This window comes from Homarus americanus, unplaced genomic scaffold (genome assembly GCF_018991925.1).
Source record: "Homarus americanus isolate GMGI-L3 unplaced genomic scaffold, GMGI_Hamer_2.0 scaffold59578, whole genome shotgun sequence".
Lineage (NCBI taxonomy): Eukaryota > Metazoa > Arthropoda > Malacostraca > Decapoda > Nephropidae > Homarus > Homarus americanus.
The window spans coordinates 4,737,651-4,809,739 of NW_024712913.1; the positions used below are offsets into that span (position 1 = coordinate 4,737,651).

General features: G+C 41.0%; 3 protein-coding genes and 1 long non-coding RNA gene across 7 annotated transcripts in view; 1 reads left to right on the forward strand and 3 right to left on the reverse strand.

Moving 5' to 3' along the window:
- LOC121864634 (ubiquitin-like-conjugating enzyme ATG3) overlaps nucleotides 1-7,073 on the reverse strand; it is a gene marked incomplete at its 3' end in the record, with an annotated part of 7,334 nt that extends 261 nt beyond the window's left edge. The window contains 2 exon segments of the mRNA XM_042363747.1: nucleotides 805-993; nucleotides 6,902-7,073. Of these exon segments, the coding sequence (XP_042219681.1) occupies nucleotides 805-993; nucleotides 6,902-6,973 (261 nt within the window).
- A 13,414-nt stretch (nucleotides 7,074-20,487) lies between these two features.
- Nucleotides 20,488-31,488, reverse strand: LOC121864643 (60S ribosomal protein L30-like). Its single transcript, XM_042363759.1, has 5 exons — nucleotides 31,429-31,488; nucleotides 31,273-31,321; nucleotides 24,277-24,422; nucleotides 20,914-21,087; nucleotides 20,488-20,539 (listed from the first exon to the last, which is right to left on the reverse strand). Exons 2-4 carry the CDS (start codon nucleotides 31,291-31,293, stop codon nucleotides 20,919-20,921), a joined length of 336 nt encoding a protein of 111 aa, XP_042219693.1. The 5' UTR covers nucleotides 31,294-31,321; nucleotides 31,429-31,488; the 3' UTR covers nucleotides 20,488-20,539; nucleotides 20,914-20,918.
- A 9,915-nt stretch (nucleotides 31,489-41,403) lies between these two features.
- On the reverse strand, nucleotides 41,404-55,574 carry LOC121864655. 4 transcript variants are annotated; one of them, XR_006088629.1, is made up of 5 exons: nucleotides 55,517-55,574; nucleotides 52,501-52,578; nucleotides 43,215-43,309; nucleotides 42,703-42,780; nucleotides 41,404-41,916 (listed from the first exon to the last, which is right to left on the reverse strand). It is a non-coding gene; the product is annotated as an uncharacterized LOC121864655 (long non-coding RNA). The 4 variants fall into 4 exon arrangements; XR_006088628.1 differs by lacking the exon at nucleotides 55,517-55,574 and adding an exon at nucleotides 55,140-55,289; XR_006088630.1 differs by lacking the exon at nucleotides 55,517-55,574 and adding an exon at nucleotides 54,882-54,978.
- Nucleotides 55,575-56,424: 850 nt separating this feature from the next.
- LOC121864647 (exonuclease GOR-like) lies at nucleotides 56,425-64,442 on the forward strand. Its single transcript, XM_042363771.1, has 2 exons — nucleotides 56,425-56,579; nucleotides 62,731-64,442. Exon 2 carries the CDS (start codon nucleotides 62,749-62,751, stop codon nucleotides 63,610-63,612), a length of 864 nt encoding a protein of 287 aa, XP_042219705.1. The 5' UTR covers nucleotides 56,425-56,579; nucleotides 62,731-62,748; the 3' UTR covers nucleotides 63,613-64,442.
- The last annotated feature ends 7,647 nt before the right edge of the window (nucleotides 64,443-72,089 follow it).

A 72,089-nucleotide genomic window follows, 5' to 3' on the forward strand; every position in this document is an offset into this window, starting at 1 on the left:
GGTAAAGCACCCAGTTTTAAGTGTCCACAGGTTTCCACAACCATCGCTGGAGATTTTTTTTTCTATCATATTCGCCACTTATCAGCTTACTTGCTGTTTGGGAGGTCAATCCAGTGTTAGTACAGGAGGAAACCGAGGACCGGGAAACCTGTGGTGTTTGGTAGTGTCACACTGGATAACACCCTTCTCATGTGTGTCCGGGACGAGGCTCGAACCCTTGACATATTGGTGAGAGTTATTCGCATTACCGCTGTACCGCCAACACCCCTATCAAGGTAGGCAAGTTTGCTGGATCAGGTTTACCGAGTGGTTTGTATGGTTTGCTTCATCCTGTAAATGTTCCTTAATTGACAATTTGTTATTACCTATCATACCCAGATCCTCTTCTGCCTCTAACTCTTTAAATCAATTGGCTTATTTTCATCCTTCATATACTATACTGGTGTGGCTTACTAAAGTAGTGCCCTAGAAACAGTCACCACCACACTCACTGTGTCACTATCATTCTTATGTGTTTATACCTATGCAGTCTGAACATGGAAGAGCATGTGAGATTGAGCAAACAATGAGCCGCAAAAAATTTGAAGTTTACTGTGTGCAAGAAACAAAGATACTGTTGATAATGAAAAAGATGTAGGTTTTGTGATAGATCTGACAATGAAGGCTGTGCTGCATACATAAGCATATAATTTCATCTGTAACTCATGGCAAAGAACTATGTACAGTCCATTAAAAAAAATAAAAAATCTGCAGCTTTAAACACATTTTTTTATTGAAGGAATATTACATCATCTTCAAACATACCTGCTTACATCGCTTGTAGCATGGTACATTCTTGGTAATAAGAAATTGCTTCTCTTGTGGAAGATACGGCTTGGTCTTGCTGCCATCACCAGCTGCCCAACGCCAAGTGGGACAGTGATGTACAAGATGATCACCAGCAGCAACAAATTCTTCAGGTGTTAGTACTCCAGTCTCCTTGAACCTGGATTCCTACAATTAAAGTAATATAGCATATAACAATGTATATTGTCTCTATACAGATACAGAATCACAAAAAAATATACATTTTACCACAAAAGTAAACCAAGAAGGAAAATACAGTACAGTTAACAGCACGAACAATGAAGGTATTTTTTCTTTCTGTTTTACTATACTGCACAGTATCAACTGAGCCAAAATTGCTGAATACTGTATGACTCTAACTTACACTAAATAAAATTCTATGTGTTACATACTGAATACAGGTACAGTACTTGTGTCTGAGTTAATGATGGTGTTTGGTAACTTGTTACACTCACCCACAACTCTTATTGGTAATGTATAAAAACACCAGTACCACCAGAAAAAGTTTATGGATTTGTTTCATTTATTTATAAATGTTCTTATCATTATAGTAAGTACATATTGCAATATAAAAGAGGTGACATTTACTTAAACGTAAAAGAACTTGACCTAACCAACCAAAGACCCCTACCAAACCTTATCTAACTGCCATATTAAACAGAAAGTACTTATTTTGATATCTGGTACTAATGAAAGCAACTTTGTTGAAGGGTCATGGTGTAATTTTAATTTTTTTGTGGATGGGAGGACGCTCGGACCAAGCAAGTCGGGTATATACAAACAAGCAGGCGACAATACATGCTGACTAGGCAGATTTTTTGGAGGAGTATTCATGGTAAATAATTCATTTCTTCACATACAAAGCAGACAAGTATTTTATTTTATTTTTTTTTATACAGGGAATAGCCTATCTGGGCACAGGTCATCAACCCACAATGAGGCCTAGGAGGGGGAAATAAGAGCAAAAAGAAATTAAAAATAGAAGAGAAAAAGATTATATTACCGTAATCTACACCACAAAGATGCCGGAAAACCATTTTTTTTTAAGTGAGACAGATTGTATAAGTATGGAAACACAGCAGAAGGCAAAGCATTCAAGAGTTTGGCTGTATGAGGAAAGAAGGATGTACTATAATGGGTTTTTTAGTGTGACTGACATCCACACAGAAACGGTGGGTATCGCGGGCAAGACGGGTGTTACGAGCCCACAGCCTTGCCGGCGGTAAACAGGATGCCAAATCCACCGAACATTGCCCGTTGAAGTACTTGTAAAAGAGAGAGAGTGAAGCACATTGTGGCAAAGAGAAAGGGAAGAAAGATTGTAAACTAAAGGAGGAGAGTTAATAAGACAAAATCTCTTTGATTCCACCCTATCTAACAGTTAGACAGAAGAAGAGCCACCCCAGATATGAGAGCAGTACTCCAAGTTAGGACGAATGAATCCCTTATAAACTTGAAGTAACTGCTCAGGAGTGAAGTAGCTACGGCATCTGTACAGCATTCCCAGTTTTCGGGAGGCAGCTTTAGCAATGTTGTGGATGAGTGGCTTCCATTATATATTAGAGGAAATGGTGAGGCCTTGCATATCTATTTTAGAATTTGGCAGAATGATTGTGTCCTGAAATGTGATTGGTGGGAGATCATCTAATTTGGAAAGTGTAATACTGTATGATCAGTTAATTTGGAAAGTGTAATACTGTATGATCAGTTAATTTGGAAAGTGTAATACTGTATGATCAGTTAATTTGGAAAGTGTAATACTGTATGATCAGTTAATTTGGAAAGTGTAATACTGTATGATCAGTTAATTTGGAAAGTGTAATACTGTATGATCAGTTAATTTGGAAAGTGTAATACTGTATGATCAGTTAATTTGGAAAGTGGAATACTGTATGATCAGTTAATTTGGAAAGTGTAATACTGTATGATCAGTTTTCAACATACTTCACCCAGCAATTTCCCTCATCCTTTATGCCCTGCCCACTACATGTGATTTATGATTGTAGATTAAGAACAAAATAAAAAATACTTATAATTAAATTAAAATGTTGCATATCTCTTAAAATGCTTACTATAATGATAAAAAATCTGTGAAAAAAAATTAACTGAATCAAACTACTCCTTCTGGTGGTAGCAGTTTCCTCGTAAATTACCTTTTGTTTGGTAATTATTGACAACTGACCCGCACCCGATTTTTCATAGGCACCTAATTATCTACCAAATGAAGCATTTACATAAGAAATTATTATCATATCAGAACTCACTGATGAAAATAGAGTAAGAAAATAAACAGCAAAACAAATAACTCATCAGAAAGTCAGTCATCAATACCAACCTTTTTTTTAAATCAATGTTTACCAAATTCGTGATTCAATCTAAATACAGTAAATCCTCGCTTAACGCCAGGGTTACATTCATTAAAATGCAACGTTATACGAAACAACGTTAAGCAGGGGAGACCGGTGGTAGAAGCGGTACCGTTCTTGCCTCGCAAGCGAGATGTCACGGGTTCGATTCCCGGGCCGGTGGAAGTTGTTTGGACTTACTTCCTAGCCCCCATTAGTCCCTGTTCACCTAGCAGTAAAGTAAGTACCTGTTGTAAGTCGAAAGTTGCGAATTCGTATTCAGGGACAAGTTGTTGGAGCTTCCAATAACTTGATGACATAAACCATTGACTCTTCAGGCTTCTACGCCCTTAACTCATGAGACATAAAGGCAAGCATGATCTTAGCATGCTTCCCTGTTGGGTGCTGTAAACGCTTCTGAGCTTCACCTTACACAAGGATGTAGGGGGGGTGCCAAAAAAAAAAAAAAAACGTAAGCGGATCAATTTTCCCCATAAGAAATTGATAAAATACGGGAGTTACGTTCCTGAGCCTTCCCTTGCCCAATGAAATACATTACATATACAGAAAATCATTGCCATTTCTATAGAAAATAGTGCATACATATACAGGAAGTCCCCGACTTACGACTGCTTGGACTTACGTCCATCGGTACTTGCGACCTGCTCTGACCTTACGACCGTCGGGACATACGACCGCGGCAGTCGTGACCAAAAATATTTTCAAATGACGCGGGCATTTTCTATACCGAAACGTTTCCGTCCCGGGCGAGAGCGTGGCGGGCTCGGGTCTACTCAGTGGAGCACTTAGTTGGTGTTTGGCTATCGTATCCTATACTGTACTGATCACGCTGTGAACTTTCGTTATTATCGTATTTAATTGACTTTATAATGACTGGAAAGCGTAAAAGTGAGAGTGCTGGTGGTGCTCCAAAGAAAAGGAGGCAGGGAATTACTTTTGAGATGAAAATGAAGATAATAACTCAGCACGAGACTGGAAAAACTGTAGCAACAATCTCACGTGACCTAGGTTTCTCACACTCGACCATATCCACTATTCTGAAGGACAAGGAACGTATTCGTGATGTAGTGAAAGGAACAACACCTATAAAGGGAACTATAATTTCAAAGAAAAGACAAGGTCCTATTCACGATATGGAAAAATTATTGGTGATATGGATAGAAGACCAGATACAGAAGCGTGTACCCTTAAGCCTTCTAACCATACAGGCTAAAGCAAGAAGCCTGTTCCAAAGCCTGAAGGAGCAGGCAGGAGATGAATATGATCAAACCTTTACAGGAAGTCATGGGTGGTTTGATAGATTTAAAAAACGCGACAGTCTACACAATGTTAAGGTGAGTGGAGAGGCAGCTAGTGCCGATGTTGGTGCTGCTGAAGCTTTTAAGGAGGAGTTAGATGAAGTGATTGTGGAGGGGAATTATTTGCCTGAGCACTCCCAGTAAGTCCCGCCTTCGAACACAGTTGTCACTACGTTTATTGCACTCTCTACTGGCAAACGCAACCTTGAATTAGTCTGTTTAAATCAACTTCAGTAATTCGCCAGACCTTCGTCAACTGAGGGTCATCTTTGAATGAGTAACAGTTAGTTTGTTTGTGATTATTGTCATTGCGTGAGTAGCGATCACTGGCAACTCAGGGGTATATAAACTCAAGATGGCCAGGGAGCGCGTCCCCTGACGCTGCTCCGTTTGTCTCCAGGTATGTTCCGTGTTCCCTAGCCATTCAGTTAATTCAGTCAATTGTAGTGAATATCAGTGTTCACCAGTGTTCATGATTTAACAGTTGAATTGTCATTCACCCAGTGTAGAAGTAATATAACGTAAATACGTCTGTCGTCTAGACAAGAGAGTTTGTTGGTGTTGTCATGTTTCTCAGTCCCCTGACGCTGCCCCGTTTGTCTCCAGATCGAGGGTGGGCTTAATTGAAACCCACCGGTCGCTCGGAGCCGGTGGATACCCAGCAGTGGTCAATATAGGAGTGATGGCGCTGATTCGGCATGATTAATCGGCTCTACTCTACCTCGTGGGCCGAGGACCCCAAACCCACCTCGGGTTGGAGTGTAACCGACCACAACAGCAGTTGTTAGAGGCGCCAGTGCTATACCCTGGGACAGTCCTTGGAGTTATGGTCCACAGTGTGGTTGTATATATTTTTTTTACCAGTATGTTTTATAAGGAATAAATCAATTAAGACATGTTATGGTTTCACCCTTCTTTACCCTTATCGATCTGGTCAATGGAAAACCTAACCCAATGTCTAGTCCACTCTGCCCGCTACCTAACGAGCTACATGCTGTCCAGAGGGGGTCATAATCGAGGTGCGGCCTGACTAGCGCAAGATATAGTTGCAATAAGACCTCTGCACTCTTGTTACTTACACTTCTAGATATAAAACCCAATACTCTGTTTGCCTTATTTCGAACATTAACGCACTGTTTTCTAGGCCGTAGGTCTGGGCTTACAAGTACCCCTAGGTCTCTTTCACAAGTTGACTTCTCTAGGTTGATGTTGTTAAGGCTGTATACATTATCAGTATTTGTTCTTCCAATATTAAGTACGCTGCACTTGCTGGTGTTGAATTTCATTTGCCATTTTTCAGACCACCCCTGCAGTTTATCTTGCGTGTCTTGCCGGCGGTAATAAGGCAGCACTCAAGAGAGGAGTCTTGTCTTCGTCTCTTCCCTGCGGCAGTTTCATTATCAGCATGACATGTGAACGTTGTCGCCGGTCTTATATGGATGTAATTTGCAAATTTAGGGAAAAAGACAATGAGACCCTAAAGTTTTTCAAAGACCAAGGCATCGTTCCTTTAAGTAGAAAGTATTGTTCACAGCAATACTGTGAAATAGAACTGGGTTTGTCTGCTAAGTCAGTTGTTGTTTGGAAACAATCATCCATCACTTCATCGACGCTGTGGCTCGCATTTTTCGCCATCTCAATAACAAATCAATCTGCTGCCCAGGCTCATTAAGCACCGATACATCTCACATCCAGAAAATGCCTCAAATTTCAACATATCATAGTAAGTTCCTTCTGTTTAATATACCAGGGGTCCGGGGGAATGGTGAGAATGTTAGGTAAGGTTAGGTACTGTAGGTTTGTTTGGTTAGGTGGGTTAGGTCTGTTCTTCATACCCATAAATGTTAAGTAACGTTTACTTTAAAACTATCCATTTTTAGCACATTTGCACAAGCTAAAACAGTGTCCACTATAAAATAACAGTGAAAATCCGGCGTTTTTATAATCGTTTTCAATAAATTTCGACCGCTGTTTAATCCTATATAATTACCAACTCATGTACTTAGAATCTCGGTGTAATTTATATCCTAACTGCTGTACCAATGCTTGAGTGACTTAGATTCATTTTCGTATCCCCTGGTGGGGAGAAATTCATCATAAGAATATTTAAGAATACGAGTCAAGAATTGCTTACTTAAAGAACCTAAGAGGTACCAATATAATATATATATATATATATATATATATATATATATATATATATATATATATATATATATATATATATATATATATATATATATATATATATTTTATATATATATATATATATATATATATATATATATATATATATATATATATATATATATATATATATATATATATATATATATATATATATATATATATATATATTCTTCAGAGCACAATTTGTTTTCCAAATATTACCTTAAGTATCGGTGTAAGATATTCTGCGACCCCCAGCGCCTTGCCCTTCACTGTGTTAATCACGTTCTGCATGATTTTGTGAAGTAGTTATGTTTAATTGGCTACTGGGAGTAATTTTACCGAAGTGGAACTCCTCCCTGCAGACGCCTCACTCCACAACAACATTGACAGCTGGAAGAGGCAGGGATATCCTATATAAAATTTATTTTGAGCATTTATCACTTATTGTCTGGCTGTATAAAAAATATTATTTTCTTTAAGTAGCTTTAGTTAATTAGGTAATTAGGATTATATATTTTGATATGCATGCTCCTTCAATTGTTCGAATGGATATCTTACAGCGGTGATTGTGTTGCTAAGAAAAATTTAATCGATTTATTTATACATTAATATTCTTATTTGATGGATTTATTTGTAATTTTTAGTAATATTGGTAATATATGAGAAAATAAGTTTCATGTTAAAATACAGCCAAACGGATTTTTTTTCCAAACGAATTCGGACACAAACCTTAACTATGCTTAAGTCTTCGTCAGTAGCCACTAGCCATTACCTGGTACTTGATTAGGTGGATAGCTGCCTCTGGTGGGCCAATACGTTCATACTACTATGTGGCGCAGCAATAGATCTTGGTGACAGTCTACACAACACATCTCATATCCGAGCAGGTACAAATCAAACCCCAGTTGCAACTGATTAAAGAAAGAAAATAATTTGTCTTTTCATTTTTCTTTTACAGATTGGTGTTGGTGGTACAGCAGTAACTCAGCATGTAAACTTTGTGATAAACATTTAAAGCATACACTTGAACACTATACAGTATTATTGAATGTGACACTGTCAAAGACTTCAGGCCACCTGGCTTATTGTATCATGAACTTTGTAATTACTGTACTACTGTACATTGAATCAGGGGTGCTTGGGGACATTCTTGCTGTTTATCCCAAATTTGCTAGCCCACACTGATTAGTCTTCAATTAGAATATAACGTCCAATGTATATGAACCACTGTCTTGCATGGCAGCGAACAGTGACATCACCCACATGACTCTGACCTATACTTGTATATACTGCTAATGAATATGATGTATTTCTTTGTGTACGAACCTCTGTCCTGCGTGGCAGTAAACACTGACATCACCCACATGAATCTGATTATATATATATATATATATATATATATATATATATATATATATATATATATATATATATATATATATATATATATATATATATATATATATATATATATATATATATATATATATATAGTTAATGAATATGATGTATTTCTTTGTATATGAACCTCTGTCCTGCGTGGCAGTGTAAAGTGATACCACCCTCAGTGTCAAGACCTGACTGAATTACTCAGAAAAGGCAAACTGTACTCCAAGCTTTGTCAATAAATTTGTTAAACATAAAAAAAAAGTAACGCGCATAACTCTAACCTTAATGTCAAGGGTTCAAGCCTCGGCCCGGACACACATGAGAAGGGTGTTATCCAGTGTTACACTACCAAACACCACAGATTTCCCGGTTTCCTCCTGTACTAACACTGGATAGACCTCCCAAACAGCAAGTAAGCTGATAAGTGGGTAATATGATAGAAAAAATTGAAAATAACCACACCAACCTTGCGGATGATGATGATGATGATGATGATGATGATGATGATGATGGAATTTAGAATGGGGGTGGAGGAGAAGGAAGAAGAGAAGGCATTGGGGTGGAAGAGAAGTCACCCCATGGCGCCATTTCACCAATAAAATTTTAGCTCTCTCGGTGTAATTCAAGATTATTTTCTTTAAATCAACACTGCACTGCATTATATATTGTCAATATGTAAAATATATTTCAAAATGACCAATAATTTGCTTGGAAACACAGAAAAAAAGCGTTTAGTTGAAGAGAGTCTCAAGCAAGATGTTACCTCCAGTGAAAACAGAGAGAGACTAACGCCTGTTTGCTGTGTTATGAGGCTGGATGCCGCGCATTAAACTAGTCACTTTACCTTCAATTATGTTCAATAATTGTTAAAATCACTAAAAAATTGAATATTAAACTTTTAAAATTATTGTATAGTATAAACTTCTTGATATTTACTAAAATAGTAAGGAATTTAAGCCCTAGAACCGATTAATGTATTGGCGGACTGATACTAAAGCTGGTTGCCCGGTCAGTGCAAGCGAAAACATGTTGAGGTCGGTTCATAAGATATTCGTTAACCGAATTTTTGTTCGTTAACCGAATTGAAGATCCTTATGGAAGGCAGTTCGTTAACCGAAATTTCGTTAACCGAGGCGTTCGTTAAACGAGGGGTCACTGTATTAACTTTTTAGTCATTTTAACAATTATTGAACATAATTGAAGGTAAAGAAACTAGTTTCTGGCGTGCCATCCAGCCTGTTAACACACCAGACAGGCGTTAGTCTCTCTTTGTTTTCACTGGAGGTAACATCTTGCTTGGGACTCTCTTCAACTAAACGCTTTTTTCTGTGTTTCCAAGCAAATTATTGGTCATTTTGAAATATATTTTACATATTGACAAAATATAATGCAGTGCAGTGTTGATTTAAAGAAAATAATCTTGAATTACACCAAGAGAACTCAAATTTTATGGGTGAAATGGTGCCATGGGGTGACTTCTCTTCCACCCCAATGCCTTCTCTTCTTCCTTCTCCTCCACCCCCATTCTAATTCCCATCATTATCATCATCATCCAGGAGCCTTCTACATACACACCTCAAAGTAAGTGTACTTTACCTTTTTTGTTGAATTTAGGCAATTTTCGGTGAGCTGGAACCAATTACCCAAAAACCCATTGAAACAATGGTTTCGGTTAACGAGCAACCTGCTGGAACGGATTGTGCTCGTTAACCGAGGAACCACTGTACTGTTTCGGGTTGGTGTACCTTCAGTAGTGCTCTCGGTAACGTCTCTGCTCTTGGTAGAAACTCACGCCCCCTTTCGTTCTTAGAAGCTGCAGCATTTGCTAGGTACACTGTATTTTGCAGGGTGTGGTGAGGAATGTCGAATGGCATTGCTTACACGGCGCTCGCCTCCTCCTGGGTGGGAGGTAGAGCTGGTGCCTCCTCTTGGCTGGGAGGTAGATGCCAACAACATCCTGATCCTGGCCAACATAAGAGGCCAAAATATCCCAAAAAGAACTCAGTTTATCATACTATATAAAATGTGTAACTTACTGATATTATAATAAACATATATATACTTGTTTCAGTTGTTTTCGATACATAAACAAGGTGAAAATCGTCCATAATTACAATATATTTCCCTGGTAACCACATGAGTTTGTTGACAAATAATGAAATGCGACGTCATGTGTACTACAGACTACTATATTGTTAGGATTAAGTGAATAGCTTATATATTATGATAAAATACTTATAACAACCCAAATAATATTTAACTTGCAAGAGGGGTGTGGTTATCTGTGCTAGGCAAGACATTAGAGCCATTCAGGTGAAGGTACAGGGAGAGGATGTTTTTGAAGAGTCCAAGTGGTGTAAAATTAAATTAAAGGGGACTTACTTATTGACGGGTGTGTAGTGGACGTCTCCCCTACAAACTGCGTAGCTGCATCCCACCTGCGACGCTTTCCTTAGCAACCAAGCGAGCGGCGACACCAGATGGTACGGTATCCTAGCAACCGAGCAAAAGACCGGTTACTTCTCGGGTTTTCCCAACATGACTCATAGAGGACTCACGGCTGCTGGGTATATAAGCTCTGTCTCTCCATTGAGATTCATTCCGGCCTCACTTCTACAACACACAACACCTCCTCCTCCGCCTGCCTGGCGGTCCTCGCTCCCGCCAGCGAGCATGGCGACCCACCAGCTGTCCTTCTCTGAGCGTCCTCACCAACCAACTCTCATTCTGGTCTCTCTTCTTGAACAAGCAACACCTCCTCCAGCAAGCTCCACGCTGTCAGCATTCATTCAACCAGGAGGCCAGCAACAGGCAACATCTTCTCTAACGAAGCTCCTGCACATCTACCTCCTTCAACACGCTACTCACCGAACGTCTCTACTGAGCAGCTCCTCACCACACGGCACCTCCAGCACCAGACTGTCTATCATATAACTTATATTATACAAGAAAACCACCTTAGAGTTTCCATCCATCCTGAGTGCTAGACAACATTATACCACGAATTCCTACAGGTGTATCTAAAGATCCCCAAACTGTAGCCCACTAAATCAAAGGAACTTAAGAGCAAGGGCCTTCCCAGAGTATTTGGCACCCGGGGCGGACCTATCCACTGGCACCCCCTTCCTTCCAGAGATGAATAAATATACAGTAAAAGTAAAATACACAATCGTCCCTAGAGTACTGGGCACCCAGGGCAGGGCATTCCTTTGCCCCCCTTACTCTTCCTCTACTGAGACGAATGATAAAAAAAATAATAATACTTTTAAGGAATTTTGGATTATACATAGTAAATATTATAAATGTTTTAGTTTCCTTCTATTAATATGGAAGATTATTATTTTTTTTACTCAAGTATAATGTAGCCTACATCAAGTGTAATATTCGTAAATAAAAAGCAGGTTTGTAAATGTGGATGGTATTTAGGAAATCTACAGTATACTGTATATAAACAAATGTATTTCCTAATTTCAACAAAATTTACACGATACAACAAAGCACATACAGTACAAGTAATTCAAATATACAAAGTACAGAAACCATACTGTATATAACTACAAGTTACACATAAAATAAGGTATTACACAATGAGAAGGGCACAGCCTTCTTCAACTCACTTTTATCAGAAACTTGACCAATAGCACTAGAGTGTTCTAAAAACATAGGAAACCACGAGATACAAGCGGTATACTTTCATCTAACGCAAATATATATATATATAATAGTTTTACAGCCTCATCGTTCGTGACTTAGCTTCAGCAAACTTACCGATTATTTCATCAAAATTAACTGTCTTGGCACATTCATTTTCGATAGAAATCATAGCTAGGTTGTTCAATCTTGCCCGAGTCATGCTAGAACGAAGATAATTCTTGATGAGTTTCAATTTAGAGAAACTTCTTTCACATGATGCAACAGACACACATTGTTAAAAAGAATCTCAGGCACAATGACAAGTTTGGCAAGGTTTCACACAAGTCCCATTTGACAATAAACTTCAGGAACTGCAAGAGTCCATTTATTGGCTTCTTCAGGTGTGATTTTGGCAGCCTCCATGTCTCTGCGAAGTCGCATAATTTCTACCATGATATCCTCATCAGAAATTTCATTAAAAATCTTGGTCATGCTTGAATTTGAAATACTCCCCTGAAGTTGTTGTTCTTTTGCAGAAAGCAAGTATCTTGGCTGAATAGCTGCAAATATTGACAAGATGTTATCCATGGCCTCTGAACGAGCATCCAATTCTAGACTAAATCGATCTAAGCATTCAAACATTGATCTCCTCATTTCCTTTTGCATTGTCAGTCCAGCATCCTTAGCCATCTCTCCTGGCATCATTTTCTTACGTCTTATCCTCCCTATTGTTTCCATGGAGATGCCCATTTCTTCACATTGTGTAGTTGCATACTGAATCGCTCTCTCCACAATTTCATTCCGCTGACCTCGAAGAAACAATTTCAAACCATTGAGCTTTACAGTGCACTTTTCAAGGCTTATTCCTTCTGTTTGCAAATACTTGTGTGTGAGATTCACTTCTTCCAGTACATCACACCAAAAAGAAAGATAACCCAAAAACTAAAAATCACATACAGTGATCCCTCGGTTAACGAGATTTTGGTTAACGAATTACCTTCCATAAGATTCTTAACTTCGGTTAACGAGCATTCCCTCGATTAACGAATTCCTTACGAGCGCCCCTCAACATGTTTTCACTTGCACACTAGCTGTCGTATTAGTCCGCCAACACAGTAATCGGTTCTAGGGCTTAAATTCCTTACTATTTTAGTAAATATCAAGAAGTTTGTACTATTCAATAATTTTAAAAGTCTTATATTAAATTTTTTAGTCATTTTAACAATTATTTAACATAATTGAATACAGGGAAACTAGTTTTTAGCGCGCCAAGCAGCCTATTAACACACCAAGCAGGCGTCAGTCTCTGTGTCTTTTCAGTGGAGGTAACATCTTGCTTCAGACTCTCATCAACATAAATGCTTTTTTTCTGTGTTTTCAGTCAAATTATTGGTCATTTTGAAATTTATTTTACATATTGATGATATATAGTGCAGTGCAGTGTTAATTTCAAGAAAATATTCTTTATTTACAGCAATTAAACTTAAAACATCACTTGTTGAAATTGTTTTTGAATCCAGCATGGGTCCCAAGAAATCTAGAACAGCGATTTCAATTCAGATGAAACAGGAAATAATTAGAAAACATGAAGAAGGCATTAGAACAAATGTGCTTAGCAAAGAATATGGCATGTCGACATCAACTGTGTCGACAATTCTTGCACAGAAAGACAAATTCAAGGAAGTGAAAGTGAGAGAGAAATCTACCAGAGTGTTCAAAGGTAGATCCCTAATAGTAGAAACAGAGAGGTTACTTCTCATCTGGATTAGGGAAAAACAGATGAAAGGTGATTCAGTTTCTACTGAATTTATTTGTGAAAGAGCCAGGGAAATATACTAACATTTAAAGGTAGATCAACCTGGTTCTTCAGGCACAGACTTTGAAGATTTTAGGGCCAGCAAGAGCTGGTTCGAAAAATTTAAGAAAAGAAGTGACATATTGTTGTTAGGCATGGTGAGGCTGCCAGTGCTGATAAGGAAGGGGCAGCAAAGTTTTTAGTGGAATTTAAAGAACTGATGGATACAGAAAATTATCTTCCACAGCAAGTGTTCAATGTGGACGAAACTGGGCTGTTCTGGAAAAAGATGCCCCCAAGAACATTCATCACCAGAGATGAAGCCTCTTTACCTGGGCATAAACCCAGGAAAGACTGTCTCACTCTATTGCTTGGTGCCAATGCTTCAGGGGATTTTCGACTGAAGCCTATGCTTGTCTACCACTCTGAGAACCCCAGGGTGTTCAAGCAACAATAAATGGTTAGAGGACAGCTAGGAGTTTATTGGAAGTCCAACCGTAAGGCATGGGTAACAGGACAGCTCTTTAATGAATGGGCTGTTGAGGTGTTTTGCCCTTCTGTGAAGAGCTACCTAACCACCAATAAACTCCCTTTAAAGGCTCTTCTCCTTATAGATAATGCCCCTGGTCATGACCCTCAACTTGCCAGAACTTTGGAGTCTCAATTTGACTTTGTCAAGGTGTTGTTTTTGCCTCCCAACACTACATCAATCATACAGCCAATGGACCAGAATGTGATCAGCAACTTTAAGAAGCTGTACATGAAGAAAATGTTCAGGTGTCATCAGGCAACTTCCACTGATCTTGACCTAACACTGGCACAGTTCTGGAAGACACAGTTTAACATCCTGGAGGCTGTAAAATTGATTGTGTCCTCATGGCAAGAAGTCTCAACTAGATCCCTCAATTATTCATGGAAAGCATTGTGGCCATCAGTAGTCCATGATTTTGAGGGATTTCAGGATGAAACAGAGTTGCACCAGGAAATTGTGTCCATTGGTCAGTCATTGGGCCTTGAAGTGGAGGATGATGATGTAGAAGAGCTTGTGATGTCTCATGAACAGGATCTTAACTCCTGAAGACATGCAGCAACTGGATGAGATGTTAGAGGCTGACAGTGGTGAGGAGGAAACGGAAAGTGATGACCATATGTCAACTTCAGAGCTGAAAGATGATGTTGACCACTGGGAGAAGTTCAGGAAACTGGCTTCAAGGCACCCAGATGTGGAAAAATCTGAACTAGCTTTGTGTCATGTTGAGGACACAGTGGTCTCCTTCAAACATCAGTTAATGATGAGGAGGAGAGATGTCCCACAGACAAAAATTGAGTTTCTTCAGTAAAAGACAGCGGGAACAACATGCTAGCCCTCAGCCTTCCACTTCAAGAAGGAGAGAGGATGTTCCTGGTGGAGAATCTGTCAGTCCAGAGGTTCCTGACATTTTCATGGAAGGTGACTCACCTTCCAAGAAGCAGTAAAATGCTTCTCCTCCACCTCCACTTCCTTCTCTTCTCCTCCACCTCCCACTTCAAATTCACATCAGCATCATTATCCAGGAGCCTTCTACATACACACCTCAAAGTAAGTGTACTTTACTACCTTTTTTGTTGACTTTAGGCAATTTTCGGTGAGCTGGAACCAATTACCCAAAAACCCATTGAAACAATGGTTTCGGTTAACGAGCACCTTCTGGAACGAATTGTGCTCGTTAACCGAGGGACCACTGTACAGCTTTAAGCAAAATTTCAGCTGATCATCTTGTCAACATTTTCTCTTTGATCCGTCAATGTTTCCAGGGCTATGATCAGCTTCTCAAATTGTTTCTTCAGAGGCTTTACAGCATCATGATGTGCACTCCATCTAATCTGAGAAAGTCTTTTGACTGTCAGGTTCATATTTTCTTTCAGTACTTCCCATCGGCGAGTTGAAAGTGAAAAAAAGCAATAAAGTTTCTCTATAGTTCAAAAAAATGTTACACATAAAGGATTGGTTCCAAAAGAGTGTACCCCACAAAGGTTCAAGGAATGATTGGCACAAGGTACAAACAAAACCTTTGGATTTATTTCTTTGATTTTCTTCTGAACACCTCCATGAATACCAGCCATAGTTGCAGCATTATCATATCCTTGACTGCAGCAAAAGTTAATGTCCAGTCCATCACTCTCCAAATTACTTAGGATACCCTTTGTGAGCACATTTGCAGTTTTTCCAGCAATAGGAAAGAAACCCAAGAAAGATTCCCTTACTTCAACAGAATCACCTTCAATATGAACATATCCAATCACTTCGGACATCTGATCTGTATGAGAAATATCAGGTGTACTGTCAAAAAGAATTCCAAAATACTTGACTTTCTTGATGTCAGCCAATATTTTTTCCTTAACATTATTTCCTAGAAGACAGATGAATTCATTCTGAATATTTGGTGACAAATTAGAGCTCACTCTCCTTCCAGATGTCTGAGATGGAATAGCATGCTTAACCTCCAAAAGAAGTTCTTTCAAAACAGGATCATAGTTTGATAGTAACTCCACCAGTTCCAGGAAATTGCCTTTGTTTATTGATAACATATCCTCCCTATGACCACGAAAAGGAAGGTTCTGTCGAGCTAGAAACAGTCACATCCAAAAGACAATGAAGTATGTCCCTCCATTTCTTCCTCTCTGTCCATTGCAGCTTGATTACCATGATCAACAGTTCTTTTGAGCTTTAGTCCTGCCTCATGGCACCCCATTCTGGCTGTCACCCGGGGAAGACCCCCCCCCCCCTTAGTACGCCACTGCTTAAGAGCCTTAATAGACAATGCAGCGATGCTCAAACCTAGCCACCTCCTTATCATGGGGGACTTTAACTATAGCTACATCGACTGAAGAAATGAATTCACGCCAAACGACCTAAATAATTCAGCCACTCTTTTTGTAGAAACTCTGAGAGACAATTTTCTATCCCAACTCACTACAGAGGGGAGCAAACACTCAAACCGCTGGACCTCACCATAACTAAGTAGCAGGGTATGGTGGCAAATCTGGAACACCTAGTCCTAGTTGGCACCAGTCACCACATAACGCTGTACTTCAGATTAAACTGTTACTTGGTTCGTGACAAAACCAGGTTCAGGTTCAAATATTACAAAGGAAATTACGACGGGATGAGGGAGGAGATGAGTATACACTGGCTTGACTTATGTAGAAATAAGAACGCAGATGCTATGCTGAATATCATAGCCAGTAAAGTTAACCATTCGATCGATAAATATATACCCAAGACCAAACCCAGTGCCTCCAGGAATACAAGGAAACTGCTACACATGAACAATGCGGCCGTCGGCAAAGTTTAGAAGAAAACTCAGGATTTCGAGACATGGGTAAGGACAAACGATGAGCAAGACAGGAGGATGTTTGCCAGATCAAAGAACCAAAGCAAAATCAGAGTGTAGAAAGACTGAAAAGGAGTTTGAGGCAGATTGCAATTAAGGTAAAAGTCAAACCCAAAGGCTATTTACCGCCACTCAAAGTCAAAATTAAAAATGCGAGTCGGCACATTGGACCTGAGGCTTGAAGATGGTAGTTATGCAGGGGTAAGGCAGAGGCGTTGAAAAAGAAAATTTCATCGGTGTTCACGAGAGGATGCGAACAATTTTCCTGCGTTTGAGGACAGACAGTTTGACACAGAGCTGACCCACATTGTATTCTCGGACGAGCTTATAAGAAATAAACTGTCGAAGTTAAAGATTCACAAGTCTCCTTAATTAAATTGATAATAATACTAATAATTAGGCCACTGGCGAGGGGAACGGAAGACAGTGTTTATAGAATCGTCGGAACTATTGATTGTGAAGATAAAATTCTCGAAATTCGGTTGGTGGCAATAATAATATTAATAAAAATAAATTATTATTTACTATAGGTATAAAATTATCACACTGTAGTTAATATAGAACAGACTTATATGAAAGAAATTAATATTGGCTATAGAAATTTTAAAAAGTTCACATAATGGAACTATAGTAAATTTTGACAATATTACGTTATAAAATATTTGCTAAAAAAATAAGAATAATGGATTCCAGGATTATTAAGGAAGCCTAGTACTGTACATTGGTTTGGTTATTTTAGATTATATGCTAACTTAGGTAAGGTCATAATTATTAGGTACAGTTAGGTTAGGAAATGACTACCAGTTCCTTCTGTACTAAAACTGGACAACAAAAATCAAAGTAATAAAAGATGGGACCAACGACCAGTAAGCTGATAAATAGTGAAATTATTAATTACTTTTACGTTCTTCGCCACTGCTCTGCTCGTTAGCTGCCTAGGTGATCGGTCACTTCACACAGTTTGCAAGGATCCTATTCAACCAGTGCCATTCTCATATCTGGGGTTTGGCAGCCACAGTCCTCACTCTAAAGTCTAAACGTTCTCGAGCTGTTTTTATCAATCAAAAATTTTGCATTACTCTGTGGAGAATTGTTTTTGTTTTTTAATTTCATTCATCCAACCCAATCTCTGGCTTCCCCCAACCATCAACCTTGTCCATTAATATTTATTATCCCTGATCGTGACCAAATTTCTTGGTAAACTTCAAGTAATTCTCTTGAAGTTTTTGCTAACCTTAGTGCTACTTCATTTGCTTTCCAGTCTTAACTTTTAACATTCTCCCATAACACAAAGGCCTCTAACCTCTTTATGCTGCATGGTAAATGTTATAAACTCAATTATGCAGCATGTTTGCACGAGTGTGTGGACCAAAACTTTTAGTAGCACATAGGGAGACTTTTTTTTTAATAATTAGGTGAAAAATCTCAGAACAGCCATCCCACTCTGAAGTGGCTGGATGGGTTCTTGCTGCGCTTTCCAAAAGTTTCAATCAGCCATCGAGTTTTTTCATGCTGCCTAATTGTACTCTCATGGCCTCCTTCCACGTGGTTGAGGAGGAGTACCTCGAGTACAAGGAAGCTGTGTTGCAAATGACGTCAGTACGGCTGGTCCTCCGTCTTTTAACCACTGTATACACATGTACACATTAAGTACAATAAATGACATGGTTGCTGAAGAGTGAATATTACAAGAATAAACTTACATCTACCTTAAGGTTTTGGGAGTTTTTGATTAGTTAGCTGTTTCCTAGAACTGACCCTGAATATCTCCTTCAGCTCAAGAAGTTACTGTACTTGGTGATGTTGGCTTACGTTTCACATGCTGTATACTGTACAGTGGTCCCTCGGTTAATGAATTTCCTTCCATAAGAATCTTCAATTCGGTTAACGAACAAAAATTTGACTAACGAAATCCTTACGAAAATAACGTTTTGTTGTGAGCATCAGCTGATGGGCTACTCTGCCAATTCAGTAATCTGTTCTATGTTTACATCCATTTCCAATGGAATAATTATCAATAAAGTTGTGCTCTTTAATATTTTTGCATGTTTTATATTAAAATTATTATTTCATTTAACATATTGATATATGCAGTACAGGGAACTAGTTTGTTGTGCGCCCATCAGATGCGTGAGTCAGTCACAAGGCGTCAGTTGAGAATGAAAACAGTGGCGAGCATCTATTTTGTTGGTGTCTGAATATTTTTGCAATTTTCATTGAAATTATTGGTCATTCTGAACTTTAGTTAACATATTGATAATAATTATATAGCGCAGGGCAATGTTGATTTAAAGAAAATATTCTTGAATTACACCTTGTGAACTTAAAATTGTATTGGTGAAATGACTGCATCAAGCATGTTTCCCTGAAAGGTGATTTCTCCTCCATCCCTACTTCCTTCTCCCATCATCAACAACCAGGCACCTTCACATACACACCTCAAAGTAAGTGTACTTTACTGCATTTTATTTTTACTTTGTATGTACTTTTCTGTGAGCTGGAACCAATTACCCAATATCCCATTGAAACAATGGATTCTGTTAACGAAAGACCTTCTGGAACGAATTGTGTTCGTTAACCGAGGGACCACTGTATAAGGAATGAATCCTTGGCAGGAGTGATAGCCAATAGTTCACTTGACATGTACAGTAGCTAAAAAAAATCCGACAGGGTGGGTCCGATGACTTCTGGAATTATACATACAACTCATGGTCTCGGGAGGGTTGGTATGCCTGTCTTCACCCACCACCATTCAGTATGTAACAGGGGGGCAAGTTGGCATACATGAATAAAATAAACGCTTAAATGATTACTAACACATACTAGAAGACAACACACATCGTCCGTTGTCTCATTATTTCAGTGTATGCAGATAATTTTTTTTAGCTACTGAACCTGCACCAGTGTTGTCAAGTCTGGTCTTGAATAAGCTTACTCAGCCTCGAGTGTATCGATACTGTACAGTATCCTTTTCTTAAATATTTAGCATTCTTTACATCTTATGGGTTCAAGTAAATTAATGATCTACTTCAACCCATGGAAGACTGATTGGGGAGAGATTATACATCAGACATGTTTTTAAACATATAATCAAATTAGCTGAAAGGTTTCAATGTGTACATCAATCTGCAGTGCACACTTCTGATCTCTCAAAAGTACAAAACACTTTATTTACTTAAGACGCCCCCTGTGTTCAATATTACCTGGACAAGCTACTTGGATAGGAGTTTCAAGTTGTTGAAGCTAACACCAACACAATGAGCTGCATGACCCAAGCGTCAAGGATAATCCACGACAGCAGGTCAACTCCAAAAATTTTAAGATGTCAATTGTTGTATTTACCAACAATTACATTACCCATGTACTGTGATAGCCATCTATATACACACTTTCTAGAAGTCTCATACTTCCTATACTGTATACAGTATGTAGTGATCAAATTCCATCTTAAATACTCGAATACAGTATAATTCTATTACAAGAAGAAATCATTTGGAAATATAAGTTCAAATAGAATTTTGTACAAGACATTCAAATAGGCAAATACTTTGTGTAACGTAAGATTAAGTAAAGAAAATTGTCCCCATTTATGAGTAGGCTAGAAAAATACTAAAAACAGATCATCATTTTATTTATTTTTATAAAATGGGAGATCCAGTCAACTCCCTGAAAGAAAATGAACAGGATTAATGATTTTAAAATGAACAAAAATAACATTTTACTCTAATTATTCTACAATTAAAATAATTCACACGTTCCTAATCATAAAATGAATGTTTAACAAGGTTAGTCTACAAGTCATTTGAGTGTGGCCAAATGCCTGTTGTGCATCCTAACTGACGAACAAGATCACTAATTTTCTTGCACAACGTGGGAAAACTTTACTAGTAGCGTGTGATTTTAAATAATTATTAATACTAAAATTTCATCCTTCCCAGTCCGCTGCCAAGAAAGTAGTGACAACCACGAACATTATCACAAAAATTAATTCTCCTTTATACACATTTCAGAACTAACCTACACATCAAAAGAATTCTTACCTTTTCTATTCTGTTGGCATGGTACGGATGATGTCAGAGTCACCAGGGTCAGTAATAGCAAGGGTACATACTCTGAAGTATTTACCACATGCAGTTCCCAGTTCAATATTGTTTCCAGAGTAATGATGGACACCAGTTTTGGCCAACATCGCATAGTACTCAATCTCAGACTTTCTGCAATTTAAAAAAAATTATATATACTCTATATATATATTTTTTTTCTTCAACTGATTAAAAGATTCCATAAGTGATCTCTCAAAAGTTCTTAAATCTAAAAAATAGGATCACCTAATATTTAAAAACCCAATACTGTGATTGCTTAAATCCACTACGGGGAAGCTCGGTGAAAGCCCCCAAACTGTAAAATATTTTACCTGGCTATTCTCTATAGCACCATGCTACATAATTCATGATTTGTGCGTCCTAGTTTCGGCACAGTGATACCAACAGTTGGAATACTGCTTCCTAAGGACACATTTTCTAGCCCCCTTCACGGCACCATCTAACATCACAATGATGTTATGGTGTGGCGGATAGAAGTGGCAAAATACAAGTCAATTATATAAACAATGTCAGTTACATATCCTACACCCAGTAGTATAAGAAAGGGTTGGGATCGACCCAAAACTGAACTTGGGAAATTTTAAGTACCTACTCTATGTACAATTTATCTCTGCTAGATTTCTAAACCTTTATGGATTTCTTCTTATAAGGTAAAGTAGAGGGCAGTCATTTCATTTCTTGACATCTTTTGAGAAAAAGATTTTGACATACAATATAATTCTGCTTAAGTAAAGAATGAACTTGTAAAACCACTCCAAGTATTTCCTATGGAGATTGTAAATGTTTTGGTTAAACTGTATAAAAGGACTGCCACTCTACAATGAACTACAATACAGTACATGATTTATATATATATACACCGATCTACCATATTTTACAGCATATAAGACCCCCCCCCCCATTTTAGCATGAAGTATTTAAGAAAAACGTGCATATTTTTCTCCTGTAGCCATAGTTTTCTTAATATATATATACTGTACCAGTAAATGTGACGAATAAATAAAAATGATCCCAATAAATAAATTACAACGAAAAATACTGTATTGTTAAACCAATAAATAAAAGCCAAATGAAAGTTTAACAGTCGCCATTTGCATATACAGTACTGTACATCTGTACTCTCTGTTCACCATAGCAACAGCAACGCTCCCCCCACCACCAACCGCCCAGCCATCCTCCCACCAAGCCAGCTAACTCGTGTACAAAGAAATGTATACAGTATTAATATTATTTTATATATACTGTATATATATATATATATATATATATATATATATATATATATATATATATATATATATATATATATATATATATATATATATATATATATATATATATATATATATATATATATTTGCTTTGGGGTTGTTCCATGTGCTGGATTGCTTGGATTTTGTTCCCAAAGTCAGAAACTGTTTTCAGTCCTTTTTAGCCAAGGACAAAATATTACTTCAGTACTGTATTAATATAAAGGTCCCTTTCCTTTTTCCCACCCTAATTGTGCAATGTTTTATACAAAACCAAACCCAAATACCTGCATTCATTTCAGAAATAAATAAATAAATAAATAAAATTATATATATATATTATGCGCAAGTAAATCACTGTAGGTGCGTGTGATCCAGGTATATGCTGATAACCACAAGGAAAGAAGAAAACACAAAGTTCCCAAGCGCTTTAGTTTAATTCACATCTTCAGGGGTGAGTACAGACTAAGGAGAAATACAAAACAAGGTGTATATATACAGAGGAGGGTGAGATCAGGTCCACAATGGTCAGGTATTAGGTAATGACCCTACTAATCTTTAAAAAGCACGGTAACCTTCTCACCTGGTTACAAATCTTCTTAATTACAAAATTGTCCAGTTTGTACATGCCATTACTCAAATTCATGTTGACTGCTTCAGTATGTTTAATGAGACTAGATTCTATAATGTTCCTACTGTCAATTGAATTACAAGGTAATATTGAGGAGGCATTATCCCAGTCAATGCAATGCTTATTATCCCTCAAATGAACAAACAGAGCATTGGATTCCTGGCCTGTCCTAACACAATATTTAGGTTGTTTAAGTCTAGTTACAAGATCTGTACCTGTCTGGCCTAAGTAAAACAATATTACATTCCTTGCAAGGAACTTTATGAATGCAACCAATTGTGTTGTTGGGGGAGTTCTTGATTAACATTTGTTTAACAGTGCATGAGTTTTTAAATGCCACATTGACATACCAGGTTTTTAGTTGTACAGGAATTTGGGAGACATTTTTGTGAAATGTTAATACTAAGAGATTCTTATGGTCATGGGTGGGCTTGGGATTGGTTCTATAGAAAGATTTCTTAGTAGTGTTAAGGCATTTGTCTATGAAGGCTCTAGGGTACTTAAGGTTCAAGCCAATATAGATATATTTATATTCCTCATCAATGAATTCCGGGCTGCAATTTCTCAAAAGCACGTATAAACATTGATGAAAATACCGACTGTTTAACTATTATGGTGGGCAGAATAATAATGAATGTATGAACACACATTAGTAGGTTTCCTATAAATACTGAACTAATACCTGACCATTGTGGACCTGATCTCACCCTCCTCTGTATATATACACCTTGTTTTGTACTTCTCCTTAGTCTGTACTCACCCCTGAATGAAGATGCGAATTACACAAAAGCGCTTGGGAACTTCGTGTTTTCTTCTTTCCTTGTGGTTTTCAGCATATATATATATATATATATATATATATATATATATATATATATATATATATATATATATATATATATATATATATATATATATATATATATATCAGGGGTTACTTACCTCAAAATAAGGACATATCACAGCACAAACATGCTGTACAAATATATGTAGTCACAGTATACTATAAGGAAAAGACAAAACATACCTACTAACTGGGGGTATATACCAAACAAATGCAGAGCTAAATAATGCTTAAACATACACAAGTAACTTACGGTGTTGTGTCCCACTGAAGTATTCAGGAGACTCCATAAACCATCACACTGACAAAATCTCGACCCAAAATGCCAACCCAAATTAATTTGAGGAGGAATTCTGGTAAGAGAATGGCAGCTCACCACGAACAAGGATGAAATTACTGATTACTGAGAGCAAGTTTAGCTCTTATAGCTCCAACTAAGATCAGCTCTTAATTTTCTGATACCTTGTTCAAATTCCATCTTGATGATGTAGCATCAGGAGGTAGTGAGTACCAACTGATGCCACAAGTACCAAGATGGTGAGGCTACAATGTGAGGGTCTACTTCTTTGTCTCACCTGAGAGAAGGAGTATTGTTGGCAATGATGACTAGCTTCGCCTTTCCAGCACGAAGACACTTGAGAGTCTGACGGTAACCAAGCACGTATTTGCCCGATTTCATCACCAGAGCCAATCGAGAGTTTATGCTCTCAATAGCCTTTTTCTGCAGACAAATCAATATAAAATTAGCATTGTCCATATTTTACCTGGCTATTCTCTATAGCACCATGCTACATAATTCATGTTTGTGCGTCCTAGTTTCGGCACAGTGATACCAACAGTTGGAATACTGCTTCCTAAGGACACATTTTCTAGCCCCCTTCACGGCACCATCTAACATCACAATGATGTTATGGTGTGGCGGATAGAAGTGGCAAAATACAAGTCAATTATATAAACAATTTGTCCGTTACATATCCTACACCCGGTAGTATAACAGAGGGTTGGGATCGACCCAAAACTGAACTTGGGAAACTTTTAAGTACTCTATACACTGTACATGAAATATTATATATATATATATATATATATATATATATATATATATATATATATATATATATATATATATATATATATATATATATATATATTATGTAGATCCACAATGAATACGTGGATAAGATAAATCTTGATAAAATCACAGGGGAAAAGGGAAACAACGGAGCACCTTAGCTTTCGTCTTTATTCAAGACATCTTCAGAGGCAACTGGATTACATGGACAGAGAGAGGCTTAAATATACAGGGTGACCTTAAAAACATGAGGTCAGGTCATAATGATGTCATCCACTAATTTCCACACCAACACACAGGTAGAGGAGCTTAAGAGAAGGGGGGGTGACGTGACTAGTCAGGTCAGGTCAAAAATAAGGGACCCACTAAATAACTATCATACATCTAGATCAAAGGTTTTCAAAGCATTTTTAACCTTGGGCCACTGACAAATAAATTTATGTTACAATAGGTCCCCTTAAAACTACGACAGGAGAAATGACTGATGATGAGTTAGAAATGTGTAGTACGTTAAATAGTCATTTTTCGCCTCCACAGATTCCAAATGAAAAACCTAGCAGTTTCAGAAGTTCATAAGGTATATACCATGCATAGAAAATATGTTGATGAATATCAATATTACAGTAACGATGTGCTTAAAGTAATTAATAAACTGAAGTCTCATAAATCGCTTCTGGTCCAGACGAGGTATATGCTAGAATATTAAAAGAATGTAGAGATGAGTTGAGTAATCCATTAGCAGTTTTATTTAATAAGTCATGAATCAGGCCTAGTGCCAGGAAGCTTGGAAACTTGCAAATGTAGTTCCGATTAAAAGGGTGATAAATCAATAGCATCAAATTACCGCCCCATTAGTCTCACGCCAATCATAGGCAAGTTGTTCGAGCCAATTATTGCTGCTAAAATCAGAAGCCACCTTGAAACATTCAACTTAATTCATTCTTCTCAGCACGGGTTCACCCAGGGACGTTCTTGTCTCACAAATTTGCTTAGCTTTTTCTCAGAAGTATTTGAAGCGGTAGAAAGTCATATGATATAATTTATTTAGATTTCAGTAAAGCATTCGATAGAGTCCCTCATGAGAGATTGATAAGGAAGGTAGAAGCACATGGAATAGGTGGATCAGTATTAAAATGGAATAGGTCATGGTTAACTGGTAGGAAACAGAGTCAGCATAAATGGATTAAAGTCAGACTGGGGTGCGGTCAAAAGCGGAGTTCCCCAGGGATCTGTATTAGGCCCTCTGCTGTTTGTTATATTCATTAATGATCTTGATTTAGGCATAACTAGTAGGATTAGTAAATTTGCAGATGATACCAAAATGGGGAGAGTGATAAATTCAGACTGACTTTGAACACCTTCAAAGAGATCTAGATACCTTACATGAGTGGTCAGTAGACTGGCAAATGAATTTTAATACTGATAAATGCAAGGTACTACAGATAGGGAAGACGAATACAAACGTCAAGTATAAACTAGGTAACACGGAAATAGAAAACTCAGTTTGTGAAAAAGATCTAGGTGTATTTGTTAGCAACGACTTGAAACCTAGAAAACAATGTATTAGCGTTCGCAACAAGGCAAACAGGATTTTGGGTTCATATCTAGGTCTGTGAGTAACAGAACTGCTGACGTTATCTTGAAACTTTACCTAGCATTAGTGAGGCCACACATGGATTATGCGGTTCAGTTCTGGTGTCCTTATTATAGAATGGACATAGATTCTTTGGAGAGAGTACAAAGAAGAATGACAAAAATGATCCATAATATTAGAAACCTTCCATATGAAGAAAGACTGAAAAGCTTAGGCTTACATTCATTAGAGAGGCGTAGAGTTAGGGGAGATATGATAGAGTACAAGTGGGTAAGTGGGATTAACAAGGGTAAAATGGAAGATGTTTTGAAGCTCAGTAATAACGAAATAACTAGAACAAATGGCTTTAAATTAGATAAATTCCGATTCAGAAAGGATATAGGCAAGCACTGGTTTGGTAATAGAGTTGTGGATATGTGGAATAGGCTGCCGAGTGCTATAGTAGGATCGGGGACGCTAGGGAGCTTCAAGACGAAGTTGGATAGGCACATGGAAGTGCTGGGATGGGTGTGAAAGGGATCTGCCCTGTATGGGCCAGTCGGCCTCCTGCAGTATCCCACTTTATGTTTATGCTCTTATGTATCAGTTTTGAACTGACCATCACTAAGGTTTATTGATTTTAATTCCTTAATCAAACTAGCTTCAACCAGAAGTCTTTCTGTGACAAGATGATTTAAATACTTCTAAGCTTTTTTCCCAAGCAATGGGATGATTATTATTCCTAACATGAACGAACAAGACACTGCTTTCAGATGCTGTTCTGATATTGTACCGAGCAGCATAGAACAATCTCGCTCTATACTGTACCGCCTTGTCCCTCTTCTTCACAGGGTGTACTCCAACTTGGCCCATCTTAAATAACCAACTCGGCCCACACATTACTAACTCGACCCACCTTGCACACTTCAACCAAATAGCTGACTAGAGGTTCAGGAAAGAGTTTGGGGTATGTATTGTCTTTGGTTCACTGAAATACTAAGTGTGAGAGTGAATACCGAGGGTTCAATCAGTTAAACAAATTTGCTAGGGGCATACTAAGCTCTTCCTTACATTCCTTTAATACTCTGGCAAATATCTCATCGGGACCTGGTGACATTAGGCTTTAGTTTGTCTATTTGCTTACTAACATCGTCACTACTACTATCTCGCTTAATTTATTTTTCTTCAATATCTGTCTGGGTATCATGTTTAAAATTTCGGTGGTGTAAACTGTTGAAGAATACCTGTTCAGATTATTGCTAATTTCTCCGTCATCAGATAGCTCGCCGGTATTGGTCCAATCTTGTCTCGTGTTTGTTGATACATTTGCTTTTCTTATCTCGGTCCTAACCCCACTGGTCAATACCTTATAATAATCTCGTTGGTAAACTTCACGATTTATACTCCAACCTGTAGACTTCCTTTGGCCAATAATATTCTTTAAATATTTATTTATCCAATTGCGGTCGTTGTTATTTGATCTGAGTTTTCTGTACGGTACAGTATGTTCTGCCTTTGTGCATTAAGTGACTCAGTATTTAAATTTTTGTGGAACTAGTCAACCTCAACCGTCAAATTTTGTGAAGGTGTCGTTGTCAGGTCTCCAGGTAAAGTGATCTTAATTGTGAATTAATATGAAATAATATATATAAAAGAAAAAAGATCACCTCTTCCACATATGTACATCAATAAGATTGAATGAAAAGTTAAATAATAAATCAATCTCCCCTACAATCTATGTTGCTTTTTATCATAGCACTTTTATCATTTATGCAAAAATTTATAAACTTTTACTTTTTAGTCCGAAATTGTTAATCTAAGTGGTCCGAGTTCGTAATCAGAGATGGTCCGAGTTAGACCATAACCCTTCAGAGAAGCCTCAATGGTTGATATTACAACTAGTTGCTGAGCACAAGCAACTAGGTTTTTATTATTTTCTATCCCAAGCAAGTTATTTTGGCAAATTTGGTGAAATTTTCATACATATTGCTGTATTAATCATGTAAGAATTTTCTGGAATGTTTTGCCCCTGAAATGGTGATGGGAATGTACGTGGTGACGAAATGGGTAAAAACAGTGGTGACGAAATGGGTAAAAAAAAATTGTGGTGATGGAATGGGCACAACCCATCTACACTCCTCCATGTCCATTAGCCTGAAATCTGTAAATTTCAAGTTATTCTCAACCAGTGTGAAATATGTACTTAAAGTGCAATGTTTATGACTGAATAAGATACATATGTAATGAGATGCAACCATTTTAAAGCCTGCATTACATTTCACTGCACTTACCTACACGATTTACATAATATATTTTGGTAATCATAGATAAAACTAAAATGCTTGGTATATATACTAATAGGTATGGATTATCTCTTGAATTGGGTGCAAGGTTAGGTAGCACTTTTTTTTTCAGATTCTTCGGTTGCTGTAATTTGCAATTTTACCAAAACAAAAAATATTTAGAATTAAAATAAAAAGTTCTAGCCTCTTTAAATAGTTACTATAATGGTACGGACATCTGTGGTAAAAATGTTCCGAAATGGACCATCTCTTCTGGTGGTAATGCTGTTCTCAGAAATTACAAAAGGTTAAATCATCGTTTCTTTAATGCACCTATTTTCCGAAGGTCAGAATCTGTCTAAACACATTGGAAGAACATAATTCAAAACTAAACTGTACATAAAATAGTAAAATTCACTGCATGACCGAAATGATAATACAAAGTTTAAAGCCAATCTCCAAGTCAACCAGTTCCATTTAGTAATTACTAAGTGCCGAGGTTTCTGTAAAATCCATGTAACCCTAAAACAAATAATATTGCAGTAAACAGCAACCACAGAATTCCAGGCGGTTAGGTTAAGTTAGGCGATTCTTTGGTTGCTGTAATCTGCAAATTTACTACCATAACAATACTGAATTACATATAAGAACCTAACACACCATCACGTCTGCGCATCTATTTCTACATAGTGGATATGGTATTTTGCCTTGACTGGCTTGGTTCCTATTAATGCTATTTTACCGTGAGTGCGCATTGATTGACCAAGACCTTTGTTTAACATGATGGAATCCCCCCCCCCAGTGCCGGATTAACCATGAGGCACTTGCCTCAGGCCCCCTGACTCTAAGGGGCCCCCAAATCCAAACATTCTCGAAGTTGAAGAGAATAAAACATGAACTTCGTTCAACGATGTCCTAGCAACGTCTCAATTTTGTCTCTTATGAACATTAAATGTGTTATTTTGCAGAAGCTTAATATTGATGAAATCATTGATAAATTTCGGTATATATTTTTTTTTATTTATATATACCTTGAGGGTAAGGGGCCCCAAGTTGATCTGTGCCTCAGGCCCCTATTATGCTTAATCCGGCCCTGCCCCCCCCCCCCCCTAACGGGGCTAGGAAGTAAAGGTTAGGTAGGTTTCTTTGGTGATATCCCAAACAAAGCAAACTCATGGTAAAATAGCGTTAGCAGGAAATTACTGGTCACGAAAAAAATATCGGGATTATTTTACTTTCGGACATAGCGCCCCCGATAGTTATAAACTTATAACACATTTAGAGCTTTCTATTCTGGGCATTTTAAACACCATATATACATTATTGTTGAAGGGGAGACTAGCAATTTCCGCCAAAACTGAATGTCAGATTCATTTAAAATACACTGGAAAAACAGGTTAATTTATAGGATTGACCCGCCGGGCTGTATAGCGCCAATGCGGCCATATCTCACGTCCAGAAATGCCTCAAATTTCACCATACAGTAAATTATTTATTCAATATACTTTTTTTTTGTTAGGTAGGTTTGTTTGGTTAAGTTTGTGTTGGTATTATTGCGTTCATTCCTACCACTAATCTATTATCATATTCGAATAAGACGTCTAATTATAAGATAATTTTCGTCTATTACATTACCGACGGAAATGTATAAAGGATAGCTTTTCCAAAAAATTTTCTATTTTCTTCCATTAACCTCCCGCCATTATCGTCTGCCTCTCACCCAACACTGCGTGTCTCGCGTCTTCTTCATAAATCATTACCCGCATGCATACCCATACACGTCATGCGGCTAATCAAAAGCGGTTTTGCTTTTGGAACCAATTAACATGATTTTGGGTTTAATTCAGTGTATTTGGCCCAATCAAAATCGAGTTTATTTTGGGTCTCATTTTGAAATTCAAGTTTAGTTCCGACCATGGAAGTCTGTGATGGGTGTCACTTAAAGTATATGGAGCTGATTGCGAGTTTTAGGAGAAAAAAACGTAGAAACTATAGCATTTTTTCGATCGTATGGTGTTCTTCCAACCTCAGTAAAGTGTACTAAGAGCAAGACAATGTAAATATTGCAAAGACCAACATATGTGACGTTGGGTAAGAATCCCAGAATGCAACGACGAACAAGAACCAATAAGGTAAGAAATAGGGGATTCCATCATATGGTGAGAGTCGGTTAAGTTAAGTTAGGTCAGGTTTGTTTTCCTAGTGTTTTTTTGTGCATTTTTTAGTCGCTTAGCCACTTTTTTCCGGAAAGCATCAAACGAAAAAAAATCGCAAAAAAACCCGGTTAATTTCCGCCAAAAAGAAAGGTCATATTCGGTCTAAACACACAAATACACTAGAAAAATATATTTTTTACTTGCTAAAAGTGAACGGTGACATTGCAAATTTACCTTTGTTTTTCATAACCATAAATTTTAAGTTGCGTTTATTTAAAAAAAAAATATCCGTTTACTTATTTCCACAAACTAAAGAGAGTCCACTATAATATAAAAATGAAAATTCGGCGTTTTTATAATTATTTTCAATCAATTTCACCAGCGGGTTAGTCCTATATAATTACCGAAAAACATATAGATCAAAATCTCCACTATGGTAACCTGGGCGACCCACACGTGGGAGGACCAACACAGCCATCACTACTTACCGACTTCTTTGTGGGTGCCATGGCTGTTACTGGTGAAACCACAGTATATCTGTTGAAGAGAAGCGGCAATTAGAACCTAAGTAAATACCCAAATGTATATCACAACATATTCAAGAACGTTGTGAACGGTAATACGAGACAGCAGCAGTAACACACCTTGACAGTCTGAGTGCGACTCGGGGAAAGGCCGAGGTGGTTGTGGGTAAAGTCGTCAATGTTACGGAAGAAAATTTGTCATATTAGGTAAATATTTCACACAATAAATGCAATATAAAGACATTTAAAAAAAATTTCAAGCATTATTTTAAAACGAATTTAATGATTTTCTGAATTTTATACAATTTTGTTTTACCACATCTCATTTTAGATACGGGTATGAGAAAGTGTTGCTCTTTACATGACTCCTGCACCTTTCTGGTTATACAGTGCATAAACTATGTAAACCTTCACGAGACTCGAGAATGTACTAAACTCATTAGGTTGAATTAAACGATTTACCTAAATGTTTTAACTGACTGGTTAAAAGTTATGTAAAGTTCTGGTCGTGGTAATTAATTAACATTTATTTTGGTTTATTTCATACATAGATATCTATTCAATAAAGTCTTCACAGCTTACAATTGTTTTCTGAAAGTATATAGACAATGCAGGCATACAGCGTGTATATAGATAATTCAGGATATAGAGTATTTAGACTCGAGCGGGTATACAATTTTCAATGCACAGTCTCGTTCAAGATTTTTCGAACTGCTGGAGACACCTGACATCTCAAGGCCATTAGTTTACTATAGTAGTAATAGTACGTAGTAAAAATTATGAATGAATGTAAAAGGTTGTCAGTGATTGGTTACTTGCTTCCCTGTTGCTTAACTAATGGTTGGGCTTTGTTGTTTCGTACTATATTATCCTGTAGCGTACTGTAAGTGGCCAGTTGTCAATTCTCTTTAGTTGTCTATTTTCTCTTTGTATGGCCACAAACGTACGTACATGTAGATATCTCCCACACAGGAATGAGGTAGAATAGAAACTCACAATGCGCTTTCTGTATATATGTTGTTGTACAGTGCTTAGGAGCGACTAGGTGAGGCACTAGCGTAGCTCGGGGGGGGGGGCGGCGGTCCGCCCCGGGCGGCACTTTTGGGTCTGCTCATCACCCATATCTGCAGCTACTGGAGATGTTAATCCATCCCTTTGTATCGGCGGCAAGTTGATCCTTGTCGTGTCTGACCTAACACCTGACCCACATCATCACGGCCACGTCATGAGCTTGTAGTGGAATTCTCCCCTACAAACGTTGTTTGTCACTGCCTAGCCGACCCCACCAATTCCCCAGTGTATGCCTCGTGGTCTAGGTCAACCAGCGCCGCCATACACCACGGAGCGGGGGTCAACTGCTAAGCCACGCCTACCCCCGCTATTTAAGACCTGACCTCGTGGTGATCTCTCTCTCTACCTACACCAACCAGCCAGCAACACCTCCTCCGCCTGCCTGGCGGTCCTCGCTCCTCCTCCTCCTGCCTGGCGGTCCTCTCTCCCGCTGGCGAGCATGGCGACCCACAAGCTGTCCTTCTCTGAGCGTCCTCACCAACCAGCTCTCTCTACATCACGCTTGTAACCATGCTGCCTTCCCAGCACCAAGCTGCATTGTACATCCAATACAACATGTATATAGAGAGCACATTGTGAGTTTCCTTTCTCCATCCCATCCTGAGTGTGAACCAAACATCTCATACCCCACAAATGGTGACTCCCGGAGATTCGCACTCACACAGGATGGAGGAGAAACTGATCACGCTCCCAGTCTTCAAGCAACATGGAAGACTGGCTTATCCACACAGAAGCAGCTCTCATCGGCTCTACAACTACTGTCTCTACACCGCAGGTCAGACACCCTAGAGCAGCTCTGCTTCTCCTAGCAGACACCGCCCTCCTAATTACCGACCCCAGCACACCCGTCCTGCCTCAGACGCCGACCCCGGCCCAGCAGTAACCCCTGCCGCCCCTGATGCGGCCTCTGTTCCTGAGTGCGGACCCACACACCCCTCTTTTCTCCCTCAGGTACTCCCTGCTAATGTCCTGCACCCTGCTGCTGTCGTGGACCCAGCTGCTGTCACGAGCCCTCATCCGCTTCTGCTGACACAGCCCCTGCTCCTGACCCAGGCCCACACACCCCAGCAGGCGCATCTGACGACTCTGTACCTGCCGTGAGGGAAGCACAACATTCATCGCCTCCACACACCCTTATTCTCCCTCTCTACTCCCACAGATATTGTGTATCTAGACAGTTGTATCCAGCGACCGGCTCATCACGCCATCGCCGTTGTCTCACATGAGGCACGCACCGCCCGTTCTGCCTCACATGTGCTATGCAACCCTGCAGACAACAAGTCTCCTACACAGCCTGGAGGGAAGGGGGAGTATTGTAGTGGAATTCTCCCCTACAAACGCTGTTTGTCGCTGCCTAGCCGACCCCACCAATTCCCCAGTGTATGCCTCGTGGTCTAGGTCAACCAGCGCCGCCATACACCACGGAGCGGGGGTCAACTGCTAAGCCACGCCTACCCCCGCTATTTAAGACCTGACCTCGTGGTGATCTCTCTCTCTACCTACACCAACCAGCCAGCAACACCTCCTCCGCCTGCCTGGCGGTCCTCGCTCTCCTCCTCCTGCCCAGCGGTCCTCTCTCCAGCTAGCAGCATGGCGACCCTAAACTGTCCTTCTCCAGCGTCCTCACCAGCCGCTCTCTCACATCACGCTTGTAACCATGCTGCCTTCCAGCACCAAGCTGCATTGGTACATCAATACAACATGTATAAGAGCACATTGTGAGTTTCCTTTCTCCATCCATCTGGTGTGAACCAAACAATCTCCTTTACCCTACTCACACCCTTTATGGGCCCCCCACCAACCTGTAACCTGTTGAGGATTAAGGAAACAACTTCAAACAAGTACGCCAGTGAGCTCATGTGGTGTGGGTCAGGTGTTAGGTCAGACACGACGAGGATTAACTTGCCGCCGATACAAAGGGAAGGATTTAACGTCTCCAGTAGCTGCAAAACCATGCAGTCTCGGGTCATATCAGTTCATGTACAGCCGACCAATCCACCAGTTACAAGCAATTCACTTCAGTTCTGCACAAGTCTCCGTCGTGACAAGACGAGGGGAGGCTAGACGACTTTTAAGTTCTCTTGTGTTTTCGATCCAGTTATTTACTTCGTTGGAAGACATAATACTATAAGGTAAGAAATATTAAAGTATTGGTTAAAAATATTGATGTGACTTTTGCTGCGGTACTGAGATTAAATATTAAGATTTTGTTTCACAGCATTGCGATTTTATACCAAGACACTATCCTCACTGGGGTACAGACAAAAGCCCCCCCCCCCGACAAAAGCCACCCAGACAAAAGCCCCCTACTTTGATCGGGGTGGCTTTTGTCTGACAACAGTAAGGGCTTTCAAAAGTTTCGGACATAATTAAATAGTTGATTTGGGGATAGTCATGGAGCGTCAGCGTCGACCCAAAAAGAAGAAACAAATGTTTGGTGAAGGATCACGAGATGCTGAATTGCCATACGACATTGAAATGAGGAGAGAAATGTTTTCTTCGCTGGACAGAGTGATCCAAGAAATAACTTTGAGATTTCAACAGCTTCATGAACTTGCTGAGAAATATGCCTTCCTTACCCCATTGAATCTTTTGGATGATAAATATGAGTGTCAAATAGATCACGATCACGACGACATTGATAAAGAGGAGTTCCTCGTTGAGAGAAAAAGACTTCAGCATTTTGTTGCTGTTGCTGCTATAACTATTAAAGACAGAATACAGACGTGGAAAGAAGGCCCCCTTGAACTTTTGCAGTTTATTCAAAAGTATAACCTTGGGAACTCGGTTCCAAATATAGTAATAATGCTGAGGATTTTCCTCACAATTGCTGTTAGTGTTGCTACCTGTGAGAGGAGTTTTTCGAAACTAAAACTGATCAAGAATTACTTAAGATCTACTATGAGCACCTTGCGGTTGAGAAATCTTGCCATACTGTCTATAGAGCGACAATTGACAGATGAAATAGTTTTTGACAATGTCATTGAAGAATTTGCCAACAAAAAAACAAGAAAAGTTACTTTGTAGAAAGTTGTAGTTTTCATTTCAGAAATAAAGATGGTCCTAATTTTTTACACTTTTTTACTTTTTTCCCTATCCTATATGTCGTTTTTGCTTTTTGTTTAACTGTTACTTATAAAGTTTAAGTATGTTTGGGGTGTATTTAAAGCATACTATATTTGAGTATGTGAAAGTACAGTAATATTATAATGGTACACAAACTATTTAATATATATATATATATATATATATATATATATATATATATATATATATATATATATATATATATATATATATATATATATATATATATATATATATATATAAGAGTGAGTCACTGTGCAATATGTATTTTTTGTGGGGGGGGGGGGGGGGGCGGCAAACTCAAGGGCCGCCCCGGGCGGCACACACTCTAGCTACGCCACTGAGGTGAGGAGTAGTGTAGTGGATTTCTCCCCTACAAACGCTGTTTGTCGCTGAGTAGCCGACCCCGCGAATTCCCCAGTGTGTGCCTCGTGATCTAGGTCAACCAGCGCCGCCCACGGAGCGGAGGTCAACTATCTCCCCACGCCTACCTCCGCTATAAAAGACCTGACCTCGTGGTGACCTGCCTCTTTTCTACCTACACCAACCAGCCAGCAACACCTCCTCCTCCTCCGCCTGCCTGGCGGTCCTCGCTCCCGCCGGCGAGCATGGCGACCCACAAGCTGTCCTCCTCTGAGCACCCTCACCAACCAGCTCTCTCTACATCACGCTTGTAACCATGCTGCCTTCCCAGCACCAAGCTGCATTGTACATCCAATACAACATGTATACAGAGAGCACATTTTGAGTTTCCTTTCTCCATCCCATCCAGAGTGTGAACCAAACTATCCATACCCCACAGTAACTTGCTCAGAGGTCCTGTAGGGCGAGGAGGTTTCTGAGGAAGCTGGGTGGTGAGGAGCTGTTGAGAGATGTTGCTGGTCCAGTAGCCGAGTGTAGAATGAGTTCCCCGGTCAGCCGGGGCCGTATTTATGTGATTTAGGAATCTCAGGATATGAGGTGCTTGTAGCGCAAGGGCCAATCACAGGAGCGGGAGCGTAAGGTGTGAAACGCTCTGATCCTGAGCTGGAAGTTGAAGGTCGAGACTAGGTTGGCGATCGTACCCCTATGTCCACTGCATAGACCTAGTCTCTCGGCGTAACTGGCTGTACGCTTTTTTTTTTTTTTTCAACAGTCATGAGCACTCTCTGACCTCTCTCACCATGAACGGTTACGAGTTTAACAACGTGGCGCGGATACGTCCGGATACGCCAACCTGCCCCAAGAAATTAAACCTGGTTCTCAAGAAGTTCTTTGAAACTAATGAGATCATGGGGGTCACCAAGGTGGAACGACTGAAGCTCCATGGTGACATCAAGATCACCTTCGCCGAGAAGGGTATGCCCGTACAGCTCGCGGAGATCCCAGACATCAGCGGCATTCCAAAAAAGATGATTGCCTACAAGTGGGACAACCTGAAGCTGGGAGTAATCTCCCACGCCGAAATTGCCCACGTGGACCAAGCAGAACTGAGTGAGCTCCTCAAGGGACAACTCCAAGTTGTCAAGAAGCTGTCCGACACCACTGCCCTCATCAGACACCATGCGACCTTACCCAAGGAGGCTCAACTGGCATGGGTAACTGTGCCAGTCAAGCCCTACTACAGACCGAAACGCTGTTACAAATGCCAGCACTACGGACACACTGTCAACAAGTGTGAAGCGCAGGAGGACACCTGCTCCCTGTGCAGCAGCCCCAGACACCGCTACACGGTCTGCCCCAACACAGTAAAAAAAATGCGCTGCCTGTGGCAGCCCACATTCCTCCGCCGATCGGACCTGCCGCAAATGGAAGGAGGAATGCAGGATAGCCAAGGCTCGACTCGACAAGAAACTGAGCTACAAAGAGGCCCTCCTTGCTGTACGCTCCCAAGACAAGAAAAAACCAGCAGAAAAGAAAAACCAAGAAAAGAAAAACCAAGAAAAGAAAACCCAAGAAAAGAAAACCCAAGAAAAGAAAACTCAAGAAAAGACACACTCCACAAGGAATCAACAACACCACGAGGCCCGTGGAGCTGAAGCCCACGTGGTCAACCTCACCGTCTCCGACTTCTTCCACACGAGGAAGACCTAAGACACGAGGAAGACGAAGAACAAGACCCAAACACGAATGAATGGACACTTCAAGAGAGCAAGAAGAGGAGGAGAGTTAGAAGAAAATCTACATCAAGCTAAGAAGAATACCAAGACAGAAGACCAAGACATTTCCTCCAAACAAGAAAACAACACACACAATCAAGCCGACCAAGTACTGAGAAACCATGGCCCAACCCAACACGCACCTGGCGCTTGACCTGACGCTCACCTGACTCTGTCCTGCTGCCTCCTCGCCGCTTCCAGGCGAGTTGCTGCTGCCTCCAACTTAAACTCCCTCACGTAAGTGGTGTTTAGCCACTGCACCTATTCTCTCCTTCTAAAATTCACTTCAATCCTCCCTTTATCTTTCCCCTGAACCTCCTTCCCCCCTGTCACTAGCATTTCATGTATGTATGGCTGTACGCTGGTAGGCGCGCGGCCGGAGCTCAGTTGGGAGTTGTAGGGGAGAGGATCCACTACAATACTCCCCCTCCTCCTCGGTCAGTGATGACGGTTGTGGGGGGGCCGAAATGGGAAACCCAACCGGACATGAGGGCGCGGACGGTAGTCTCTGCTGTAGCATTGGGCATGGGAATGGCTTCTGTCCACCTGGTGAAACGGTCGATGCAGGTGAAGATGTAGGTGCTACCGTAGGATGATGGTAGAGGTCCCACAATGTCGAGGTGTACTACTTGAAAACGTCCTTTGGGAATAGGGAAGGTTTGTAAGGGGGCCCGTATGTGACAATGTATTTTGGAGGACTGGCAGGCCAGGCACTGGGCAGCCCATTTCTTAGTATCAGACTTGATGCCGGGCCAGACGACACATTGCGTGAGGAGGCGCTGGGAGGCCCGCACACCCAGGTGGCTGAGACCATGGATGCGGTCGAAAACAGCACGGCGGTGAACGTGAGGCTAGGTCGGCGATCGTACCCCTATGTCCACTGCATAGACCTCGTCTCTTGGCGTAGCTGGCTGTACGATGATTGGCTGGTAGGCACGCGGCCGGAGCTCAGTTGGGAGTTGTAGGGGAGAGGATCTACTACAATCCTACTTACTATATTAAACAAACAGCTTTGAGTTGCCAGCTGTCTCCAGCAGTGTTCGAAGAATCTTGAATGAAACTGTGCATTACAGTCAAACAGTTTATCATCCTCAAATCTAGGGTTGACGACCATAGCCTTCTCTCTAAACATTCAGGGCTGTTTTTACCAAACCTCCAAGGTTTTGTATCTCTGGGGACCAAATTTTTAATTTCGTTCATCCATATCAGTCTCTGCCTTTCCCTGGCCCTCCTACCCTCAACTTTGCCCATTAATATTTGATATCATCCCCTCATCCCCAGTTATATGATCAAATTATCCTATTTTAATTTTCTGTTTGAGAAGTTTACACAGATAGTGTGAGAGCTGCCTTATTGTCACTGGCGTGAACCCAAACTTCATCTCATTTACATCTAACATGGTTCTTATCTATTTCTCCATCACTTGTTCTTTAAGTTTCACAGCCTAACCAAATAACTTCAGGCCTCTATAGTTCCCACATTCAAGTGCATTACCTTTACCCTTGTAAGTATTCACAAGTATCCACAAATTGTTAAATGTATGCCATTTTCTGGTTCATGGCCCATTGACTTACAGTATTCATGAGTTTCTGAGCTCATAGCCCTGCCACCCACACTGTGTGGGGCAGGTACCACCCACACTGTCACTCCTGTCAGTTCTCACAGGCCTTTCAGACAGAGATGAAGGGCTTATGGAAACTCGTCGTGTAACAATGACATATATTACACTATTTACATTCACAGAGCACGTTATCATGACCATATATCTCCAATTACTTCACGCACAAGTCGGCGGCTATCTTCTTTTCTTTTCTTTTATCCTCTTCACCACTGATCGGCTCGTTAGCCGCTTGGGCGATCGGTCACGTCTCTGTCATGCACTGTTGGCAAATACTGGGGTACCCCACTTCGGTGTGTGTACACCATGTCTAGTGTTCCAGGTTCTCCGTGCTGTTCGGTTCAGTAGGTTGCTCACGCTGGTCTGCTGTGACCATCACCACCACCACTACACAAATATGGCTCGGTTGCCAACTAATCTTAATACAATACATCAAAAGTTTTACACCTTTTACCCTATAAAACAAAATATGGCTCTTACATAATGTTTTAAAAACCAAAACCAAATAACACTGATATAAAGAAACATCGTAAATCAAAACAGAGAATTTATATGAGCATACAGGCCGTGAACCACCCTCATTGACATTGGTCGTTCCTGGGCATCACCTAATTAGTCAATCATAGACAGCGGTGTGGGCCGACTTGTAACAGGCAGGTACCACCCACACTGAGGGGGGCAGGTACCACCCACACTGTGAGGGACAGGTACCACCCACACTGTGAGGGGCAGGTACCACCCACACTGTGAGGGGCAGGTACCACCCACACTGTGAGGAGGGGTAGGTACCACCCACACTATGAGGAGGGCAGGTACCACCCACACTGTGAGGAGGGCAGGTACCACCCACACTGTGAGGCAGGTGCCACCCACAGTGTGAGGAGGCAGGTGCCACCCACACTGTGAGGGCAGGTACCACCACTATGAGGGCAGGTACCACCCACACTGTGAGGAGGACAGGTACCACCCACACTGCGAGGGCAGGTACCACCCACACTATGAGGAGGCAGGTACCACCACACTATGAGGGTGCAGGTACCACCCACACTAAGGAGGGCAGGTGCCACCCACACTATGAGGGGCAGGTACCACCCACACTGTGAGGAGGGCAGTACCACCCACACTGAGGGACAGGTACCACCCAAGCTGTGAGGAGGGCAGGTACCACCCACTGAGGGCCAGGTACCACCCACACTGTGAGGTGGGGCAGGTACCACCCACACTATGAGGGCCAGGTGCCGCCCACACTGAGGAGGGCAGGACCACCCACATTACAGGGAGGGCAGGTACCACCCACATTATGGGAGGCAGGTACCACCCACACTGTGGGTACCACCCACACTATGAGGATGGGCAGGTACCACCCACACTATGAGGAGGGCAGGCACCACCCACACTGTGAGGACAGGTACCACCCACACTGTGAGGAGGGCAGGTACCACCCACACTGTGAGGACAGGTGCCACCCACACTGTGAGGAGGGCAGGTACCACCCACATTGTGAGGAGGGGCAGGTACCACACACTGTGAGGGCAGGTACCACCCACACTGTGGTGGGGCAGGTACCACCCACACTGTGGTGGGGCAGGTACCACCCACACTGTGAGGACAGGTATCACCTACACTGTGAGGGCAGGTACCACCCACACTGTGAGATGGGGCAGGTACCACCCACACTGTGAGGACAGGTATCACCCACACTGTGAGGGCAGGTACCACCCACACTGTGAGGTGGGGCAGGTACCACCCACACTATGAGGAGGGGCAGGTACCACCCACACTATGAGGAGGGGCAGGTACCACCCACACTATGAGGAGGGGCAGGTACCACCCACACTGTGAGGGACAGGTACCACTAAAGCTACTACTGTAATGTATATTCACTAAGATGTGCCACTCAGGGCCGGACTTGTGTAGCTGCAATCAAGGCAACTGTGGGGCCAGCTGGTTACCTGTGCACTTCCCTGCTCAGCGCTCATATCAAAATTAACTTGATAGTGGTACCTTCCTGCTGTAGTAGCTGCCTTCTGATTATATACATCAAGTAAACCCTCAATGTTTTTCATTAAAATTGTTAAATTCAAATGACTTTGTACAAAATAAATAGCATGTATTGTACACCTTAGTAAAACAAGCTCTGTGCTGTACTATTCTAAAGGAGAAAAAAAAAACAGTACAGTATCAACTTGGTTTTTTGTTTTAATTCACAAAACATAATTGTGACAAATTTAATGTTTTCCCATTTCTCTAATGGTAGAGCTTTATAAATTTCCATTCTTTAGTTTGAGACTTAAGTATAATCACTCTTGAAACAAATGGTTATGATGAATTTATTTAACAGATTACATTACTCGCTACTGGATTTACATTTAAGTAATTTAACATAAAATTTCCTTAGAGAGGACAGTATGTGGCCCTCACTTAATGAAGGTGAACAGCTGTCCCAAAGTTCTTGACACACACACACACACACTTGAATATTTACATTTCTTTGATTAATAGGAATAATGATGCTGCTTTCACACCCTTGGACATGTTCTTCTACTTGATTTTCTGCATATGTAAGCTAAAGCACTATCTTCCAGCTGTGTCATTTGATATTAGGGCTCTGATCATTAGGTTAGGTCAGGTTCCAAGTTTCTTCTTACTGGCTGACTGATGTAACTGTACCTGACTCCACTGTTGCTTGGACATCTGCAAAAACAAAACTTATATAATCTTTAAATAATGGACAGACACATAATAAGCAGCTATCAATCAAGGAGGTACTACGGCCTGGGAAGATATTGGAAGCATAATGCGTTGTCTAATGGTGGATCCTGCTGCCATATGGCATCACAAAAATTGTGACCAAGTCCCAGATTGCTGATCTGATTTTCTGCCTTAATTACACACAATTGCAGGGTCTCAATTGTTTCTTTTATTTTAACAACACAATACAGTATACATGTATCATTTCTCACTCCTGATATTTTTTTTATTATTTATAGCTCATTATTATTTATAATTTTTATTTGTATTAATATTTTCTTTCATTATAATTGTTATTTATTTTTACTAATTTTATTATTATTATTATTACAGGCCTTGGTGTGTTTCATTAAAAATGACCTGTGCCCAGGGGGGCTAATGCCAGTGTAAAAAAAAAAAAAAAAAAAAAAAAAAACAGTGCAAAGATTGACGATCAACCCACAACTAATATACAAAAGTGACAATTTCAACTCTAAAGGAAGAAACAACTGTCAGTGACAATCAGAGCTCAGCAGCCAATGGTGACCTGACGTAGACCTGACACATCCAGGGTCAACTGTTCACCCACCATCACCAACACTGGATGAGAAGCCAAGAAACACTCCAAACTACATCAGGAGAGAAATGAGGACTCCCTACTCCACCCAGGTGAGGAATTATGAATTCCTAACTGCATCACATGAGGAACAAGAACCATCCCTAACACCCTGTGTGAGCTGAAGGACCTACCTGGAACATTGGCGGCTGTGCTAAACATCTGCAGCTGTAGTGAGGGAGTGGCCCTTAGCACCCAGATATGACGGCCATCTGAAACGTATGAAGGACTTTGTTGGCGCCACTATCAAGATCAGCTCCTACAGTACCAGATCTATACTTAATCTATATGTTGACCCTGTGCCTGGGTGTGCTATTCCATGTAAAAGAAAAAAAAAATGTTACTTATCTTTTTATACTAAAATCTATTGTCAATAAAGTGACCCACTCCCAAATTTCACCATAAGTAACTTATCATCTCTGCTTCTTTTATATTTTCAGCCTTCTGGCTGCCATGTTATCTTTATAAACCGTTAATTATCATTATTAAACACATTCTCCCATCAATCAATGTCACTGTTGTTAAAAGATCCAGTGTTAAAGATGTGTTCTGGAATGAAATGTTCCTTCCACACCAAGATTAACAGTCAACTTCTCCCAAGCTATTAAAATATAGTGAGCACAGCAATTTGGACACAGTTCTTTACCTAATCCAATGTCCATGTTTCATCCTAGTAAGATGATGTACTGTATCAACATCCAAGCAGGGCCAAGGTTATGAGGGACCACATCTCAGTTTCATCTGCAATAAAGTTTAGGGACATTACTGACCAGTGTCAAACCCCAATGGGCAAACTTTTGAATGACTAAATTAAAACACACTTCATAAATTAAACCACTAGTGTGAATAGACAGTTGGTTCAGAAAATATATTTTACTTTACAAAAACAATAAGTGTACGTCTTATTTCTGGTAAGGATTAACCACTCTGGAATCCTGCCACCATAAGACTTGCTATTCTTGCCCTCTCAATGGCACCATGTGTATTAACCATTTGGAGGTCTTGGTGTGGCGGAGTGGGCATAGTAATATAAATCTAGAAACATGATGGTTGAAATGACACTTGTCCTAATTAAAAAGAATAAATTAATACTGTACAGTACAAGTACTTCTATAGCAGGAACATACGAGGCATATACCTTCAATATTCATCTATTTTTGTATTCGTGCTTACTGGAGGGAGCTAAAAATAGGAGCAAACACATACACGAATAATTATCCAAATTAAAACCCCCGAAAGATGCCATCTAAATTCACCTACGATTCCTTCTTAGTCTTTTTCATTCTTACTGAAAGGTGGCCAAAACAGGAACACATACACACATTCTCCCATCAATCAAAATAACCGTTGTTAAAAATGTGCTCACCTATGAAATGTTACTTCCACACCAAGGTCTGAAATCTGGTTAACAGTCCTCTTTACCCCAAGCTATTATGTTGAAAGATGGTAAAATCAACAATTAGGACACAGTTCTTTACCTAAGCCACTGGCCATGTTATAACCTAGGAATGTGATCTTCCAGATAAAGAACCATCATTTTGAGGGTCCACTTCTACAGTAAACCTCCTTCTAACAGTCTTCTCCGTTCATGTAATCCATTAGATGTGGTTTCACATCTAACAAACCCTCAATATAATGGACTTTCCTCTCTGTGTAGTCCGTTAAATAGAGGTTTCACTGTATAAATATTTTTTGTTAGGTAGCTACTACAGTATAGTTAACCTGGACCTTTCGCCTTAAATACAGTTTTTTTTTATTCGTCTTGTATTAATACTTTTTCCAAGTTTCAACTAAATTCACAGAGGAACAACTTACCAGCTACTGCTACATTATATATGATTTAATGTTCATAAAATGATCAAAACTCATCTACCAAACCTAAGACAGGGAGGTTACCGCATTTTACTTCATCTGCTTACTGATAAGTCAAATAACGTAGCAGCACAGTATCATATTTGTTAAGTTTTTCAAATAATTATTCATGTGGATCAAATAAAAGTCTAGGACATATAAGAGAAGCAGCAATGGTGTCGGAGCTCACAGACTGCGGTCCTACAGTCCAGTAACTCTCACACAAAGAAATGTTTATACCACGGGTTCCCAAGCATTTTTCAGTGCGACCCCGTCTAGTGCTGTCGCCTATCCAGTGCGACCCCAAGTCATTACATACAGTATGCTGTATATAAGAAGATTCCTAGGGTAAATACAGACATACAGCTGCTCCCTGACTTACGACGGGGTTAGGGACAGACATCCAGGTCGTAAGTCGAAATGGTCGTAAGTCGGAAATGCTTAAATAATACATAGAAAAACAAATAATGGGGGTCTCTTTTTCTTCTCAGCACCACAAAACACTCACCTTTAAGCTTGCCAGCCATCTTAAAGTGAATTACAGATGAAAATTTTGTCTGTGTACTGAACAAAGACGCAGAGAACTAGAAGATATACGTAGAAGTGAGGATGACCTGAGAAGAAGAGAGGATCAAGCCAGATTTGAAGTCTTGATTTCCCTGTTAGCCTCCCCACAACGATCTACTGTACAAGATTCTTCTGCCACTACTAATGCTGATACGACTAGAGGTACTGGTACCTCATTTCCCAGAGTCGGTTCAACAATTCCTCAAAAGGCTGCAGCACAAACGCCTCCCTCTCTGAAGTCTGACGCTTCTTATCAGATATTTCGGGAATGGCGTCGACGTTGGCAAGACTATGCAACAATGGTTGATCTGTCAAGTTTACCACAGACTAAACAGATGATACAGCTTTGTATGTGCTTGTACTTAGAGACACAACGTACTCTCGAGCACACACTTCAAGTGCCTCCTACTAACACGTCCCCTTCTGATGCAAGAGCTTACCTTCTCAAGGAGTTTGCTGACATGTTGGTTACGAAGAAATCTTTAGGATCCACACCACTCAAGCCGATGGTGGGTCCGCCTATGAAGATTCATCTTAAGGATGGTGCCACACCTTTTGCCATCCACACCCCTCGTTTGATTCCTCACGCCTACAAGGAGCTAGTTAGACAAGAGCTTGACTCCATGGTTGCTCAGGGAATCATCAAGCCGGCCGGAGACGAACCTTCACCTTGGTGCCACCCTCTCGTCCCCGTCGCCAAACCTCGTGGTGGAGTACGGATCACCACTGATCTATCAAAACTTAACCAGCAAGTTTCCCGTCCAGCCCACCCTTCACCCACACCCTTCGCAGCTGTTCGAAATGTGGACCCGAAGGCGAAGTTTTTTACAACGATGGATGCCTTATGTGGTTATTGGCAGATCGAGTTGGCCAAAGAAGACCAGCATTTGACTACATTCATCACACCATATGGAAGATATCAGTATTGCAGAGGCCCCATGAGATTTGCCGCTACGGGCAATGCATTCTGTCAACGTGGTGATGCGGCCCTTCAAGGAGTCACGAATTGTGTCAAGGTGGTTGATGATATTTTACTCCATGACGAAGACTACTGTGCCCACCTCTCCCGAATATATGAAGTTCTTACCAGATGTCGAAAGTACGGGATTACCCTCAACGCTGACAAGTTTGTAGTCGCCGCACCATCAGTGAACTTCTGTGGGTACACTCTCTCAGCATCAGGCATCGCAGCTGACCTGGAGAAATTAAGTGGAATCAGGGATTTTCCAAACCCTGCCAACCTGACAGACCTCCGTTCATTTTTGGGTCTGGTCAATCAGCTGGCTGAATTTTCACCTGACATCTCCGCCGCAGCCCAGCCGTTACGCCCCCTGCTGAGCCCCAGGAGGACATTCCTGTGGACCCCAGATCATCAAGAGGCCTTCCAGTGAGTCAAGCAGGCCCTCTTAAGTCCACCTGTCCTCGCCTGTTACGACCCAGCCCTACCCACTGTCCTCAAGACTGACACCTCCAGACTCTACGGCGTTGGTTACGCCCTTCTGCAGGACCATGGCGGTGGACAACTCCGCTTAATTCAGTGTGGATCCCGGTTCCTAACGGACGCCGAGACCCGATATGCCACGATTGAGCTGGAGATGTTTGCTGTTGTCTGGGCGATGGCGAAGTGCCGCTTCCACCTGAAAGGACTTCAGCACTTCACGGATCATCACCCTCTTGTACCTATTATCAATCACTACTCTTTGGATGCAGTAGAGAATTCTCGCCTTCAACGTTTGAAAGAGAAGCTCTCGCCTTATCTCTTCACAGCTGTGTGGCGTGCGGGTAAGCTGCTGTGCATCCCGGATGCCCTGTCCCGCGCCCCTGTCAGTCGCCCCACCCCAGAGGACGAGATGTTGTGTTCTACAGCTGCCGCATCCCTCAAGTCAGTAGTCTCATTGAAGGCCGTCTTCACATCAGAAGAGTCTACAGCACCGGATGCAGACAAGACCCTTGAAGATCTCCGCACCGCAGCCCGGGCCGACCCTTCCTATATCCGGCTCGTCGACTGTGTGTCCCAGGGATTTCCATCTAACCGATACGACCTTCATGAATTGCTACTCCCGTACTGGAAGATACGCGTGGACCTCTATTGTGACGGAGACCTCGTCTTGTATGGTCTACGAGTAGTCATTCCTGCTGCCCTACGCCGCCGTACCTTGACCCGCCTTCACGACAGCCATCGAGGAGTGGAGGCCACCAAGCGATGGGCGAAGCAGACTGTATTTTGGCCCGGAATCGATGCGGACATTGCAAGTACCGTCCGTGCCTGTGAGCCGTGCCAGATTCTGCAACCCAGCCAGCAACAGGAACCTTTAATGTGCGACGATAACCCTTCAAGACCCTTCGAGTCTGTGTCGGCAGACTTCTTTGCAGTGGCAGAGGAAGTCCTTCCTGTCATTGCCGGCCGATTGTCTGGATGGCCTGTTGTCGTCCCCTGTGGTAGTGATACAACGGCTGCTGCTACCATCCAGAATTTCAGACATTACTTCAGAGAAGTTGGTGTTCCCCTCCGCCTCTGGACTGATGGAGGACCCCAGTTCACCAGCCACGAGTTCCGGGACTTCATGGACCGTTGGGGAGTCCGTCATGTCGTGACCTCGCCCCACTACCCCCAGGTGAATGGACACGCTGAAGCCGCAGTCAAGACTGTTAAACACCTGATCCTTAAGGTGTCACCCTCAGGAAATATCGACTGCGAGGACTTCGATTGAGGTTTGTTAGAGTTACGCAACACCCCGAACTTCACCGGACGCTCCCCAGCCCAGGTTCTATATGGACATCATCTCAGGTCTTGTGTTCCTGCCCACCCGAAGTCTTTTTCTCAAGAATGGCAGGCCAAGACTGAAGAATGTGACCGCCGTGCAGCAGAACGAGCCGCAGATGTCGCTGCTCGGTACGACTGTCATGCCCGCCCCCTTCCCAGGTTGAGTATCGGCCAGCAGGTCAGGATTCAAGATCCGGTATCTCACCGCTGGGACAAGGTTGGGGTTGTCATGGGTATTGGCCGGTCCAGGGACTACCAAGTGCGTCTTCCTAGTGGTAGAGTATGGTGGAGGAACCGTCGTTTCCTCCGACCTGTGGAGCTGCCTAGTGTTGACCCTTCCCCAGTTGAGTCCCCTAATGTTGATGTCTTTACAGTAAATCCATCCCCACCTTGTGTTTCTGCCCCGGTACTCCGCAGGTCCGAGCGACTCAGAAACAAAAGGTCCGCTCAAGATGAAACTATGAGCGTATAGGGGGGAGGGAGGTGTATAATATGGACACGAAGTAGTACCTTAAGCTGTGTATCCTTATATTACTCTATTAATTATGTATAGTAAAGTATTACAGAACATGTATTAATCCTATGTAATATTTCCATTTATTATGCACCATGTTATGCATGTGAATTATCATATTTACATATTATGTATTCAGCTTGTGAATGCTGGCATCTGTACATGCCAGCGCGGAGTGATACAGAGAGTTCAGATCGCTAGTCCTTATGGTGTGGAAGCCCACGGCTATTCGTTTCCTCTGTATATCTCCCGTACGAGAATAAGAACCTATTTTCAAGATAACAAGTGTTTTTGTATACCCTCAGTAGTGTAGAACATTTTGGGGGTATCAAAGACAAACATAGGTAAAGTATAGTTATAATTATTCTCATATGACCATAGTATTGTAAACAGAGTGCCTTGGTATATATATATACAGTATATATATATATATATATATATATATATATATATATATATATATATATATATATATATATATATATATATATATATATATATATATATATATATATATATATATATATAGGTTGTACCTCTCTAGTCCGGCATTCTGTGGTCCGGAAACTCCCGTGGTCCGGAACGATTTTAGTTTGTCCAATAGGTAGATAGGCAGCTTTTTTTTATTTATTTTTTCTTATCTGAATTATTATTATTATTACAAGAGTATTAAATTTTTGCCCCTCAGGCCCTAATGTGGGTCAGTGACCTATTCCCGGGTGGGCTAATCCCCTTAAAAAAAAAAGCCGCGGGAAATTAAGGTTTGTTTACATCCGGCAGTTCGGCTGCTCTCTCTCTCTCTCTCTGCTTGTCTATACAGAGTACAACATTTAACCCTTCAATATATATGAGCAGTAAATAAGTGTTGCTTTCATATTCTTATGTAGAGTAATGACGATATATTTTCACATGTGCGCACTTACATACGAGCAGTCTCACTTTTTTTTTTACCATTAATGGTTAGCTACTTATATTGTTCCATTTATTAACATTAAATAACATTACAGGTACTTCAAGCAACCATATTCATTTTTTACATTAATTTTACTACAGCTAAACTCAGGGTCTTATTTTCTTCAGTTTTATATGTAGAACCAATCAGTCACTGGTTTCGTAAGCTTTAACATAAACAATGCCGGCAGCCGTCTCGTCTCCTCTAATATTCCACGTATTATTAATAAATTGTATTGTTAATTTTGCACACACGTACATTAATTCAATAAAAACAAATTCAGAAACATTAATTAAAATATATATGAACAGTAAATAAGTGTTGCTTTCATATTCTTATGTAAAGTAATGACGATATGTTTTCACGTGTGCGCATGCGCACTTACATATGCGATCTCTCTTTTTTCTTTACCATTATCGTTAGCTACTTCTATTGTTCCATTTATTAACATTAAATAACATTACTTAAAACAACCATATTAATTTTACTACAGCTACAACCAAGGTCTTATTTTCTTCAGTTTTATATGTAGAACCAGTCAGTCACTGGTTTTGTAATCAACGAAAACAATGCTGTGTCATTTCCTCATGTGTTTTAATATTCTACGTATTATTAATGAATTGTATTGCTCATTTTGCACACATAAACATTAATTCAATAAAAAAGACATTCAGTAATAAACAATAATGAATCTTTTGTAAATAAGGGAAATGACCCTGTTTACACGATTATGCACGTCGTCTGCACGTTGGCGGGCCGTTCAAACCAATCGAAATTCAAGTTTCCGCCGTCAAAATTTGTATTTATTTTTTTGTGTGTTCCAATAAAATACGTTAAGAATTAAAAACTCGCGAAATTTGAGAAGCTACTATACGACATTTAACCCTTCAATATGTCTTCAAAGAGACCATGACGCAGAGAAAGTGGTGCTAGTGCTTCCAGGCATAAGCACAAGTCACTATCTATCCAGGAAAAGGGTGAATTTCCAGGGTCCGGCAATTTCCATGGTCCGGCACCGGTCAGGTCCCGAGGTTGCCGGACTAGAGAGGTACAACCTGTAGTAGTAGTAATAATAATAATAATAATAATAATAATAATAATAATAATAATAAAGAACCATAAAGAAATAAAAAAGAAGAAAAAAGATCAAAAGTGAGAAATATACGTAAGTATGATGTGATGTCAATAGTAAGATAAACAATTGAGACCCTGCAATTGTGTGTAAATGAGGCAGAAAATCAGATCAGCAACCTGAGACTTGGTCACAATTTTCGTGATGCCATATAGCAGCAGGGTCTACCATTAGACAACACATTATGCTTCCAATATCTTCCCAGGCGGAAGTACCTTCCTGCTTGGTAGCTGCTTAGGTGAGATACCGTTTTACAGGTAATACAGTATGTACTTGTGTTGTCTCATAGGTAGACTTAAAGTAACCTTTTCAAAGCTTATAACAAAAGTACATTCAAGTAACAAGTGTTATAAGTATAAACAAATTCACCAAACCTGCAAGCTCAGTGGTGCCCTAGACACAAATTATTACAGTACGTAGTATAATTTTCTGTTACCAAACACTTATTTCAGCAAAATAATATTCCCAATAAATTAGTGTATCTTTATAGTACAGTGAACCCCCTCTTTACGCAGTTTCACTTTACGCGTTTCCACGTTTATGCGGTACCCTGCCGAAACCGGAATGCTCACTTTCCGCGGTGTGTGTACCCTTTTACGCGGAGAGCGGCGAGAGCAGGGTGCGCACAAGGTCACCCAGTCATCAAAACATTACCGAGTTCTTCACCCGCCACCCACCACAGCCGGCCCAAGTCAGTGATAGTGATAATGATAGTGAGGATATGGACTTATATGGACTTTGAGGGGTTTGACAAAGAGGCCCTGCAAGCCTCTGTGGTGGATAGTGATACAATTGATACAAGTGATACAGGTGAGGGCCAATAATCTGCACTCTGCCTCGGAACCAACCCCCCATCCCCGTGTGCCCAGCCATCTTTTCTCCTAATGTAAGGGTTAAAAAACCTAATATTATTGATATTTCTCTTAATTATTAATTGTGTGTGCATACCATCATAAAATTAAGAAGTTATTTTTACTACAACGTAGGTATTGTGTCTGAAAAAGTGGAGTTTGGGGGTCGGCCCGGTCTCTATTTCAATTAATCCCATATGTTATGTTGTTCACTTTACGCGGGCCGCCGTGGGTTCAATTGACCGCGTAAAGTGAGGGTTCACTGTAGTTCACACAACATTCCTACCCCAAATGTTTTATCATATTCCTAAAAGACGTCTAACTTTAAGATAGTTTTCTTCTATTACATTACCGTCGGAAACGTATAATATTGGAAATACCGCATGCCAAATCTTTCTCTATTTAATTCCATTAATCTTCAGCCATTATCGCCTACCCGACCTCCCACTCAGTGTATTCCCTTCATAAATTGTCATGTGCATGCATTCCCATACACGTCACGCGGCCAATCAAAAGTGTTATTTTTTTGCCACCAATTAAAATGAATTGTGGTTTCTACTTTCAGAATTCGAGGTATTTATTGCCCAAACAGATTCGATTGTGATTTTGGGTCTCTCAGGCTTCGAAATTCAAATTCATTTCCGACCATGGAAGTCTGCGATGGGTGTCACTTTAATTATATGGTGTTAATTGTGTGTTTTTGGGAAAAACTAACAAGCAATAGAATTCTTTAGATCTCATGGTGTTCTCCCGACTCCAGTAAAGATTTTAATTCAGAATACGGTAAGAAATAACAGTGATTCCCTCATATGGTGAGAGTGTGGTTACATAAAAACACCGTGAGTTAGGTCAGGTTAGATTAGGTTAGGTCAATCCAAAAAAATTTAGGTTTATATCTTCTCTAGTGTTTTTTGGTGCATCTTGGCCATGATCTTTGTCAGAGAACGCCCCACCCAAAACCCCGGTTCCCAACAGGATCCCTTATCATGTTGAGGGTAGAAGGGGGCGATAACTAAAAAAACAAAAAAAAACAGGCAATTTCCGACGAAAGTCAAGGTCAGAACCAATCAAAACACACAAATAAACAATAAAAAAACATAATTTTGACTTCCTAACAGAGTTAAGTGAACTACTATAAATTTACCAAAATTAGTGTTTGACAAGATTGAATTTACTAACAACATTATTATTCACTTGAGTTGCAATTGTTATTAAAACTAAAGCGGAGAAGAGAATAAAGTAAATATCGTAAGACCGAGTGCATAGTATGTGACGACCAAGCAGTAGTACTGTTACCTTACCTTGTTATCCAGGGGAGCTGCTACAGCCACCACACATCAGTTTAACAGTCACGGATATTTGAATATCTTCCACTAAACCTGAAATAAAACACGTAATTAGTGTGCGCTACACAACTTGCTGATAAATTATATCTAGCGCTTGTGAGACCTCACCTGGATTATGCAGTTCAGTTCTGGTCACCGTATTACAGAATGGATATAGAATCCTTGGAAAGAATCCAGAGGAGAATGACAAGACTAATCCCGGGCATTAGGAACCTTGAATACAGAGACAGGTTAAACCATCTTAATTTGCACTCCCTCGAGAGACGTAGAGTGAGGGGCGACATGATATAGGTGTATAAATGGAAGTCAGGGTTAAACAAAGGGGACATTACAAAGGTAATCAAACTATCCAACCAGGAGCAAACTCGGAACAATGGGTTTAAATTAGACAAATTTAGATTTTGGCATGAAATAGGTAAACACTGGTTTGGAAACAAAGTAAAGGATGAATGGAACAAGTTACCAAATATCATCATTAACTCGAATACGCTGGATAGCTTCAAACATAGGTTGGATGCTTATATGAGCAATTGGGGTTGGGTATAAACGGGACAGCCCAGTATGGGTCAATAGGCCCGCTGCAGTTTCCTCCATTCTTATGTTCCCACATGGTCACCTTGATAGTTTCTGGCATCGATAATGGGATCTGTCCATATCGTCACCACTATTTTTAACCCGTTTCGTAACCACTGCTTCACCCGTTTCGTCACCGCGTTCATTCCCATCAATATGTACACGAAAATGTTGCTTGGGATAGAAAATAATCAGAAATACAGAGACAATTTATTAACGACGAAAATATAAATAAAAACATTGTTAAAACGCCTGCAATCATCCCACTTAAACAGTATTTAATACTCATGGAAACTTGGAAAACCCTGACTTTTTTTTTTTAGAAAATTAAAATTGGTGATATTTTTTCTTCATATTCATCCCACAGCTTCCAGAGATGGACTTGTTTGTCATGATTTGCTTTTCTTGTGCACGATTTTAGCTTGTGCTCAGACTGGATAAGCACTGGAGCAGGATGAGATACATTCAGGAACCAGTGCATGCCAGTCCGATTAATTACCCAAATGTACCCAAATGTAGCAAAATGAAGCCGCAATGAAGTCAAATGATGGTCGTACAAGCGTAAATCGGGCTGTGAATCACTTCTCGATTATTATTTGGTGTCATAAAGTCACAAAAAATTGGTAAACTTAATTTAATCTGAGTTGTGTTAGGTTAGGTTAGGTTAGGTACATGCACTTGTTCTATTAACTCAGATTAAATTAAGTTTACCAATTTTTTGTGACTTCGTGACACCAAATACTAGTCGAGGTTAGGTTAGGTTAGGTACATGCACTTGTTCTATTTACTCAGATTAAATTAAGTTTACCAATTTTTTGTGACTTCGTGACACCAAATACCAGTCGAGAAGTGATTGGCAGTCCCATTTATTCATGTAGGACCATTATTTGACTTTATTGTGGCTACATTTGGGTACATTTGGGTAATTAGTCGGACCCGTGGATGCCCAGTACTTACCAACAGAGCTTAACAGAGACGTAACCAATCGCCCAAGCGGCTAACGAGCTGATCATTGGTGGAGAGGATAAAAGTAATATATACAAGAAAATAACTGTTGCTTGGGATAGAAAATAATAAAAAACACTAAGACAATTTATTAAAGACGAAAATAAAAAATAAAAACATCGATACGCATGTAGTCATCTCACTGCTCGGAGGTTTAAGCGCGGGTGCCAAATCACCTACAATTGTCCTGTATTTTGTTTATTTACCAATGTTTTAATCGTTTTCTTTATTGAATTATTAATATTCATGTAAAATAATAACACAATACTTCTCGAGTCGTCTGTATACACGTGTAATTTCTATTCATGTAAAATAATAACTTACAATTTGTCACTTATACCAGTTACTATTAGTGGTGACGAAACGGATTTGATATTGGTGACGAAATGGGGTTTTGGTAACGAGCCAGGTCAGTGACGAAATGGATTGGCGACGAAATGGGGTGTACCTTCGGCAACTTACTCACAAGATGTTGAAGAGTCCAACCAACTACAGTTTATACTAGCTAAGTTCAATGTTGTATCACATTCTGTTTAAATTTATTTGTTTTTTGACTGATATTCACCTAACCAAATATAAGGAACTCAATATTTTTGTTTTATGGCTTATTTTGGGCTACTCACAGTCACACATCTTTGTTGCTCAGCCTCACTTGTCACTACAGTACTACGCTAGCCACACCTTTGGGGTGGGTTTGGTCCTAGAGGACAGAAACGCTCCAATTACCTACCAGTGTGTATGTTATTATGTGAACTTACTAAAGCCGTATGGCGATCTTTGTGCATTAAAATATACTGTATATAGCATTCTTTCTGTATATCTATATATCTTTCAGAGAACGAGTTGTAAAATTCGTTGTTGAAAACATTATAGATTTAATTTTATTTGGTAAATATGTCACATAAATAATGAACCAAGAAAGTAAATGACTAATTAAATTTTAAATTATAGAAAATTAAACACAAGAAATTAGTTTTAAATAATAATAGTTTCGTAAACCAAAGAACATTAGTTACCATCCCAGGCACAGCCGCACAGCCCCAGGAGGATACCTACACCATGATGTGACCACACACATCACACCTCACACAGTATGGTGAGTGAGTATCCTAAACTAAGTACAGTAGATGCTGAGGATAAAAGGAAGACAGATCCACTCCCAAGTCCTGACCATTTAATCAACCATCCAATGAAAAATTAAATGGTGGTATTTCCAGGAAGAATTAAATGTTATATAAATCTACAGTACTCAACACCTACGACATTACAAATTTCATGTCATTGTAATCTTGTAGTTAATACTATTTAAATCTGGTAACTATAGTTTTTATGTATTTAAACTGAAAAACCATGTCAATATTAGCAGATTAATCAAAATGCACAGGGAACTTACAGTATGGTTGCTAGACACCGCTATCCGATATTTTTGTTTGCCTTAATAGTCTCTGCTTTAAGATAATACTGTAACGTGTTTTAGAAAATTTTCCCCTTTTAACAGCATTTGTGAAGAATTAAAATACTCTGGATGTGATATTTTTTGTGACGTAGAAAAAATACCAGTTTTAAGGAGAATAAGTTTGTGATGACTTGTAGGATAATCGGACGCTGTTGATTGTCAGTTCCAATAAAAACATATTGACATTTTAAACGAATTTACTTACAATGAGTGTTTTCTTAGCAAGTATTAAATACAGTGCTTTATTTAGCGTACGTAATATGTATGGTGGCATATTACTAAAACATGGAGTGGTATACGTTTACTTTATGTGCAATATGTGGCAGGAGGTTTCATGTGCACCTATAGGGCCGCACTGGGAGGTGTGTGTGTGTGTGTGTAACCCGGTAGGGGGGTGGCCTCCTCATTTGTTCAACTATCTTTTTGAGCTATACATAATATCAGCGGCACCGGCCTTCTTATATAATGTTCTTATGATCAGTACTGAAGTAAAATAAAAATAGATGGACAGGCTTTGCTCTCACCCTCCCCCCACCTCCCAATATTTTTTTGGGGTGCACCATTGTGTACATGAATTAAGCTACATAATTATGAAGGTATGCTTTTTTGAAATATTAGTTACCGTATGGTTTAGTTTGGCGCCATACTTTTGGTGGCGACCGCAGTGTGCGGTGTAGCCTAATGTTTATACTGTAGTGTGGTAGCCTAGTGACCGTCTCCATTACAACCTGAGGCAACACACAACTATAGCAGGAACAAGTTGAAGAGGCGGAACCAACTGATCCAGCTGACATTGCCTTCACCACACGAATCATACGAGATGCGGGTATTGATCAAGAGTTGACGGTGTCGACGAGTAGTGCAAAGTGCGCTCCACACCCAGTGTAAGCAGTGCCAGTGCAGTGAGTCACTGTTACAGCCAGAGCTACTGCTGAACCCGTCTTATGTAACATACGCAGTACTCCAAGTTAGTGAAACATCACTGCTACCAATATTACAGGTTAGTGCAACGCAAACAGTGTTACCAATATTGCAGGTTAGTGCGACACAAACAGTATTACCAATATTGCAGGTTAGTGTAACACAAACAGTGCTACCAATATTACAGGTTGGTGCGGGCCCCTATACGGGTTGAGAATAAGAAAAAGAATACATTCAATGGAATGTATCTATTTCAGTATATTGGGATGAGCCAGTTAACAATAAATGCAATTATGCAAGCATTAACAATAAATGCAAGCATTAACAATAAATGCAAGCATTAGTGCGACAAACAGTGTTACCAGTATTGCAGGTTAGTGCGACACAAACAATATTACTAATATTGCAGGTTAGTGCAACACAAACAGTGCTGCCAATATTACAGGTTAGTGTAACACAGTGATACCAATATTACGGGTTAGTGCGACAATCAATGTTACTAATATTGCAGGTTAGTGCAACATAAACAGTTCTGCCAATATTACAGGTGCAATTAAAAATTCATTGCCCTCACGTAGGAGGCATTTTGCTGAAAGTTATCTTGTAGGTAGTTTTGGTCTGTAGGTTTTGTGGTAGTGTTTTCCCCGATGAATATAAAGGTGTTTTTAACCGGTGACTTGTTGGGTGACACTCTTATATAGCTTCTTTGTTTACTCTTTACTTTTTTCTTTTATCCTCTTCGCCACTCATCGGCTCGTTAGCCGCTTGGGCGATCGGTCACGTCTCTGATTACGTTTCCTTTTCATTAATTTTATCCTCGTCACCAAAAGATCGGCTCGCTAGCTGCCCGGGCGATCGGTCACGTCTCCGCCACGCACTGTTGGCAAATACTGGGCATGCACCGGCTCCTGAATGTACCTGAACCCGCTCCAGTGTTGGTCAAGTCTTGTTTTGAAAGTGCTCGCACTCGGTGCTGTCACAACACTCTCTGGTAGATTGTTCCAAGAGTTTACAACCCTCACTCCGAAAAAGTTTGCCTTGTAGGGGTATTGAGATATTAATGTTGTCTAGCACTCAGGATGGAAGGAAACTCTAAGGTGGTTTTCTTGTATAATATAAGTTATATGATAGACAGTCTGGTGCTGGAGGTGCCGTGTGGTGAGGAGCTGGTCAGTAGAGACGTTCGGTGAGTAGCGTGTTGAAGGAGGTAGATGTGCAGGAGCTTCGTTAGAGAAGATGTTGCCTGTTGCTGGCCTCCAGGTTGAATGAACGCTGACAGCGTGGAGCTTGCTGGAGGAGGTGTTGCTTGTTCAGGAAGGTGGGCAGAATGAGAGTTGGTTGGTGAGGAAGCTCAGAGAAGGACAGCTGGTGGGTCGCCATGCTCGCTGGCGGGAGCGAGGACTGCTAGGCAGGCGAGGAGAAGCGAAGGCAGCCAGGCAGCGGCGGAGGAGGAGGTGTTGCTTGTTCAAGAAGAATGGTCAGAATGAATCTCAATGGAGAGACAGAGCTTATATACCCAGCAGCAGCCGCCAGTCCTCTATGAATCATGTTGGGAAAACCCAGAAAGTCGCCGGTGACTAGTTCCGTTGCTAAGATACGGTAACATCTGGTTGGTTGCTAGGGAAGGCGGTAGCAGCTTGGTGACGCCGCTAAGCAGTTGTAAGCAGTTGTAGGGGAGACGTCCACTACAGCCTTCACAGTTTTCTGGACTTGCGGCTTCTTCAATCTTGAGCTGTGACCCCTTGTGGAGCGAGCGTCAGAAATATTGACTGGGACAACATTGTAGGTGACTATGAATCTGAAGACTTCCTAGCCGCAGTACAGGACAATTTTTTTAAACAACTAATTACAGAACCTACTAGAGGTGACAATATATTAGACCTAGTATTAACAAATAAAGAAAATATTATCAGAGATATCACAGTAGGGAAAGAACTAGGTAACAGTGATCACAGAGAAATCAGGTTCACCCTAAATTGGGAAACGAAAAACATTGACAATATGGTCAGAGTCCTAAACTTTCGGTTGGGGGATTATCAGGGGTTAAGAAGGTACCTAGGTGAGGTCACCTGGGAACAGTCACGCCAGTCCCCAGTAGGAAGGGGTGAGGTCATAGATGACACAACAATTGATCATGACTATATTATATTCACTAGTCTACTACATCAGTGCTACTCAAAGTGTGGTCCGAAGACCGGTGCCGGTCCGTGAGCCATCGTCTGCCGGTACGCGGAGAGTTTTCAGAAAAGAAAGAAACGATAGTCACGTTCCACACCACGTGACACTGCCGGGACATCTGACTCGGTCTTTTTTTTTTTAACATTTTCATTGTAGTTTTTATATTTATTATGGCTATATTTTTCATTTACTTACTCATGTTAAAAGTCATTGCTATGCAACTAACGAATGCGATATAATGAACAGCAAAACAGCGAACTGAAATACGTATAACAACACCTTCATGATGATGTGGCGTTTGACTCTGTGGGAACCACACCTGGGGATATCAAAAGGGCACATCACCTTGTGTTGCCAGAATTGCCACGTTTCTTGGCCACCAGTTACGCCATATCCACCCAAAACATAAATCTTTTTATTTTAAGTATGGTAGTTATTTAATTTCGGATAAAATAAATGTATGCATCTCATTAAAAGAAATGGCCGATTTTTTACTATGCGTGCCAGCCGTGAAGGGTGTTACACAGCTGGCAACCCTGCTATTCCACACGTGTGGATCAGCAGTCTGTGATGTCAGGTCACAGGTCAGTGGTGAGTTACCATCAAGAAGTGGAACAGAGAGCATCATACGGGTATCTGCGTGTTTGTCATTTGGGACCCCATCCCAACCCACTTTTATATTCATTATATTTTTCCTGTATAAAATAATATTACTACGAATGTTCAAATAATATTTTCTCTGATCGTAAACAATTAATTGTATGGCACAAATATGGTACTGGTCCCTGGCACACTGGGAAGACTTGTTACGTCAATGACGATTGGCCTTAGAATGAATAAGACATCATGTCTTCATGTTTAGTACAGATAGTCTCAAAATGCCCCTGAAATAGGACATATTTCAAAAGATAGGCCCCGGGATTGGCTCGCTTCGCTCGCCAGTCCATGGCACATTGAAAAAAAACCATGCCGGTCCGCCACATCAGATAGTTTGAGAAGCGCTGTACTACATAAAGCACAAGAACAAAATATACCATACAGAAAAATTAGGTCAAATAAGAATGAGCCAAGGTGGATGACCAAAAAACTTAAACATGACATAGGAATAAAGAAAGGAATTTATAAGAAATTAAAGGGAGGGGAGGAGCAACTCCGAAATAGGTATAATGAACTATCTAGTGATGTTAAGAAAAATATAAGGAAAGCAAAGAGAGACTATGAAATCAGAATAGCAAGAGAATCCAAGGCAAATCCCAAGGGATTTTTCCAGGTATATAGAACAAAGGTCAAGGACAAAGTTGGGCCTTTAAAGTCAGGGAGGGGGGAAGTGATAAATGGCAGTGAAGAAATAAGCGAAGCATTGAACAGCTACTTATCAGTTTTCAGAGAAGAAATTCGCGAGGAAATTCCAGAGGTGGAACTGATATTTAGGGGAAAGGAAGAAGAGAAATTAAAGAATATCACTATCAGAAAAGAGGATGTTTTTAAGAGGATAAATAAACTAAAGAAGACAAAATCCCCAGGGCCGGATGAAATTTTCCCTCGAGCCTTGAAAGAGTGTAGGGAATAGATTAGCGGACCCCTCATAAATTTATTTACAAAAACATTAGACACGGGAGTTGTGCCAGACGTGTGGAAACAGGCAAATGTAGTTCCCATGATTCAAACAGGGAGACAGAGCATCAGCGTCAAATTACCGGCCGATCAGTTTGACGTCAGTAGTGGGGAAATTTCCTGAATCAATTATAGCGGATAGCATCTGATCGCATTTAGAGAAAAGCAAATTAATCTACGACTCTCAACATGGGTTTACAAAGGTAAAATCTTTTCTAACAAATCTGCTGACGTTTTTTAGGAAAGTCTTCGAGGCAGTAGATTATGACGAAAATTACCATGTTATTTACTTAAACTTTAGCAAAGTATTTGACAAAGTACCGCATCAGAGGCTTCTGAGAAAAGTTAAGGCTCATGGTATCGAGGGGGAAGTTTTAAATTGGATAAAATCATGGCTCACCGATAGAACGCAGAGGGTCAGCGTAGATGGTGTTAAATCTGAGTGGGGCTGTGTAACCAGTGGGGTTCCCCAGGGGTCAGTACTAGGCCCACTCTTGTTCATAAGCTACATAACGATCTAGATACTGGGATCAGCAGTGACATAAGTAAGTTTGTGGATGACACCAAAATAAGGCGGCAGATTAATTCAGGGCAGGATGCAAATGCACTACAGGAGGATCTAAATAAACTGCAGGGGTGGTCTGAAAAATGGCAAATGAAATTCAACACCAGCAAGTGCAGCGTACTTAATATTGGAAGAACAAATACTGTCAATGTACACAGCCTTAACAACATCAACCTAGAGAAGTCGACTTGTGAAAGAGACCTAGGGGTACTTGTAAGCCCGGACCTACGGCCTAGAAATCAGTGCGTTCATGTTCGAAATAAGGCAAACAGAGTATTGGGTTTTATATCTAGAAGTGTAAGTAATAAGAGTGCAGAGGTCTTATAGCAACTATATCTTGCGCTAGTCAGGCCGCACCTCGATTATGCGGTTCAGTTCTGGTGCCCTTATTATAGAATGGATATCAATTCACTGGAGTCGGTGCAACGAAGAATGACGAAAATGATTCCGGGACTTAGAAACCTTCCATATCATGATAGGTTAAAGAAACTAAACTTGCAATCCCTAGAAAGATGAAGAGTGCGGGGAGATATGATAGAAGTATTTAAGTGGGTGAAATGAATCAATAAAGGGGATATAAATAAAGTTCTTATAATATCCGAGCAGGATAGGACTCGGAGCAACGGATTTAAGTTGGATAAGTTTAGGTTTAGGAGGGAGATAGGAAAGAACTGGTTCACAAATAGGGTGGTGGACGAGTGGAACAAGCTTAGCAACTTTGTAGTAAGTGCTGGAACGCTGGAAAGTTTCAAAAGGAGGCTGGATAGATTCATGGACGATAGAGAGTGGTAGTAACTCTCGACAGGAGCTGCCATGCACAGGCCAACCGGCCTATTGCAGACTCCTTATTTTCTTATGTTCTTATGTTCCAAGTAAGGACACTCGACTGAGTAGTGCCCCCTGAGATGCTTATACACCTCAAGTAGGTGACCCCTTGCCCGTCTGTAGTATAAGCTAGGCAGTGACCTTACCCTTTATTACCGATACACTGTGCAGTCTTGTGTTTGAGGGAGGGGAAGTGGGTGTGGTGATAACATGGGTGCACGACAAGTGCACACTATTAAGATGTGCGTGCTTTCATAGCTGTCAATGATCACGATTTAAACAAATTTAAATCCGTAAAGTAATAGGTGTGCATATGGAGAAGTTTGATTAAAAAAAAATCTATGATGTTTGGCACTCATATTGTACTATCCGTTACCGGAATTGCACTTGGTTCCAAAAATGCATAAAATGTTAATATCTGTATTCACTGTACCGTAGAAGTGACTGATATAACGTGAAGAACGAGCTTCTGCCCAACGTAGTAATAAGGGTGTCTGGAGTCCGGGAGCTAAACATAATATGGTGCCCCCCCCCCCCCTTCAATAATAAAACTTTTGCACTCAAATTTTCTAACTTCTAACCTTCCATGGCAACTGTACTTATGAAATGTGAATATAATTTTCATTCACATTCACATTAACTGTACTGAAAAAAAGTTTTATAGCAACTGCATGAGGCGGCATTATGAATAATGAATAATACGTTTCACTACCATTGTATTATTATTTTTTTCGTTAAAACTACTGTACTGTATTAGCAAATTCCGTCACCTGCTAGGATTATGTCAGAAATGTATAGTTGATCTGTTTCAGACAGTTTCAACACACAATTAAGAGCGAGGGGCGTGTGTGAGGAAGCGGAGTTCAGTTATGTGGCTGCAGTGTTTAAAAGTGGAAACAGAACGTTAGGAGCTGATGGTGAATTAAGTTAGAATGTGGAATCTACTCACCTCATTTAGTTCTGATAATAGTTTTGTGTTAAATAAGGAATTATATCTTAACCTCCGAAAATTTGAATTATTCTCCTATTAATAATATTTTTTTTTCAGAAGTCTGACCTTATCGAGATGGCATTATACCATCGCCTACAGCATCTGAAGCTCTCGGAGGAGGATATGTGTTTCTTTGGGTTTCCCCTCTCTCACTGGCAGATAGGAAAAGCGAGACTTCCCAATCCTGAGAACGAGTATAGTATTATCACAAGGCCTGACAGACGGATTTGTCGACGCTGTAAAACTGCTTACAGAGTTGACCATTTTGGACGGTCTGTCTCACCTGAGTTGTGCGGGTACCACTGGGGCAAGTTGTCGACTAAATCGGTTCCCTTCTACTACTGCTGCCGTGGGCCTGTCTCATCTGAACCGTGTTGCATTGCACCACAACATGTCTCTGATGAGATAGATCCTAAGAAATTGGATGGCTTTATTAAAACAAATCTTAATAGCAATTTCAATAAGGAATCTGTCTACGCCTTAGACTGCGAGATGGTCTTCACAACAGGTGGGATGGACGTGGCAGCCATCACCGTCGTGGACTCCAACTGCCAGGTGGTGTACGAGACGCTGGTGCTGCCCGACGCTCCTATTCTGGACTACACCACACAACACTCAGGTCTCATTGAACAACAGTTCCTGGGAGTCACGACTCGACTACGAGACGTACACATGCAGCTGCTCACGCTGGTCGGAAAAAACACCATCCTAGTAGGCCATGGATTGAATCACGACCTTCTCCGTTTGAAGGTAGTGCATGATCACGTTGTAGATACCAGTGTCCTATATCCACATCCTAGGGGGTTACCTTTCCGATCTTCATTGATCTTCTTAAAGAATAGGTACTTGGGGCGTGGCCCAAAGATCGACACGGTCTTAAAATGTAGAGGCGACGCCCAAGCAACCATGCAACTCGCTCGTCTGAAGTGTTTCACATGAAACTTGCAATCCTCAGGCATATTCCTATAAGCTTGCAATCTGCTCGGATGTTCTCTCCCTGTGCTTTGTGTATCATGTCTTATGATATTTTAAAGTCATAATTCAAAGGAAATACTGTATTCAGAAATCCTGTACAAATCTGTAAAATGACTGATGAATTCAGCTTGTGCTTGTAATTATGTTCTACTGTACTTTATATTCGCTTTTGCTCAGCAGGGTTCACATTCGTTTCATATACAAATCAATCAAAATCGCGTTGGAACTTACAGTAAAACGATATAAACATTAAGAAATCTAGTCAAAAGTCTGAGTTAATAACATTTGTATATCTTCTTTGAACAATGTAATATTTTGTTGTCAATCTTACACCCACCAGCTTATGGTCAACTATAAATGCTTGTTATCCGTTGAGAAAGATGATTTCCAACACTAATCATTAAGGGTGCTGGTGGTGGAGCCAGTGAGACACTACCAATCATCCTGTCTCCTCTACCAACACTGAACAATATAAGTTCATTTAGAAAGTAACAATGAACAGATTAACTGGTCAACGGATAGTAAGCTGATAAGTGATGAAATGATAAATTATAATTATTAGTATCATTGATTTCTATGCGACAAAGAAATATTGAGATTTGTATACTGTTCTATAATTGCAATAGTCTTTATATCAGGGCTAGATAGTTTATTCCGAGATAAAAATACCAGTCTAGAACTGGTTATATGGTAATGGTCCTGTAATATCCATGTGGTAATAATATCATACTATAGTTGGTGCCTTACCCTACATACAATGTATCAATAACATGCTAATAAAGCAATCTGCCTGCGGTAATTATTTAGTTTACTCCCCAGCCGCTTGGCAGCGCCATTTTGGGCGGTGAACGCGTTCGCCCATTGGAAGGGATACACCCAGGGGGGTCTACTGGTTGCCCGGACCCCCCACCCCCCACCCCCCCGCCCGGGCCATGCTCCTCCAAAATCCCAAGATTAGGAAATGTTCTTTATTATTTACAGTAAAACTGACCCAACTGACTTCGTTCCACATTTTGGAAAAACCCATGCTGGACCCAGCTACTTCCTATATACACCCATACCTGACTCAGCTGACCCCAATTTCACGTTTTGGGATTTCCACCCACGGTCACTCCTTTATCTACCTGACTTCCATGTGGAGGCTGGAGACAGGGTTCTGTGTATGCACCTAGGCACAGATGCCAAGAAACTGGCACAATTATAGCAGATAAGGTGACAACCACCATCACAGGGTATGGACTTGATATAAACAACCTAAGAGGTCAGGTCTATGACGGAGCTGACAGTTATCATAGAGGAGGCCAACCCCTTGGCCCTTTGACAGCACTACTCATCGCATGCCCTCAACTTGGCTGTTGTTAAGTCCATCCAGATCACCAGTATCAGGAATATGATGGGCACCGTGGAGAAGATCTCAACTTTCATGGAAGGACATCCCAAACGTGCATATGCCTTGGAGGCAGCTGTCCTGGAGACCCAACCTGAATCAAGGAAACACAAGCTGAAAAATGTGTGCTATACTCGTTGGGTGCAACGCCTAGATGCCATAGAAACCTTTGTGGAGTTACATCCGTTGGTGGTGGCCTGCATGGAGAACATTGTGGAGGGTGGTCCTGGCAGCTGGTCTACAGACTCACTGACTGATGCCCAGGCCATGCTGCTCGCCATCACCAGCACAAACTTCATTGTGTCCCTGGTGATCATCAACAATGCACTAGGCTACCTGAAAGGTGTGACCACTAGCCTTCAAGCTCAGGCTTGGACATAGTTGAGGCCAGTAGAGAAGTTAAATGTGTGAAAGCAGCAATACAAGACGTCCTAAACAATATGGATGATCGTAGCGTGCTGGCTTGTCGGGTCGTGTTGCGTCTGTAACAAAGCGTGTTTGGCACTCGGGCCTTCGTTGTTGAGCGGCAGAAATTGGATAGTGATTACATAAGATCACCAAGATCGTCTTAGTGACGTGAAAGTGTAAATCGATGTAGGATTTTTAATGCTAGACGCGATTGTATATTTGAAAACTCAATCTCCACGATTTGGAGGTACAACCCAGGTAAAGAGGCCTACAACCACAAAATCATTGCCATATGACAAAACTGTTATTTTATTTTTTTACTGAGTTGTGGTCACGGCTGTGATTGACCACCCAAAGGCCAACCAGGGTGTGCAGTACTGTGCCCTTAGATAAATCAGTTCATAGTGTCACCAGTGACTGCGGAAGAGGTTGTAAATAACTTAAAGTGAAGAATAAATTGGCAAGCAAGCTGGTATGGCACCACTGCCAGCAGAAACCAAGTCGTATTATTGGTGCCACAGACTTATATTTTTATTTTGTTTGTGTGCTCTCTCAAGGACTGAAACTCTGCCTACAATCCACTATTCATAGGGAGATACAGTGCACAAAGAGATATATTCGTTGACGAGAACTGGAAAAGAAAGTATATTGAAATAATAGTTAAAATAAATAAAATCAACAAGCTTGGCTATCATGAAAGGCATTCTATTACCGCCCCAAAGAAATTTTTTTGGTGTGTGTTTCTAAAGGACTGAGTGGGCGTATAATCCGCCATTCATAGCAAGATGCAGTGTAGAGAGAGCAAATCGCCGAGGTGAACTGAAAAAAAGAGAGAAAAAACAGAAGACAACTGTAAAGCAACACTGGACGCACAGAGTGCCGAGGAGGTTAAAACACCAACAGGAGGCAGTTAGGTTTTTATTTGTTTGTTTTTTCTTCTTATTTTTTAAATAACATTGAATTGCCATAAGGGCACGATCACCTCCATATCTCACTTTACTTAGACTTCAATTAGTAGATGTGATTATTAAGGAAGTCATCCCACTGAGAGGTATATCTCTTGCTCAGACGAAATAAATTGTGCTTGCCCGGTGGATGACAATAGCCATAACGGCCTATACCCAGACAGTGGAACGAGGCTTTTAAAGGGACCTTGGCGTCCCTGCTACCAGGACACAGATTAAAAGCAATTATCACAGTAATAATGAGGATCAATATTATTATTATTATTAGACCGTCAATTAGAAGTATTTCTAAAGGACTGAGTGGGCAAATGATCCGTCATTCATAGCAAGATACAGTGTGCGTAGGGATAGCACATAGATACCAACAACTCGTCAGGGAGAACTGGAAAAAAAAGGAAATCAGAAAATAACTCAAACTGTCTTGGACTGCAACACTGGGTGAATGAGGGGAGGTTAAAACCAGCAGAACGCAGCTCAGTACTGTTCTTTTTATTTTTTTTAAATAGGTTTACAGTAGATCTGTACACAGTCTGCACGCCCCCCCCCCCCTCTACCCCCAAAACAACAACTATGAGGGGTATAAAACCTGGGGCTGAAGCGGCACCAGGAAACATGTGATTACTGCTGTTGCTGGTATTGTCCTGACTGTATAGTCAAGGTGAAAGAGGCGATTGCAAGCCATAGGGGAACGAGTTCCATAGGGACGAAAATAGATGAAGCAGGATCCTTGCTGGTTGTCAAACTTGAACAAGTTTGGAAAGAGATCCTTGATAAGACCGAGGAAATAGCTGATCGAATGGAGGTGGTAGCAAAGAGAGTTATGCTCAGGCCTTAACAGGGCCACGGGAGGTGGCGGAGAGTAATGCAGAATCAGAACAGGTTCTACAGCAGCTAGGGACTCTGAAGAAGTGTGTCGAAGAGATGGCAACTAGCGGAGGAGGAACAACGGGAACGTTTCCAGCACAGGAACAATTTAATAGTTTTGGAGTCCCTGAGAGCCAGGCGGAGGGAACTGAGAGTAGGATAACACACGATAAGATGTAGTTTAAGAATATTTGTACAGAGGTTCTGAATATGCCATCCCCCCTTCAGGATGTGAGGAGGCTGGGGCAAAAGCAGGGGGACAAGCCTCGCCCCCTCAGGATTACACTAGTGAGTGAGGAGAAGAAATGGAAGTTATTCGGCTGGCAAAAAACTTAGTAAGGAGCGAGGCATTTCGGAATGTATTCATTCACCCACATCGCACGGTAATGCAGAAGGAATAGCACAAGAAGCTCCTGCAGGGCTTGAAGCAGAAGATGAAGGAGGAACGGGGACGGGTGTACATGAGTTATATTCAGGGGGAGGGTAGTGGAAGCAAGTATGCCGACCCCGAGCCAGGGGCTGTAGCGCACCCTCCACCCGGGAGGAGGCACCAGCTTCGTCTACCAGACAGTAGGAGGCGAGCGCCGTGTAAACAATGGCATTTCTAACCACACCCTGCAAAATACAGTGTCCTTAGCAAATGCTTCAGCTTAATAATAATAATAATAATAATAATTAACGGTTTATTGAAAGAGCTTGGCAGCCAGAAGGCTGAAAATATACAGTTACATATTTGGGGAATGGGTTTCGAATTACAAATAATATACAAGTAACATAAGTGATACAAATAAGATACATAATAACTAGAAGGGGAAAAGCTCAAACTACAGGGCATTTCAACATAGTGACAGTGCAAGAAGTAGTATTTACTGGGAGTGAATACACTGGTTTATTACAAGTTATTGATAATTTTTACAATGGTTGGGACTGGGCTGTTCTTATAGCGGTCAGTTCGTGCACGTATGGGCTGGATGCGGTTGTGGTGTCGAACAGCAATTCTCGGGCTGGGGATCTCAGGTGGTAGTAGGAGCCGGTGTCGAGGTTGGTGTAGAAGCTTCTTACCAAATTTGCAGATGAGGTCGTGGTGATGGTCAGTGAGAGTCGAAAGGGTCAGTGTGTTGAGCGCTTCTTGATATGTGGAGTAGGAAGGGGAGAGAATAATCTTGCATGCCCTCTTTTGCACTTTTTCTAGGTGTTTATGTTGTGTGGCATTTAGGGAGGAAGACCAGGTGGGGGAGGCATAGGTGAGCTTGGGAAGTATGAATGTTGTGTAAACACTGAGGAGCTCGGGTGCAGGAACTCCGAGGGACTTGAGTCGGCGGAGGAGGTGGAGACGGAAACTGGAGGATTTGACAACTTCACTGACGTGTGGTTTCCAATTTAGTTTGTTGTCTATGGTGACGCCGAGGAGCTTCGTGGAATCTACAACCTGGAGTGTGTTCGGACCTAAAGTAATGGAAGGAGGTGGGACAATGTCGGAGGAGAGGTTGATGTGCATAACCATGGTCTTGGTATGGTTGATGGTGACATGGTTGTTGGTGGCCCAGTTTTGGAGACTGTTCAATAAATCCTGAAGGGCGGTATAGTTGGGAGCAGAATTGTTGACGCTGATCCCAATGGTGGAGTCGTCGACATATTTCCAGCGAGCAGGGGTTTCTCTTAGGGCATCATTGATGAGCATAAGGAAGCAGAGTGGTCCCATCTTGGTGCCTTGGAGGGACGCCACAGGTGAGTGACTGAAAGGTGGAGACAGCCCCTCGGAAGCGTACAGCTTGGCGTCGGTCACTGAGGAAGTCTGTAAGCCATGGTATAAGACTTCTCCGAAGCCCGAGGTCAATAGCTTTGTTGATGATTATATTGTGGTCGACTAGGTCGAATGCTTTAGTGAAATCAATGAAGGCGACAGCTACAGACGTTTTTCGTTTCTCGAGATGGCGGTATATGTAATCGAGAAAGCTGACAAGACAGTGAGTGGTGGAGGAAGTTTTCATGTTGCCAAATTGCTGAGGGTCTACGACTCCTGCAATATCAGCATAAGCCCAGTCGAACACAAAACTTTCACAGATTAGGCTGGGTAGTGGGTATTGGGGTGATTGCAATAGGTCGTAGCTGATTTAAGGATTGTGGGCTGGTTGACTTGGGCACTGGTGATACATAAGAGGTCTTCCAGTCAGCTGGGCATCTGGCTTGACTGAGAGAAGCATTGATGATGGAGCATAGGGGTTTAGCAAGCTCCGGGGAGAACTCCTTGAAGAGTTTCATTGGTAAGTCAATGGGGTGGTAGAGCGTTTTAATTTTAGTTTGTCCAGGCGTTTTGCTACTTCAAATTCTTCTACTAAGTCAGTGGGAAGGGGGGCTGGTAGGTAAGCAGGGAGAGTGGTTGTGTCAAGCCGGGGGAGCGTCTGGCATATAGTAGCGAAATGGTTATTTGTTTGCTCAGCTGCGTCAACATTAGTGAGATGGCTAAGGAAGGGGAGGGGGTGTGTCTTATTGTTTAGTCCACAGAGTTCTTTAAGCTTACCATACCATTGACTGATGTTGGTCTGCTTCAGGTGTTGTAATTTGGTTGGGTAGTGGGACTTCTTTGCAGTGCGTATTTCGCGGATGACTCGGTTGCGAAGGGACCTGTAGCGGATGTGGTCATTGAGATGAAAGGCTCTGTCTCTCTGTTGCATAAGTCTTTTGATCCGAGGTGTGATCCAGGGCAAGTCAGCTGGGTGAGATCTGACGGACTTCTCGGGGAAGAAGTGGTGGTGAGCTTCCGTGGTGGTGTTGGTATAATTTATCCATTTGGTTTCCACGTCATCCACGCTAAGTACTTCAGTCCAGGGATGGTGAACTATCCACTGCCCGAAGAGGCGCACTGCAGAGTCAGTAATCGGCCTGTAGGTCTTGATGTAGGGTCTCTGTACTTGAGTGGGAGTGGCAGCTGGGGACCAGAGCACTGATAAGTGTGTGCTACACCCGATAGGAGGCATTGGTTGAGGAGGTTGGTACTGGTCCGCTAAGTCAGTTAAGATAAGGTCAAGGATATTTTGACCGTGTGTGGGGAAGGTCACAACTTGTGATAGTGATAGCTGGTCCTGGATATCAGTGGTGTCAATTTCATTATAATCCCCACATAATACTAACTTGGCACATGGGTACCTAACTCTGAGGTGGTCTGAGGTGGTAATGAGATGATTGATAAGAGTGTCTCTGGTGGGTGAGCGAGGCGGATGGTATGCCACACAGATTATGATGGAAGCAGTGTGGCGCGGGTGGGCCTGTGGCACAACACGTACCCATAATGCTTCCACATCTGCTGGGACTTGAACATCCAGGCGTGACGGGCGTAGGTCATCTTGACAGAAGAGGGCAACGCCCCCTCCGCGTCTATGTGAACGAAGGTGATGAAAGAGTTGATATCCCTCAATATGACACGTTTCAGGCACAATTTGCCAAGCCTCACATATGGCAACGACGCTCGCGGCGGCTGACCTGACTGTAGTTGCCAGCTCGTCAAACTTGTTAGCTAGGGAAGTGATGTTGGATAGCAGTAGAGACGGGAGATCATACCATATCCGTGGAACTTCAGTGTAGTGGTACGGTCTGTCAGGGGTGGGTTTCTCCAGTTTCCTAGTGGAGGTTACGGTTCTAATGGGCTTCTGAGAATGGAGAGGGGCCAGAGTTACGACTAAGAGCAGAGACATTACCGAGAACAAATTCTGGCTTGAATGTCATGTACACTAATGCTGACACATTCTTTGATAAGAAAGAGGAGTTTGAAATACTACTGAAGGTACACCAACCCGATATTGTAGTTGTAGAACTGTTGTACAAGAACAGGGGAATCGACTCAGAGGAATGTGAGTTCAGTATTGCTGGATATGACTCATTTACGAACCTTTCTCAAAAAACTTGCAAGAGGCGGTGTGGTTATCTATGCTAGGCAAGACCGTAGAGCCAGTCAGGCAAGGGTACAGGGAGAGGATGTTTTTGAAGAGTCCAAGTGGTGTAAAATTAAATTAAAGGGAGGGGACTTACTTATTGTCGGGTGTACTGTATCTACAGATCCCCAAACTGTAGCCCACTAAAGCAAAGGAAATTAAGAGCCTTAATAGACAATGCAACAATGCAGTGATGCTCAACCTTAGCCTCTTTATCATGGGGGACTTTAACTATGGCGACATCGACTGGAGAAACGTGTTCACCCCAAATGACTTGAATAACCCCACTACTCATTTTGTAGAAACTCCGAAAGATAAATTTCTGTTCTAACATGTTAAAGACCCAACACATTACAGAGGGGAGCAAACACCCAAGCCACTAGACCTCATCATAACAAACGAGGAGGGTCAGGTGGCCAAACTGGAACATCTAGCCCCAGTAGGCACCAGTCACCATGTAGTCTTGTCATTCAGATTTAACTGTTACCTAGTTCATGATAAAGCCAGGCCAAGGTGCAAATATTACAAAGGAATTTACGACGGGATGAGGGGTATCCACTGGCCTGGCTCACTGAGGCACAAGAACGCAGACACTATGCTGAATATCATAACCAGTAAAGTAACCCATTTGATCGATAAATATATACCCAAGACCAAACCCAGTGCCTCTAGGAATACAAGGGGACCCCTACACATGAACCATGCGGCGGTCGACAAAGTTAAGAAGCAAACCCAGAAATTCAAGACGTGGGTTAGGTCAAACGATGAGCAGGACAGGAGGATGTATGTAAGAGCCAGAAACCAAGCAAAGGCAGAGTGTAGAAGGGCTGAAAAGGAGTTCCAGAGGCTGGTTGCATGCAATGTCAAGTCAAACCCAAAGGCGTTTTA

Bases quoted from the DNA above. Each gene is read 5' to 3' on its own strand.
- LOC121864647 (XM_042363771.1), top strand. From the start codon at position 62,749: ATGGCATTATACCATCGCCTACAGCATCTGAAGCTCTCGGAGGAGGAT.
- LOC121864643 (XM_042363759.1), bottom strand. From the start codon at position 31,293: ATGGCACCCACAAAGAAGTCG. The intron at 24,423-31,272 runs GTAAGTAGTGAT...ATTTGTCTGCAG, and splicing joins TGGCACCCACAAAGAAGTCG to AAAAAGGCTATTGAGAGCAT. The intron at 21,088-24,276 runs GTGAGACAAAGA...TTTAAATTGCAG, and splicing joins AACAATACTCCTTCTCTCAG to AAAGTCTGAGATTGAGTACT.